At 45.8% G+C, this 72,089-nt stretch overlaps 1 protein-coding gene and 1 long non-coding RNA gene across 2 annotated transcripts; both read right to left on the reverse strand.

Annotated features, from left to right (window-relative positions):
* Positions 1-4,039: 4,039 nt before the first annotated feature.
* LOC143807217 (uncharacterized) lies at positions 4,040-11,859 on the reverse strand. The gene is made up of 2 exons (XR_013221673.1): positions 11,304-11,859; positions 4,040-7,627 (listed from the first exon to the last, which is right to left on the reverse strand). It is a non-coding gene; the product is annotated as an uncharacterized LOC143807217 (long non-coding RNA).
* Positions 11,860-22,653: 10,794 nt separating this feature from the next.
* PSMD7 (proteasome 26S subunit, non-ATPase 7) lies at positions 22,654-41,671 on the reverse strand. The gene is made up of 7 exons (XM_077288531.1): positions 41,407-41,671; positions 39,809-39,900; positions 38,016-38,108; positions 37,843-37,940; positions 37,199-37,279; positions 24,532-24,623; positions 22,654-23,589 (listed from the first exon to the last, which is right to left on the reverse strand). The coding sequence occupies exons 1-7, from the start codon at positions 41,478-41,480 to the stop codon at positions 23,157-23,159; spliced, it is 963 nt and encodes a 320-aa protein (XP_077144646.1). The 5' UTR covers positions 41,481-41,671; the 3' UTR covers positions 22,654-23,156.
* Between the last annotated feature and the right edge of the window lie 30,418 nt (positions 41,672-72,089).

The raw sequence follows: 72,089 nt of genomic DNA on the forward strand, positions 1-72,089 counted from the left end.
CACGAAGCGCCGAAAAGGCCGAAATGACCGAAATTGCCGTCTAGGAGGAGGGCGGCGAAGTTTAGCCTGGGGAAGGAGAGAACTTGTACCTCCGGTGGCGTTCTTAATGATTTGGTCCAGCTTAGAACCAAAGAGACGTGAGCCTTGAAAAGGTAGGCTGGTAGGGGACTTTTTGGAAGACAAGTCCGCCTGCCAGGCCTTGAGCCAAACGGTCCGGCAGATGGCAACAGCATTGCTGGATGCCTGAGCCGCACAAGACGCGGCATCCAGAGAAGCGGAGACCAGGTATTCACCTGTGTGAGAAATCTGGTTGGCAAGTTCAGCCAGCTGTTCGGGTGGAGCCCCGTCCAGGATGCCTTGGCGGAGTTGTATGGCCCATTTGGATATGGATTTTGAAACCCAAGTGGAAGCAAAGGCTGGGCATAGAGCAGCTGCAGCTGCTTCAAAGGATGACTTCGCAAAGGATTCTATGACTACACAGGTCAACAAAAAAAAATTTTTTTTCTGGTGTCCAAAATATTTTAATGAATTTGGGGTATTTTTGGGGTGCTGATTCTGAATATGCTATCAGTTTTGCCAGATTGGCTCAAGTTTTTGACATTTTTGGTATCTTATTTATAGCACTTGTTGGTAAATGCGACGCATCATCTCATTAATTTCTTTGGATTAGTACTTGAACTGAGCAGTTCTCAATATAGTTTTGTGTTAATTAGTGTTCTAAAAGTTTGTTCATAGCTTGATTTTTGCACTAACTTTATGTTGTTGTCTGTTTTCCAGTGAAAAGCATGAACTCATCAAGAAGAAGTTGTCTTAACGATCCAGACTCATTCTGTTACATTTGTGGTGAATACACACTGCCAAAACATAGAAGAAACATAACAGACTTCGTAAAAAAAGTGTATTTTGCCTATTTTGGGGTTATGCTTGGGGACCAAGACAAGTTTTGGGCACCACACATAGTGTGCAAAGCATGTATCGAATTATTACGAAAATGGAGCAAAGGACAAAGAAAAAGCTTCAAATTTGGTGTTCCAATGGTGTGGAGAGAGCCAAAAAATCATCATGATGACTGTTATTTCTGTGCAGTGCAAGGATTCAATAAGCATAAGAAACGAAAATGGGAGTAACATGGAATCTGCAAGAAGGCCTGTCCCTCATTGTGAAGATGTGCCTGTACCTGTGTTTACCATAAATAACAGTCATCATGATGATTTTTTGGCTCTCTCCACACCATTGGAACACCAAATTTGAAGCTTTTTCTTTGTCCTTTGCTCCATTTTCGTAATAATTCGATACATGCTTTGCACACTATGTGTGGTGCCCAAAACTTGTCTTGGTCCCCAAGCATAACCCCAAAATAGGCAAAATACACTTTTTTTTACGAAGTCTGTTATGTTTCTTCTATGTTTTGGCAGTGTGTATTCACCACAAATGTAACAGAATGAGTCTGGATCGTTAAGACAACTTCTTCTTGATGAGTTCATGCTTTTCACTGGAAAACAGACAACAACATAAAGTTAGTGCAAAAATCAAGCTATGAAGAAACTTTTAGAACACTAATTAACACAAAACTATATTGAGAACTGCTCAGTTCAATTACTAATCCAAAGAAATTAATGAGATGATTTCGTCGCATTTACCAACAAGTGCTATAAATAAGATACCAAAAATCTCAAAAACTTGAGCCAATCTGGCAAAACTGATGACATATTCAGAATCAGCACCCCAAAAATACCCTAAATTCGATAAAATATCTTTGGCACCAAAAATGCTGTTGACCAGTGCTATCGTTAGAATCCTTCAGAGATGCTCCGCCGGACAGTGGAAGCACCGTGTTGGTGGACAGCCTGGAAACTGGGGGGTCCACCGAGGGAGAAACAGTCCAATTGGCGGTAAGTTCTGGAGAAAAGGGATATAAAATGCCAAGGCGTTTTCCCCTCTGAAAACGTCTGGTCGGATTCTCTCTTTCTCTGATCATGATGTCCTCGAATTCAGGGTGAGGAGCGAAAAACTTGGAAGGTGGTTTAGCCCGTCTAAACGAAACCGCCTGATCTGCGGGTTCCGTAGAGGGATCCTTGATGCCACAGGTTTGGTTTATTGCTCCAATGAGATTCTGGACCATATCCCTCATGGTAGCGATTTGGTTAGAATCCAGCTCCGAAATATCCGAGGGCGCATCAGAGAACGCCTCGCCTGACTCAGGGGAGGAGGATTGGGAGGACGCCGACCGCAGAGGAGGACCGTGTGGCGAGATGGAGCGAGAAGAGGACTCAGACCGTTGTTCCTGTCTGGACCTTTTGCGGCTTATCATGGAGGGCTCGGAAGGAGGCTCCTGCCACCCGCTGGCTACTGCGGGGGTCTGCAGAGATAATCTATCCAGCACGGACACCAGAGTTTGAGACACCCGAGTTAGATCCGCTACCGATTGTGACAGAGAGGAGGCCCAGCTAGGGGTGGGGGTATCACTCAAGCGGAGCAGCCAGGGGATCCTGGGCGGTGGGAACAGTCGGGTTGCTGCAGTTCTGACAGAGTGGGGAGGACTGATCTGAAGGAAGTTTGCAGTTACAGGACGAACATGCAAAGTATTTGACTAAGGCAGAAGTAGCGGAGGAAGAAGTAGGAGAACGAGAGCGGCCTCCCTTAGAGGTAGACATTTTGAAGGGTCCCTGAAGAAAATGCCAGAGTGTTAGGGGACAGGGGGGCAGAGGGAAGTGTCAGTCTGCAGTGCAGAGCTACTCACGGCAGACAAAAAATGGATTCCAGGTGGATATAGCTGTCCGGCTTGCGTGGACCTCCGGAGAGAAGTAGACCTTTAGGCGTGAGCTCCTGCTGCAGTCCGGGATAAACCGCAGATGGTGACCACTGAAAGGGCGCAGGAACGTGTGCTCTGCACGATGTGTGGCGCCAAGCAGCAGCATAGAGGAGACAGTCGTGGCCTAGGAGCACCAAGATGGTGCCGGTGGGCGGGGAGTAGAGATTGTCGGGCGGGAGAAAGCCCGCCCGATGAAAGCGGAAGTGGGCGGAGCGCGGCACCGGAAATAGGCCCGGGCAGAAGTCGGGGCCCAAATTACCGGTGACTGCCGGAGGAGAGAGCCGCGGCGCCGGAGTAGTGCGCCACAGTTATAAAAACGGCGCGGCAGCCTGCCAAGGCTGTCACGCTGGAGAGGATGGAGCGGCCGCCGTGAAAACCCACGGCGCCAGAGCAGTGCGCCGCAGGGAGAAGCGGCGCAGCAGCCTGTCAGGGCTGTCACGCTGGAGAAGGTAGTGCGGCCCCATTAAAACCGCGCCACCGGAGCAGTGCGCCGCAGGAAAAAGCGGCACGACAGCCTGTCAGGGCGATCTCACTGGAGAGGGTGGTGCGGCCGCCGTGAAAACTGCGGCGCCAAGTGCGACCGCCGGGGTAGGAAGCGGCGCGGCAGCCTGTAAAGGCCCCGCGCCGGAATAGAAGGCGGAGGGACCGCAGATGCCGCATGGGGAGCAAGAAACGCGGCTACCTGCAATACAGTAATCCCGGGCCGTGCTGCTGCAAACTGGGTGCAAAAGACGACCAGGTATTCTGGGAGCCCCTAGAAAGACTTTGGGATGGGATGGGGAAATACTCACCTCAAACCTCCCACGCCGATACTAACCTGAAGAGGAATGAGACGTCCAGGGAGCTGATGGACGTCCTCGTCTCCTCCAACCGACAGGCTCTGGTGGGCGAGTGGGTGGGGGACGAAGCCAGGACCGGACTTCTGAGCACGCTTGTGTGGTAGGCTCTTGGTCCTGGAGAGGGATCTATGAGGATACGGGGTGGCAGTACGCGCCGTACTCATAGTCCGTATTGTGGGACTACAGGTGTGACTGATCCCACTGTATCCCTCCGGAAAACCTGAAAAGAAACGACGCACATTGAGGTAGATAAGGGTCTAATGAAAGACCCGTGTCCACCTCCTGTTGAGGGAGGATTTAAAGTGATCCTTCACGGTTAACCCAGTGATTTCCAAATTAATATATAAGGTGTTGCTGGCAACTGAAAATGACCAGACGGAGACGTGTGTCTCTGTATGGGGGATCGAGCTGATCTCTGGCCCCCGTTTATTCTGCATGACTATATCACAGTCATAGAAATTACACTTCAACCAATCAGCATAAGAACACGCTCACGGTTCTTAGCCTATAAGAATACAGGAACAATCTGTGCGTCAAAGTTTTGTAGAACAATACACCCTCAGTCTCATGTTCTACCGAGGTTGCAACAATCAAGGTCTCATCAAAATCTCATAACAGCTGTAACCTTTAGCCTACTAACAAAATTTATATCAAAACAACAAAATGGAGTCGAAAAGCACAAAATGGAGATTCTTTCTTAATTTCTTCCTTCACATTCCCCCCTAGATAAATTTTGTTAATTAATGTCCGGCATCAGAGGTACTATCCCAAGCTATAAGCTCGAGGGATACTGGTCTTCACATGGCTGGTGCCATGTTACCAGCCATGTCTGCTGCGGCGTACCCATCCCCCCTGTATACTAGAATTTACGAATAACAATTATTGATAACAGTAGTGGGGATCCTTTGAAGATAGCCATGCGCTTGGCTTCAACATCTTCATCAGGTAACTTTGTGAAATCGGTGTAGAGAAGAGCAGAGATAGCAACACTTTTGGTTTCATCACTAGTTATCCTAGTGCAGAATTTCCTAATACACACAGAAATACACCAAAAAACAAGTTTTAGTATTACATACATGACAAAGATAAAGGTGAATACTGGCAGCCATTTTAAATACAGTTATATCTGCAAGCATAGGAAAAAGTTATTGTTTCACAGTATAAGAGTATAGCAGTACAAAAAAGTATATAAGAAAATATATTTTCACCTTGACAATCCCCCCTAAATACTAAGTTTTTTCCCTAAAGAAAGATCCTTCGAGACTGTCCATGTGATGGGAAAAGGGGAGGTGGATTTCTTCATCCAGACACCTCAGAAACTCTCCCCTAGCGAAAGGCCTCCAGGCAGCTGAACCCTTCACTAACCTCACATGGAGTTCTCCCACTGTCTCTAAACTAAATCTCTTAGCATCATCTGAGAATGGGGGGTTCTGTCTACTCTTTTGAGGGGGACATACTTAGGGATCTCCCCTGGATCAGTACCATCGTACTCTGGTGGGTCTACTTCTTAATTGTAGAAGGTGCCAATCGGAGTTGCTTTCACTAACTACCTAGGCCTGCCCAGGTGTACTTATACGTCCATCATATTATCATTATTTGTTTGTAAAATGAGAAAGGTTGGTTCTCAGGGTCAGCCAATTGTTTTTGCATAGCTAGTCAGAGGGCCTCCAGGGATAATACTCCTGTATCTGTCTTACCCTACCTGATGTGGTTGGTTCTCTGGTGGTGGGGGCGACATGACATGCTGGTCTACAGCTCCTTCCCAAAAGGATTACTGTCAGCCTACTCCCAAAAGTTAGTGTCTCCAGTATCCACCAACCACAATCCTGTGTCAGCTTATGTCACTGCATGTGATCTTGTCTGGACAGGATTCAGTGTAATTCTCTTAGGTCGGGTTGCAGCACGAGTCATACAAGTGTTAGGGCCCAAATCCTCAACTATACCCTAAAAGGCATCACAGCTATAATTAACAAATCTTTGTTCACTGTAATATATACATATATATATTTGATCCATTCAACATTTTTATTAATCTGCACCTGTGGGATTATAGAAGCAAAGCCAGCATAAATCTGGTTCTGGGCTTTAAACTGGTCAGGCACCCCCCTTGGCACCCCAATAGCATCAATATATACTAGTGGATCTTCTTCATAACTCATGTGGAGCTGATCAAAACCTCTCCTCTTTCTGGTAAGTTCATCAGGTATCTTTGGATCCCAAAAATAAAATCTTGAACTGCATAGCCAGTCTAACAAGGGTGCATTGGCCTATCCAGGCATTAGGCAACCTAGGACGGAGCTTACCATCTCCACATAACCAATAAATATCGTACATATATTCTGTATGTTTGGTTAGCAAATCAGTATCTAGAGAACTGCTCCCTTTGTAGAAACCTGTCTCGAAGATCCCTACTAGTGTACCTGTGGTGTCGTGGGAATTATAACAGGTGTAATTGTCAGCTAATACGGTTACTTCTCCTGGGACCTTTAGTTTGGGTTCCTTATGAATTAGTGGGACATAATCTGGGCAATCAGTGGACTTCAAACCTTTCAACAAGTTCATGACACAGGCAGTGGTGTTGTCATCAGGAAAAAGCAATGCATGTGTGTAGAGATGTGTATTCGCAGCAGCACAAGCAATACATCCTACAGAGATATTCTGGACTCTTACATTGTATCTCACCCATTCTAACCATAGGTTTTTCCTCGGTGTTTCTATGGAAAAAACCTCTTGCCAACTGAGACCTGGAATGGGGATCACTTCATTGACTACATTTTGCAAACGCTCACCTGGGCCTAAATTCCCATGGTATCCACTACTAAATACATAATTATAATGCCTTCCCAGTACAAATGTCTGCAGGTCAGCAGATTGGGGACTTTCGAGATTTAGGAGGAGGGGGTGACAACTTTTACCCCATTTACAGCCCCTAAGTGGTTGCAGAAGAGCTGTTAGATGCATTTTCTCACGGAGACCCCTACCCGTTCTATCCTTAGGGAACGTGGCTTCGCTAGATTTATATCCCCAATCATCCCCTGTATTCCAGGCAGCATCAGTCCAATAATAACAGTTGTTGTTGTCATTTCTGGTAACACATATATAAAACTGGATGGTCCCCTCTACCACCCGTTCAGTCTCGGGGCACTTGACTACATTACAGAAATCAAAACGCCAGATATTCACCGGGGCTGTCAGGTTTACCCAGAGTATAGTGGGACCAGAATTCTTATTTTTACAATAGGGACCAAAGAGGTAGGGGCGAGGATAGCCCTCAGTTCCAGGATCAAAAACAACAGTCTCTTTTACAGTGTGAAGCGTGGATCCAGGTGCTCTTTCCTTCAAGTTTTACTGCAGTGGGGGTGACCAGGATCACCGTGTGAGGTCCTTCAAATCTCGGCTGGAGACAATCTCTGCGCACAAACTTTTTCACATACACCAGGTCTCCTGGCACAAAGAGATGGTGTCCAGGAACCTTGTCTGGGTCTGGAAAAGAACTGAAAACGGTTAAATGCACTTTGGCAAGGTGTCCATGTAAGGCCTGCACATAGCTAGTCAAGTCCTGGTACTTGAGCTGCAAGTGTTGTGGAAAGAAACATTCAAGATTGGGGCCCCTGCCAAACAGAATCTCATACGGTGACAGTCCTGTCTTCCTGTTTGGGGTATATCTTACTGAAAACAAAGCTAGAGGGAGGCATTCTGTCCATGGTTTACCAGTCTCTGCCATTGCCTTCTGGATTTTAAGCTTAAGAGTTCCATTTAGTCTCTCCACTTTTCCACTGCTCTGTGGATGGACTATGCAATGCTTGACTTACCCCCAGTGCTGCCATTACCTCTGACATGATCTCTCCAGTAAAATGGGAACCCTGATCGCTTTCAATGACTTCAGGAATTCCATACCTGCATATGATCTCAGCCATCAGTTTCTTCACTGTTGTCTTAGCCGTAGCTTTGGCAACTGGGTAGGCTTCTGGCCAACCTGAAAATAAATCAATGCAGACCAACACATACTCATACGTCCCTACCCTGGGTAACTGAATATAATCAATCTGCAGTCTCTGGAATTGGTTAAAGGGCCGGGGAGTGTGTTTGGATGGGGTTTTCACTGTCCTACTCTGATTATGTGTGGCACATATCATGCAGCTCTGTACCTGGCTTTCTGCGCAGGTGGAAAACCCGGGGGCAATCCATTGTCTCTGTAGGGTGTCACACATGGCCGTCTTCGAGTGGTGCACATTCCCGTGCAGAACCTGTGCCATCATTGGGTACAGTACCTGTGGTAGGCAGACCTTTTCACCCCTCCCCCATAGTCCAGTGACGGTATCAGAGCAAGCCCCTATCTTTTGCCACCTATTTTTCTCCTCCTTACTTGCCTGTTCTTGTAACTGGGCTAAGATGTCTTTCAACACAAGTGGAGATGGTGGGGTGTCTAGGTGATGTACTTGAGAGGCTACAGGAGTGCTTGCTGCTTTCTTGGCAGCCTGGTCTGCCAGTGCGTTACCCTTTTTGTCCGTCCATCAGTGCCTTTGGTATGTGCCTTTACCTTTATGATGCCTGCTTGGGTGGGAAGCTGTAGTGCATTCATAAATTGCTGGACTGCCTCAGCACGTTTAAAGGGGTGGCCATTTGCTGTCAGGAAAGCCCTGGCTCTCCAGATAGGCCCATAACCGTGTGCAATGCCAAAAGCATACCTGGAATCAGTGTAGATATTTACAGTCTTACCTTCTGCTTCTTGTGCACACATATGAGCTGACATTGAATCTGCCTTGATTACCTCATGTTCTGAGACCACAGCATATCTGGTACAGAAGCGTCCTTGGTCATCTTGGTGACGGGATCCATCTACAAAAAGCTCAAAATCAGCATTAGAATAGGCACACTAGAGACCAGCCGTTTCCTGAGACATCAATTCTAGACAATCATATGGTTTGGAAACCTAATCTTGTTCCTCTGGATCCATTCTAGAAAGAAAAAGTGTCCTTGCTCATGTCACCTACTCCTCCCCCCTTTGGATCCAGGGGAACTAGGGGAAGAGTAGCGGGGTTCAGGACAGCGCACCTTTTTAAAATAGCACACTGAAGTCGCAGCTGTCCAGCCATGTGGCTAGGTTGTACTTGGTTAAGGATACTATATACATCGTGTGGGGTGGCCATAGCCTCTCCTGGTTGCAAGGGGCCATAAGTGGCAAGGTAGGCCTGACACTCTTGGGCTATGACTGGCCCCCCTTTGGCATAACTGTCCACGTCAATTGTCATCCCTGATAAATGAATGCAAACAGAACTGGCAATCTGGGTGTAATGGAATGCTGAAGAAGACATTGGCAAGATCGATAACTATGAACCAAGCGGCATCCTGAGATATCTGGGACAAAAAAGTATGTGGCTTAGGCACCACCGGAGTTTCTGGAACAGTAACTGCATTAAATGCCCGTAGATCTTGTACCAGCCGGTACACAGGGGGTTGGCCGGGTGGGGTCTTTTTCTTAACGGGAAACAAGGGTGTGTTACATGGGGAAACACAGGGTATCAGGGCACCATTATCGAATAACATTTGTATTTGCCCCTTGAGGCACTGCTCCTGATCATGTTTCAAAGGGTATTGATGGACTTTAGAAAAAGGGGCACCAGGTTTGAGAAACACTTTTACTGGTTCTACAGGCATTATTGGGGGAGAATCTGGGTCTATCAGGACCATCATAACTGTGGGAAGGGCATGTAGGATACACATCTCTTTATATTCATCTGCATAGGAGTTATATAACGCAAGGACCATCTGACCATCATCTTGGAATTATATTCTGGAGCAGAACTGTAATAATAAATCTGCCCCCAGTAAATTTACCGAACATATAGAAGAGATTACGAACTGAGCAGTAACTTCAGGGAAAGGTCCCACAGGGATAGGTTTTATAAGAGTATATTTATTGGGTCTGTTATCTACTCTAATTAAAACAAGCTCTTGATCTGAGAATTGACATGGGGCTGGGGAGGGAGATTCCCAGACAGGGTTAAAAGGGATATTTTAGTATGAGACTGGATTTGTGTACCATGGGAGGAGGGCAGAAACTAGAATCTGTTACATGAACCGCTGATAATGAGCGTCCTTGCAGCTGTGAAAAGGGGGGCTGTATTTGGAGCGGGGGAATTGCTGTCAGCGTTTAGCAAGGGAAAGGTGGGGGCTACAACTCCGGGTCTTCTTGCTTCACAATGGTAACAGACCTCTCTTGAGAATTAGTAACTCCGCATACATCACAGATCCACGCAGCCGGATCATAGGGTGGAGGCGCACTAAGTTTTGGCAACCCACAGAGCTTACGGTCGGGAGAAGAGGCTTGATTTCCTGGGGAGGGACCTTATCATCAAGCAGGGAGACCCCCTGTTCCAGATCATCATTTTTAATTGTTTGTCTTTCTGACACATTATTCTCAAACGCTTTCTCAATACCTTCCTGCACCACAAAACATCCAGACTTTATCATAGGAGTAGACAGCTTTCATTTTTCAACGTAGCAAAAAACAATCAGAATTCATTTTCTCTGTTGATCCTCAATTTGCTATATATCAACCGCTCAACTTACTTTTACCAATCTTTCAATCACTTACAAATTTCCTTCTAAAACTAGACACTAGATTTCACTTTCAATTTTCCAGATTATATTTCTTTGTACTTCAAAACAATATTATCGCTTTAAACAAAACACAGATCTACCAGAGAAAATACAGAGAACACCGTTACAGTATGTGCTCTCTCCATTCCAAGGACACAGAGACAAGAGAGATCACAGCATTCCTCTACACAGAGAAAAGAGACAAGCAATAACGCAGCTACGCGACCCCTCCCATCGGATATTTCAAAGACAAACACAAACGAAATACAGTAGTTCTTAGACTTAATTAATTTCTACAAAATCTTCATCGCACAATTCACATACCAGATTGAGAATATTTTCCCTGCATTCCTGACAGATTTCTTTTCCCTTCTTTGGGTTAACAATATCTAATTTTTATCACACAATTCAAAGTCTTCTTCTTCCACGGACTGATTCTACTTTAAAGCGAAATACCCCTACTTAGTCGTGTATAGATACCAGAGCAGCTTTGTAGCCTATTCCACTGGGGTTTTTACCTGTCCCCCGCTGAGACAACCCAAAATCGCGGTACTCAGTGAAAGGAGGAGGGCGTCTTAGACTTAACCCTCCGGACACCCCTGGAAATATTTAAATCAATATATTCCTGAGTTATGCATCCTACCCATCTTCGATCACCTCACCGCGCAAATCGCGGTACTCAGTGAAAGGAGGAGGGCGTCTCAGACTTAACCCCTCCGGACGCCCCTGGACATACACATATATATCTATGTATTCCTGAGTTGCGCATCCTACCCAATCTTCGATCACCTCACCGCGCCTGATTCTAACAGTGATCAGGAATTCAGGGTATTTTGACTGTAAAGAGAATTACATCACTGGTTAATCCGGGGTGTCCGTCCCTTATGAGGTACGGTTCAAGCACTGGGCTTCCAACGGAACTACACCTCTATATGATTCCACCCAAGAATCATCCCACTCTGGGGACAAACCTCAGATCCTCTTTGCAGCAACAAACACAGGAAAACCACACCAAACGGTCAGTCTGGACAGTATAACTGCCAACTTACCGTGGTTGTTGTGGGGGATGATCAGTCCCAATTTTCCAGTGCCTGTGTCCGGCCCGAGGATCCTTTGTCTTGTTGTCCTCCGGGGGGCAGAAGCGTTCCTGCTTGGATCCCGGGTTTCGGCACCAACTGTTGAGGGAGGATTTAAAGTGATCCTTCACGGTTAACCCAGTGATTTCCAAATTAATATATAAGGTGTTGCCGGCAACTGAAAATGACCAGACGGAGACGTGTGTCTCTGTATGGGGGATCGAGCTGATCTCTGGCCCCCGTTTATTCTGCATGACTATATCACAGTCATAGAAATTACACTTCAACCAATCAGCATAAGAACACGCTCACGGTTCTTAGCCTATAAGAATACAGGAACAATCTGTGCGTCAAAGTTTTGTAGAACAATACACCCTCAGTTTCATGTTCTACCGAGGTTGCAACAATCAAGGTCTCATCAAAATCTCATAACAGCTGTAACCTTTAGCCTACTAACAAAATTTATATCAAAACAACAAAATGGAGTCGAAAAGCACAAAATGGAGATTCTTTCTTAATTTCTTCCTTCACACTCCTACTGACACTAAGCTAAACTGAAGTATATAATGCCAGTCGGTGGGGTGTACACTGCAGAGGAGGAGCTAACTTTTTTTTTTGCATAGTGTCAGCAGCATACACCCATGGTTCCCGTGTCCCCCAATGAGAGGCGATAGAGAAATATATACTTTTGTCATGAATCCTCCCTATAGGTTTATTAGTTTTTAATAGTTTCATGACTGATTGTTATTTGGTTGTATACATACTTATGTAGGTCATATGTCTGAGCAAGCTGAAAATAATTTTGCAGTCTTCTTGAAAATTTGGTTGGGAAACCCTGTCTACCACTGCACTGGATGGTGATAAATCCACAATGACCATTTTTCAAGAACGTGTTTTTTTTTTAAATTCGTTTATTTTCAAACACAAATAAAGTATAGCATACATATTTGTCCTTGTCATTAATCTGCATGGTTACATTTACAAAGGATGGTAAGGACAGCACATACATATGCCAATCATTTCACAGAAGGAAAACATATGTGTATAGTTATAAAACAATCAAAACAAAGTTATAAACATAAAACTCTTAAACTACAACCAAACTAAGCCTCTGAAACTATTAAGCCGCCATTTAACGATAGTGGAATATTATATCCCCCCTCCATTGCGCAGTACTTGCAGAACAAAAGTCAGATAAACCACGTCTTTCTCTATTAATCATGTCACAGGGTAAGATGAGAGGTGTTCCATCTATCCCAGATTTTGTTGAACTTACCCGGGCAACCCCTGTTTTGATAAAGAGTGCGCTCATAAGGTACGACTGCATTCACCAACTCAATCCAGGACCTAATGGAGGGGGGTGAATTCCCCATCCATCGCAGGGCTAACAACTTCCGTGCCAAAAACAGGGTTTCACGTAGAAAAATCCCCACATAATGGTCCCAAGCCTCCTCGTCCCACACTCCAAACAGGCAGACTAAAGGCTCAAGAGGAATTGGGATTGACAGTATAGAAGCTAATAGTGACGTTACCTCCCTCCAATAGTGAAGAACAATGGGGCACTGCCATACCATATGTACAAAGTCAGCGTCTGGTGAGTGACAACGCAAACACTCCGACGTCGAGTATCGACCCATCCGAAAGAGTCTCAGTGGAGTCAAATATGACTGGTGGATTATATATAGCTGAGTCATCCTATTATTGACCGACGGGGAGACTTTGAGGGGGGAGTCCAAAATATCCTCCCATTCCTCATTCTGCATATTCAGTGATAAGCCCCTCCCATTTGCCTCTCACTGAGTCTATAACAGAATTCGTTCCCGTTGATAGCAGATATGTGTATAGGGACGACATAAGGCCCTGAGGTCCCTGTGACTTAAGAATGCCTATCAGGGGTAAAGATGAAATGTTACGGTTTGTTCCCACACTCCTGACAAATGACTGAATGGCAGATCCGAGTTACAGGTATCGGAAAAATTTAGATCTTGGAAGGTCATAACTAACTTGTGGAACAAATAGAGGAGAAAATCCAGCTTCCAAAAATATCAAAATTTATTAAAGATAAAATCCAAGATCCAAAAACATGGTTCACAGGAGAAGAAGTGGCAGCATGCTACATGTTTCGAACAATAAGTTCTTTTTCAAAGCTGCTCATGAGCAGCTTTGAAAAAGAACTTATTGTTCGAAACATGTAGCATGCTGCCACTTCTTCTCCTGTGAACCATGTTTTTGGATCTTGGATTTTATCTTTAATAAATTTTGATATTTTTGGAAGCTGGATTTTCTCCTCTATTTGTTCCATTGCCTCACGTGAAGACTGCACGTTATCCGGGCTTCCCCACAATAAATGCCTAGTAGGTGAGCTGGTTTTGTCACATTTTTTTTTTTTTCTCTTTTGCTATAACTAACTTGTAGCTGCTCAAAGGATCTAAAGACCCCCTGATCGTACAAATCTCCCATTGACAGGACTCCATGGGAAAACCAAAAATTTGTAGACGGGTGATTCACCAGTGTAGGGAAATAACCATTATCCCATAGAGGCATCTCGGCTACAATGTCCCCAAACCCAGTGACCCTTTTAATTTTCTTCCAAGTGGATCGCGACAATCGTATCATGGGCAACAATCGAGGGGCATTTATTTTTTCTGATTCTAGAAGACCCAGTGGACACTTAGCACCAACAGAGTTAACCAGGTGGCTTTCAGAATTAGGGAGATAATTATGAGGCATCCATTTACAAAGTGCTTTGGCCTGTCCCGCCAGATAGTATAAAAAGAAATCTGGCAATGCTGCTCCTCCCCCCTGTTTGGGTCTTTGCAAAGTCGCCAGTTTAAGTTTGGGTCTGCTTTTTCCCCACACGAATGAGGCAACATAAGAATTTAAGTTAGTGAAAAAGAATTTTGGTACAGTTACTGCGCTATGCTGAAGACAATAGTTGAATTTAGGGAGCAGAATCATTTTTATGAGATTAATGCGGCCTGCTACAGACAGTGGAAGTTTACTCCAAGATGTGAATTTCGATTTGGCGTATTCTAGCAGGGGGAGGGTATTGAGTTGTAGATCCGATCCGCTACATCGGGACATATAAATACCCAAGTATTTAAATTCAGACACTACAGGTAACGGGGAAAGAGCGTTAAGATTAGATATTGGGGATTGGGACAGAGGCAATAGGGCAGACTTATCCCAATTAATATATAGGCCTGAGAACCCACTAAATTTATCTATGGTAGTCATTACCTTTGGCAACGTTTCTTCTACCTTATCCATGAATACTATCATGTCATCAGCATATAGACCAATGATGTCGGTGCGGTCCGCTATTTTAATACCATCAATATCGGGGGCAGAATGTAGACGTATAGCTAATGCCTCTATCGCTAGAGCAAACAAGGCTGGGGAGAGGGGACACCCCTGACGAGTTCCCCTATGCAGTGAAAATGGCTCAGACATGGAGCCGTTTACGATTATGCGGGCTTTAGGTTTCAAGTATAATACACCAACCCATTTCAAAAAATTTTCCCCAAAGCCATACTTCTGCAGACAAGCAGATAAAAAGGGCCACTCATATCGTCTTGGTCAGACCACGATGCTGTCCTATCTGCATTTAACTTTGCCATTACCTCTTCTAGACTCTTCAGGTGGAGACTGAATGAATCCCTACTAGTAGACCCATCGGTTTTGTCTACCATAAAGGACGAGCTGAATCTATATTTCCAAACCAACAATACTGCAGAGGTGACCCCGGGAAATGTGTGGATGGCACACAAAAAATTTATAACAGGGACCCTAATTAAAATTGCCTCTAGCAAAAAAAAGCAAAGGACCGAGCTACAATCACAATTAGAAAATAAACTCTCAAAATTAGAACAGGCAAACCAAAACCTCCCCTCACTTTATCTAATGAAGAAAATTCGTGAAACTAAATTACAACTCAATACCATTCTAACAAACAGATCAGAAAGAGCCCTGGCTTGGACTAAATCTACTTTTCACAAATATGCAAACAAACCAAGCAGCATGTTGGCCCGTAAACTTAAGAGTAGAGAGCTCCTGAATAATATCCCCCACATTAAAGATTCTTCAGGCCGTATCACTGCCCATCCTGATGCAATATATAAAACGTTTCACCAATTTTATCAAAATCTTTACTCCCTCCCACGGCCTCCTTCTCCAACTCGCATCCAGAATTTCCTCAAAGACCTGACGTTACCTAAAGTCCCAAATTCTGATATAGCACATCTTCAAGCTCCAATCGACTCTGAAGAAATAAAAACAACGATCAAAAATTTAAAAAAAAAACAAGGCTCCAGGGCCTGATGGGCTCACAGCGCAGTATTATAAAAAATTTGACAGCATACTTATACCTCATATACAAAGCTTCTGTAACGCTTTACTAAATGGAGCCCAAATGCCATCTGAATTTTACGTTGCCCACGTCACTGTGATTCCAAAACCGAAGAAAGATCACCTTTACCCCAAAAACTACAGGCCTATTTCACTACTAAACATAGACTTAAAAATTTTTACATCTATAATCACGGCCAGAATAAATAAAATACTGCCTACCCTAATTCACCAGGATCAAGTGGGGTTCATTCCCAGAAGACAGGGCCCAGACAATATTAGGAGGAACCTTAATTTAATACATTTAGCTAACCACTCCAAACAGCCCCTACTCTTGTTAGCCCTCGATATAGAGAAGGCCTTTGACTTGGTGTCGTGGTTGTACTTGTTCGAAGTCCTTGCGAAGTTTGGCTTTCCGAGTGGTTTCACCTCCTGCCTTAAACTCCTGTATGACCGCCCCATGGCCTACCTAAAGTTACCCTCAAACCAGCCTACCCCTATTAACATCCAACGTGGCACCAGGCAAGGATGCCCACTTTCCCCAGCTCTATTCGCCCTAGCCATGGAGCCATTGGCGGAAGCTATCAGAACCAACCCTAACATTAATGGACCTACAATTAGAGGTGACCACTACAAGGCTAGCCTTTTTGCAGATGATCTGCTTTTGTCCTTAGTCAATCCCATAATTACACTCCCAAATATTTTTGTCGCTCTCCATGAATTTGAATTGGTCTCAGGCCTCAAGATCAACGTAGATAAATCTGAAGCCCTGTTTATTAACACTCCCAGGGACACACAAAACAACATAACAGCGCAATTCAAATTTACCAGAAATGAGCAATACTTAACCTATCTCGGTATAAATTTAACTTCCCATAGGTCGACTTTATTTAAATGGAACTATGCTCCCTTAATCTCTAACCTCAAATCGGACCTTACTAGATGGTCATCCATGCCCTTATCCTGGTTGGGTAGACTCCACGCCATTAAGATGGTTTCCTTACCACGATTTCTGTATGTTTTTCGATCCTTGCCCATTCCTCTCCCCGCCAAAACGTTGCTAGATATCCACAACACGATTTCTAAATTCATATGGCAGGGGAAGAAGCCTAGAATAAGGCTTAAGACTATGTTTATCAACAGGAGACGGGGGGGGTCTGTCCCTACCCAACTTCATCTTATATTATAGAGCAGCCCAACTAGCCCAGCTAATAGGTGCTAATGCTGACAAACACAGCACACCCAGATGGGTGAATCTCGAATCACACCTCCTATCCCCATTTACCCTTCCTGGCCTCATGTGGACGCTGCAGAGACTCCCGAAAGGGATTCATAAATCAGCCCCTTTTACAGCACACTCCCTGATGCTGTGGAGGAAAGAGAGATTTAAACACTCCCTGCAATCCAGGTCCTCCTTAATGACACATATTTTTCACAATCCGGCTTTCTCTCCAGGGTTGGATCCTCGCCCTTTCAGTTGGTGGACATCTAGAGGTTTAATTACCCTCAAACAGCTTACCTCACCATTTAACACTCTACTCACCAAGCAAGAGTTCATCCAAAAATACTCTCCACCAAGCTCTGAAATATTGCGTATCATCCAAATTTTTCATTTTGCTGAACAGATACTGGGACATGGTAACACCCACCGCCCATCAGGTTATGAACAAATATGTTTAAGTGATTCACTTGGTGGGGGAGCTATCTCTTTAATCTATTCGAACCTAAATGCAATACCAGAAGATGTAAAACTTAAATATATGATACAGTGGGAAAATGACTTTAATAACATAATGTCCCCATTAGATTGGCAAAAATGTTGTTGCTCCCTCACTAAGGGCAGTCTCCAGACTTCTATAGTTGAGACGTCTATCAAACTTCTACATAGAACATATCTGGTCCCGAGCAAGCTACATGCTATCTTCTCAAACATATCGGATCGGTGTTTCAGAGGATGTGGCGCTCTGGGAGATCTGAGGCATACGTGGTGGGATTGCCCGGTTGTGTCCGCCTTTTGGTCAAAAATCAAATCTATTGTAGAAGAGCTGTATGGTGGAGCGATCCAGTTAGAAATAACAGTGTTCCTGCTGGGGGCCAGATATCCGGGCTTCTCCAACAAGCTACATAATTTAGTTAATCAACTATTTCTTGCTGCTAAGCTGCATATTGCAGCGAAATGGAAAACAGCTACCCTATCTCTCTCCCCAGTAATTGACAAGATGAACACTATCATGCTATGTGAACGAATACAAGCTACAAGAGAGGACTCCTGGGAGTCATATTATAAAGTGTGGAGACCATGGATTGAAAGGAATCCTAACAGTAATCTCGATCAAATTTTAGCATTATCCCTATGAGGCTAATCTAATATCCGATGGTTTCTATTGGACTTGCTCCTTATACCTGACCATTGATTGTTTGATCGGTACCACCATGATGCAGTTATGGATCTCTTACTTCCTCCCTTTCCTTCTTGTTCTTTCCATTTACGTGTCTTTGTCTATGTGTTTATTTGTATTGTTTAAATACCATTAAAGTTATTCTGGAATTTGATAATATTCAAGTATATTCCCCTGCGTGGGATTTTGTTGTAAAGCTTTCTGGATTTATCTTGAAAATAAAAATAAAAACTTGTTGAAACTAAAAAGGGCCACTCAATAGAGTCGAACGCCTTAGCCGCGTCCAGCGACGCCAGCGCCCAACTGTTATCTGGTAGTAAAGAGCTATATTGAATCACTGATTGAACCCGCCTAATGTTTATAGATGTACTCTTACCAGGCATAAAGCCGGTTTGATCCGGATGTATAATAGCTAATATAATGGAGTTCAACCTGGTAGCCAGTATCTTTGTAAAGATCTTATAATCCACGTTTACCAACGATATGGGACGATAGGATCCACATTCCAAAGGATCTTTCCCCTCTTTCTTAAGTACGATAATATGTGCCTCATAAAAAGTATCAGGTAGACATCCACCCTCCCATATCTCTTTAAATACTTTCAGCAAAAGCGGAGCCAGTATCTCCCGGTATCTCCTATATAGCTCTACAGGGAAGCCATCCGGCCCAGGGGCCTTCCCAGAAGCCATATCCGTTATAGCTTGCTCCACTTCCTCTAGAGTAAACTCAGCGTTCATAAAGGCCTGCTGGGTGGAGTTCAGTGTGGGGAACGCTATATCGGACAAATAACCTAGACAATCAGAAACGCTAAAACCACTCTTAGATTCATACAACCCTCTATAGTAATTATAAAAACATTGAAGAATTTCCTCAGTAGTGGAATTTAATGAGTTATCTGGTGAGCGAATTTGTATTATCATGTTTAGATGTGTTGTGTTGACGCACCAAGTAGGCCAAAAATTTTCCCGCCTGATTCCCCATTTCAAAGTACGATTGTCACGTAAAAAAAAGTTTACTCTTAGATTTAGTGTCCAAGTGTTGGGTATATAATCTTTGTAGAGTCAGCCACTCAATCCTATTGTTATTAGTCTGGTCAACTGTATATGCGGCCTCAGCATTTCTCAAACGTTGCTCAACCTCATCGTCCTCCCTTGATGTTACCCTTTTGATATAAGAGATTGTAGAAGACAGACAGCCCCTTAAATATGCCTTAAGTGCATCCCAAAATAAATTAATATTTTGAAGATCTGAGTGGGATTGGATGTAGCAGTTCAACTGGTCAACCGTCCTATCATCTGAATCTATTAGTTTGAGCCAGAAGGGATTTAACTTCCATATTCTACCATTATTCATTTTCCCAAACACGAGTTTAAGTATAATCGGGCTGTGGTCTGAAATTCCTCTATTACCGTGCTCCACACTATCCACCCACTGTACCAAGTTGTCTGATCCGAAAATATAATCTATACGTGAGAGAGATTGTTTAGTGGATGAGTGGCAGGTATATCCCCTCTCCCCCTGGCGGCGCATCCTCCATAGGTCTATCCAGCCGCTATTTTCTATGAATAGTGCCAGCTGAGTCGGGACCGAAGAAGGGAGGGAGGACAAGGGTTCCCCAGGAGATCCATCTCCCAATCTCATTCTATCAAGATCACTGTCCATAATTAGGTTGAGGTCACCCATACAAATAATATGCGCGTCTGGGTAATTTAACGCAAAGCTCATTGCCATCTTAAGTATTGAGGTACTGGCCGGAGGAGGGTTGTAAATACACAATATGACATATTCGCGGGAATTAATTAATGCATGGACAAAAACAAAACGTCCCTCCAAATCCCGCCGAGTCGTTTGGGCTTCCCACCGGACATCTCTATGTACTAATAATGATACCCCTCTCGAGTAACTAGTGTGACACGCGTGAGCATGCCATTGTACCCAAGGCTTCTGTACACAGTTGGCCGTATCTCTGGTCAGGTGCGTCTCCACCAAGACCACGATATGGGGATGGTACCGCCTTATCTGAGAAAACACCTTAATTTTCTTCCGGGGTGACTTAATACCCCGTATGTTCCACGTCATACATATTAGCTCAGACCCCATATCCACCTGTTAAAGACATGATATGCATTGATAGTAATAAGAGTCCACAGACTACGCATAGAAGGTTACAACAGTGTCGAAGGCAGCTTTTACCTAAATACCTACTGAGGCTAGTTAACTTTAACAAGGAAAAAAAACAACTTAACAAGAATTGAATAATCCAGGAGCTTAATTCAACGCTCCCATCCTCAAATAAACCTGGGGATACCCCCGCTGATTCCAGCGTCCGGTATTGTTGGTACATTAAACGCTCGCAGGGAGAGCTCCAATTCAACAATTGAATAATTGTAAATCAGCTGAGAACCTATCAGGGTTCTGCTCCATTAGACTTCCCACGAGAACGCAGCCAGTCCGCTGCCTCTGACGGGTCAGTGAAGAACAGGGAGGAACCATTGCTGACAACCCGCAGACGCGCCGGGTAGATCATGGAGTAGATAATGTTCTTATCTCTGAGTTGCTTCTTGACATCTACAAATCTTGCCCGCTGTTTCTGGAGCTCAACGGAGAAGTCTGGAAATATCGAGATTGTAGCATCGTCGAACTTGATGGGACTCTTTTGTCGTGCCAGCCGCAGGATGGCATCTCTGTCCTTGCAGTTGAGGATACGCGCCAGGAAAGGTCTGGGCGGAGCTCCAGGAGGAAGAGACTTGGTGGAGGCTCTATGGGCTCTTTCCACCGAGAACATTGGGGAAAATGCGTCTCCCAACGAGGACTTAAGCCAATCCTCCAGGAATTTTTCAGGCTGCTGGCCTTCCGCACGTTCCGGCAGACCTATGATGCGAATGTTATTGCGACGCATTCTGTTCTCTAGATCATCAGCCTTTTGTTTCCAGGCATTCGTGGAACCAGCAACTTTTGCCAATTTTGCCTCCATAGGTTTAATGGTGTCTTCTACCTGAGACACCCTTGTCTCCACTTCCGCCATACGTCCCTTCATAGCTTGCATGTCTTGTCTTAGACGTCCCACCTCAGTGTGCACATCCTCTATTTGCTCAGAAAGGGACGTTCTAGTCAGAGATATAGCTTGCATTAATTGTGCAGATGCTTGCGTAAGTCAGTTCATCTTGCTCAACCTCATCAATATTATCAGAAGGACGGTTTTTCCCCCCGCTGGGCTTGTGAGGAGCTATTCCTAAGAGATCTTGCATTATCTTGGGCATCACTCCTAGCAAACTCTCTTTAGCTTGTCAGCTGCAGATGTATTCTTTGTACGCTGCATGATTGATAGGTGAGTGACGCAGCAGGGTGGTCCAAATCAGAACGGCAGCAGTGTCTAGGGGCCACACCAGAGTTGTTGTATAGTGTGTAATGTTGCTGGGAGCCTCTATGATCAGGAGGCGCACTGGTGTACTATCAGGAGATGTAGGTTGAAAATTACCGGCAGTCCCTGCGATAGGGAAAGTCCTAAGTAGCGGTGATAGCGGTGAGGGGGGGGCCCCCAGAAGGTCTCCAATTAGAAGTACAGCCGGCCGAGTTATTACTTATGGGGGAACGTGGGGCTCAATCTTTCAGAGCTCACACCACGTTGTCCGAGTTTATGGAGAGCAGAGATGCGCTGCTCAGCCGCGCTGTAGCAATGAGGAGCTGCGCTGCACCCTCTACTGCAGGGGCGCGCGCTTCAGTAATGGCCGCCACAAGTATATCTTCCTCTTCTCTCCCGCCGGGCCAGGGTCCCGCAGCTCTCACCTGCAGGCGTCCACTGCCTTCCTGAGATTAAGGAGGAACTTCAGCCGCCGTTATCTGCAGCGCCGTGCCCTGTGTCAGAGGAGCGTCCTCCCGGAAGATGGCCGCCGTCACATGCAGGGCTCACTGCACTGCTGATCTTCCTCCCTCGCCGACGCTCTCCAGTCACCGCTTCAGCCCTCTCCAGGGGCCAGCAGCTTCTATGTCTCCAGGGGCCCCGGCAGCAGTGGGGTATGTACTTATAAAAGGGGTCTAATAGGCAGGATGGTGGCAGGATATTGGGGAGCTCTCCCAGAACGCGTCCTTCTTCACTTACTCCATAGCCACGCCCCCCGAGAACATGTTTTTGACAGATCAAAACAGGCCCAAACAAGTCTGTGAAAATAACAGAGAGCACATGCATGCAATCTGTATTCAGACCGTTAAAATTGTAATGGATGAAGCTTTGCAATTTTGGGGCAGGTCTTTAAAGAGACAGGTTTTCAGTTCAGGTCAGACCGTTCCACAAATGTAAAGAACAAGGCGTGCTAGGATGTAAGGGAAAGGAAGTTCCAGCTCTTATAGTGCTGGCAGAATAGTGAATAAAAAAAAAAAAAAGTCCACAGAGTGGATAGCAAGCTACAGAGCATGAAAATCAGGCTGGCGTATGTGCTAAATGCAGTTTTGGTGAGGATGAGGACAGCAAGATTTTGATGGTCGATAGCTTTGGGCTAAAAGGACAAGTGCACTTTAAATATGCACTGTTATAGGGATTGCAGATGAGTCCAATTTCCCCATAAAATACAATACACACGTGATTTAAAAACAATTTTTTTTTTTTTTTTCTGCAAGGAGTGACATTACAGCCAGATTGCCCCCAAAAGACCTAAATTTACCTCGATGTACAGGATGTTCAAGGGTAAAGCAACTTCCGCAAAACTCTATAAATAAAGCTCACTGAACAGAAGGCTGTCTGCACCCGCACCTTGTATACATCCAACGTGTGCTGTAGGTAAACGGGTCACAAGGTGTGAGTCCATCCAGTGCCATCTGCCATTGCTTTTATAGCGTCTGACCTAGACGTCCACTTGAATATCCGGCAGATCTAACGTCATGGCATCTGTGGACTATAAACTGCTGCAGGTTACAGGGTCCGGCCAAATACTGAAGAGGGGCAGGAATCACGTTATGGGGTGCAGAGTATGGGGGTACTCGGGGGGGCCCTTCCTCAGTATACACAGGAAAGCTGGGTCAGCAGTATATTATTTTATTACTATTCAACCACCGGCATACATACAAATACAAAGGACGAACAATCTCATTTCTTTTCTTTCTTTTCCTCTTTCTTGGCGTCGGTCTTCTCCTTCTCCTTTTCGTCTTTCCTCTCCTTCTTGTTCTCCTCTTTCTCCTGGCCTTCCTTCTTCTCGGCGTCCCTGTTGGCGATCTTGTTGTTGATGAGATTGTGAAGGGCGACCACTGAGCGGATGAGAGAGGCCAGATACACCACCAGCATCTGGTCGTTAGTCTTTAGGTAGAATGCTTTGACGAACTCCTGCAGGTTTACGTCTGGCAGCAGGTTGAAGACGTCCTGGAGCTGGTAGATGATCTGGTGGTTGATGGGCAGTTTGCCGCTGGACACTTTTTCTAAGTAACTCCTGATATCCAGCAGTTTGGAGTTCAGTCCTTTCAGCCCATGAACCTGATTTGTGATACGCTGTGACAAGGTCCCCACTGTAGTGTCTTTGATGTCTCTGCCGGAAAACAGACAAGGAAAATTGCCATATTAAGCCGACCGTTCTCCCTTGGCATATTTGCTATTGGTTAAAGTTCTCCTCTATCAGAAAAACTTTCCTGCTATGTACAGTTCATTGGGAAAATAAAGTCGTGCATCCACTGCTGCCCAGGTCTCCATTGTTTGGCTGCAATGATGATGTCAACAGCGCTGCAGCCAACCATTAAGCCAGCTGATGTGTATATAGACAGTAAGCTGCAGAACTCTGCGACCTGCTGTATCTGCGACCTGCTGTAGCGCTGTAAACCACTGCAGCCAAACAGAGGCAATGTCAGCAACAGGGGGCTAATCGCTGGACCCCAGGAGTGGAAGTAAAGCTTCCCTTGTTAATAATAAACTGTGCATATGGGGAAAACTGGTTCAAATCAAGTTGCAGGACATGTTAAGTGGCCACGCCAATAATCTGTTGTGGCTGGACGAAATCTGTGGGAGCCGCCATTTATCTGGCGCGATGTCATGGCATGACGCATGCGTGACATTACTCCAGGCCCAAGAGAAGAGCCGCAGATGCTGGTGGGTGAGGCAGTTTGCAGGGCTCCTGTCCAGCGGCCACTGGACTGTATCCTGCAAATTGATTTGCACCATCTTAAAAAGAGGACATTTGTGTGTGAGAGTGCAGCTCGCATTGTGGTGCAAGTAGCTATGTAATATCTAATAGTATAGTATTTGTAATAGGCTACAGTCAAAATGTCCCTTTTTAACCCTTGTGAATTCAAAGAAATGTACGTATTAAATCATTAAAGAAAGAGGGGGACAAGATGTGTTCTATTTGATTTATATATTTTTAACAAGAGCCTATCTCAAGGGGAAACGCATACGATCCCAGTTCAGTGCACACAGATATAACATTAAGGCAGTGTTAGATATAAGACGACCTTTATAAAAATCGTACATAACTTACCGTAACAAGTGCTCCACTCCGACTTCCTCTGCTTCCTCAGCGCCAATTTCACTGGTCACATGTTCAAATGTCTTTGAGGTTGGAGTACCATCCTGAGGGAGAAATTTACAATGTAAGGCTGGCGACACACTCAGCGTAGGAAAATACGGTCCATATTTTACGGCCGTAATACGCAGTACTTTTCACAAAACACTGTTCCGTACTCAATGCGAGGATGCGATTTTTACGGACAAATGTATCCGTGTGTGATCCGTATGGCGATTTTTTTTTGCGCAGGCTTGCAAAATGGACAAAACATGGATCCATCGGCTAAAATATTCCTAAAAACATAAAAATATATATATATTTTTTTTTTTATTTATTTTAATTCAGCGCAAGATAGCATAAAAGCCGGTAATTCAATTGCCGGCTTTTGCTATCTCCTTCACAACAATATTCCATACCTTCCGTCGATCAGTCTTGTCCCACGCTGTAAATCCATCTGAAGGGGTTAAATCATTTTACACCCAGGAGCTCTGCTAATGCAGCTGTGCTCCTGGCTGTAAAATTTGGTGAATGAATGGAATGCAGGGGAATGTTCTGTAGTTACCTCGAGTCGCGGTGCTGGACGAACTCATATGAACTCGAGCCTGGGAACTATTCAGAATATTTTCCCAGGCTCGAGTTCATATGAGTTCATCCAGCAGAGGGCGCATCACCGCGACTCGAGGTAACTACAGTACATTCCCCTGCATTCCATTCATTCACCAAATTTTACAGCCAGGAGCACAGCTGCATTAGCAGAGCTCCTGGGTGTAAAATGATTTAACCCCTTCAGATGGATTTACAGCGTGGGACAAGACTGATCGACGGAAGAGCAGAGCTCCTGAGAGTAAAAAGGAGATTTGTGTACTCACCGAAAATCCTTTTCTCCGGGCCAATCATTGGGGGGGACACAGGACCATGGGTGTTATGCTGCTGCCACTAGGAGGACACCAAGTAAACACAGAAAGAATAGCTCCTCCCCTGCAGTATACACCCTCCTGCTGACTCTCAGTGAACCAGTTCGGTAACAAAGCAGTAGGAGCTTAATATTTAACAAGGATGAACTGTCAAAAACCAAGTTAACTCAACAAAAACCAAAGCCAATAGGCTAACAGGTTGGGTGCTGTGTCCCCCAATGATTGGCTCGGAGAAAAGGATTTTACGGTGAGTACACAAATATCTCCTTTTCTCCTACGCCTCATTGGGGGACACAGGACCATGGGAAGTCCTAAAGCAGTCCCTGGGTGGGAAACAATTAACTGCAATTGCTACTTGCACCCACAAGTTACAGATGCGGCACAGCCGCCTGCAAAATTCGTCTGCCGACGGTCACATCTGCCGAGGCCTGAGAGTGAATATGGTAATGTTTTGTAAAGGTATGCAGGCTGGACCAAGTCGCAGCCTTACAAACTTTTGCTGCCGAAGCTTGGTGCCGGATGGCCCATGACGCACCCACTGACCGAGTGGAGTATGACGCACCCACTGACCGAGTGGAGTGAGCCTTAATCCCTGCTGGGACAGGAAGACCTCTGACTCGGTAGGACTCCTGAATAGCCAAACTGATCCATTTAGCTATTGTCACCTTGGAAGCGGGAAACCCTTTCCTCGGTCCTTCCGGGAGCACGAATAGGGCATCTGACCTGCGGAAAGATGCTGTCCGCGAGATGTATCTCCTAAGAGCTCTCACTAAATCCAGTGTGTGAAGGGCCTTCTCGATGCGATGGACTGGTGCCGGACAGAGTGAGGGTAAGACAATCTCCTCATTGAGATGAAAAGAGGATACAACTTTCGGAAGAAAAGACGGGGATGTCCTCAAAACCACCTTATCCTGATGAAAATTCAGAAACGGAACTTGAGAGGACAGAGCCGCCAGCTCGGAGACTCGTCTGATAGAGGTGACCGCAACTAGAAAAGCAACTTTCCATGAAAGGAGAGACAGGGAAACCTCCTGTAGAGGTTCGAAAGGAGCCTGTTGCAAAACTCCGAGGACCAGATTAAGATCCCATGGTACCAACGGCATCCTATAGGGGGGCGCCCGATGGGAGACTCCCTGAATGAACGTCTTGACCTGTAATCTGTAGGCAATCCTGCGTTGGAAGAGAACAGACAGGGCTGAGATCTGCCCTTTTGGAGAACTAAGGGCGAGACCCACGTCCATACCTGTTTGTAAGAACTCGAGAATGGAAGGGATTGAAAAATGTAGAGGAGAACGTCCTCAGTCGCTACACCATGAAAAGAAAGTCTTTCAAGTGCGATTATAGATACGCATAGATGTAGGCTTTCTAGCGTTGATCATGGTAGCTATGACTTCTGGAGAGAAACCTGCCTGGGTTAGGACCCAGGACTCAACGGCCATGCCGTCAAACACAGGGCCTCTGAGTTCTGGTGGTAAAAGGGGCCTTGAGATAGCAGATCTGCGCAAAACGGTAATCGCCAGGGAACGTCGGAAACTAGTTGAACTAGTTCCGCGTACCACGCCCGGCGCGGCTAATCTGGCGCAATCAGGATTACCGGTACCCTCTCCGCCCTGATTTTCTTGATGACTCTCGGTAGGAGGGGAAGAGGGGGAAATATGTACGGAAGCGGAAAATGATGCCACGGGAGTACAAGAGTGTCTGCCCCGATGGCTGCCGGATCGTGGGACCGAGCCATGAAGTCGGGAACCTTGGAATTCAGCCATGAGGCCATCAGATCCACGTCCGGGGTTCCCCAACGACAGCAGATCTGGTGGAAGATCTCCAGATGGAGAGACCACTCCCCGGAGTCGAGGCATTGCCGATTGAGGAAGTCTGCCTCCCAATTATCCACTCCCGGGATGTGAACCGCAGAGATCATTGAGCGGTTTTCCTCGGCCCATCGGAGGATGTGGCCTCTGTCATGGCCGCCCTGCTGCGGGTTCCCCCTTGGCGGTTGATGTATACCACTGCAGTGGCGTTGTCGGACTGAATCCTGATTGGGCGACCTGCTAGGAAGGGATGGAACTGGAGAAGTGCCAGCCTGATCGCCCGGATTTCCAAGATGTTGATTGGAAGGCGTGATTCCTGGGGGGGACCAGCGGCCCTGAGCAGTGTGATGAAGGAACACCGCTCCCCAGCCTAGAAGACTGGCGTCTGTCGTCACAACCAGCCAGTGTACTGGAAGAAAAGACTTCCCTTGATTCAGGGAGGATTTCCATGTCCACCACTTGACAGACTGTCTGACTCTCTGGGGAAGAAGGAACCGACGGTCTAGGGAGAACGGGTTCCTGTCCCAAACAGCCAGGAGGGCATGCTGTAGAGGACGGAGGTGTAGTTGGGCAAATGGAACCGCCTCCATAGCTGCTACCATCCTGCCGAGGACTCTCATACTGAAGCACAGAGAGTGAGCGAGGCTGAGAGAGCTTCTGAGCTTCTCGCTGTAAGACTGAGATCTTTTACGGGGGAAGAAGAACCAACCCCCGGGACGAGTCGAGTATCATTCCTAGAAACGAACGATTGGTATCCAGTACTACTGAAGACAAGACCTCAGCCCAGTGGGTCATAGCCTTAGCCACCCACGTAGCGGCAAAAGATGGAAAGAGTGCGGCCGCAGAGGCTTCAAAGGCTGAACGCACCATATTGTCAATCTGACGATCGGTTGGATTTTTGATAGAGGCGCCCTCCGAGGAGGATAACACAGATTTGGTAGCCAGGCGCGATACCGGAGGATCTACTGGGGGAGATTGTGAATCATTTATCTGGACAGATCCTGTGAGATTCAACAATTTGCTTAAACTCTGGATGAGTGGCAAACACTCTGTGAGCTCGTTTGGTCCTCTTAAAGGACAAGGCATGATCCGTTTTAGATAAGGGTTCCTCCTCAAGTCTCAAAGCCTTATTCACTGACTCAATTAGAGAGTCGAGAGTCTCCAGATCGTGATGAAATTCCTGATCTAGGGACGTGTCAGAATCGTCCTCTGAAACAGGTTCTCTACTAGCCCCAATGGAAGGGGAGCGAGAAATGGAGCTCTCAGAACCCTAAAACCGGTGATGGTCTGGGGATATGGCATGAGTCCTTTTCCTGGAAGAGTGAGAACTCCTTGGCAAGGTACGACCGCTGGAGTACGAGGGGTTCTGACCATCGGAAGCGTCGTCCGTATTAGTGCCCTGATAAGAGGAAGGGTCTCGGAACGAGTCTAACGCTTTTGCCAGGGATGCCATAGACCGGGTAAGGGAGGTAGCCCACTCAGGGGGACTAGGCTCACTGGGTTCAGTATCAGCAACAGGTGGTTCCTGAGCCGTCACCGGTTCACAAGCTGTGCATAATGCAGTATTGTGACCCCGGGGTAATGATACCTTACAAGAGGTACATGCAGCGTAAAATACAGTGTGGGTTTTCCCAGACTTTTTGTGAGGCTTTGGTTGAGACATAGTAAAGCCTGGAGGAAAGCGCTTACTAGCAGGGGAAGGGTTAAGCTATGTTTATGGAGCTTACCCATGGTCCTGTGTCTTGAGTCCCCAGGGAAGGTCCGCAGTGTGATGCCACGGGAGTTATGCACAGGAATCGCTAATCCTGAAGGCTGTGATTGAAAAGGCTGGAGCAGCGCTGCAGCATCAGCCCTGTGGGTGTACCAAGATGGCTGCCGAGATCAGGAAGTGAGAGTATCTCAGGGAACGAGAAGCGCCAGAAAGAGTGGGGGGCGGTAACTGCCGGTGGGTGTGGCCCAAACTCCAGCCTGTATGAAAGAGAAAAGCCGGGGGCTAAATTTTAAACCTGCGGCCTGCAGCGCCGCGACCGCTATTAGCGCCATTCTTAAGCCACACCCTCTGAAGGAATTGCCGCACTGCAGACCACCCACGGACCCGGGCTTTAAAGGTGCGGACCTCCCATAACCCGGGGACTAGGACCCCCCAAGCGCCTCGGCCCCCGCAATGTACTCACGGTAGATGCGGTGGGCCGGTGCTCAATCCACCGTCGCCATAGTCAGGGAGGGGGTGGAGAGCTTCTGCCGCCATGCGTCATCCGCTATATCAGTGGTGATGCATAGGGGGGCTGCACGGACGCCATATATATCATGTCCGGCTATGCACCTGGCTCCAGGAGAGGTAGATGGGGGGCTACTCCATGTGGTCACCTGCTATGGAGGGGGGGGGGGGGGGGGAGAGATCGGAACGCGAAGGAACCGTCGCCCGCAAGATGAGCTCAGGGCTGGCATCCAACGTTGCAGGAAAGGATACGGGAGGAACGCTCCACATACTTGCCTGTTGATGGTTCGGGGGAGATTGGAGCCTAGAAAGGATTCGTCGCCCCATTCGCTCCGTTAAAGGAAAAAATAGAACAAAAAATCAAAAGTTAAAATAAAAACAGACCCAAGTGCCTCTTACAGACACTAAGCAAGAACTGGTTCACTGAGAGCCAGCAAGAGGGTGTATACTGCAGGGGAGGAGCTATTCTTTCTGTGTTTACTTAGTGTCCTCCTAGTGGCAGCAGCATAACACCCATGGTCCTGTGTCCCCCAATGAGGCGTAGGAGAAATGATTTAACCTCTTCAGATGGATTTACAGCGTGGGACAAGACTGATCGACGGAAGGTATGGAATATTGTTTTTTGTTTTGTTTAACTTTATTACAGGTGACAAGGGTCTTCAGGTGGACTGAGAGAATTCAGTTGCCGGCTTTTGCTCTCTCCTTCACAAACCCGTGAAAAATATGTATATATACACATACATACACACACACATACATACACACACATACACACAGTCATGGCCAAAAGTATTCACACCCCTGCAATTCTGTCAGATAATACTTAGTTTCTTCCTGAAAATGATTGCAAACACAAATTCTCTGGTATTATCTTCATTTAATTTGTCTTAAATGAAAAAAAAAACACAAAAAGAATTGTCCTAAAGCCAAATTGGATATAATTCCACACCAAACATAAAAAAGGGGGTGGACAAAAGTATTGGTACTGTTCGAAAAATCATGTGATGCTTCTCTAATTTGTGTAATTAGCAGCACCTGTAACTTACCTGTGGCACCTAGCAGGTGTTGGCAATAACAATCACACTTGCAGCCAGTTGACATGGATTAAAGTTGACTCAACCTCTGTCCTGTGTCCTTGTGTGTACCACATTAAGCATGGAGAAAAGAAAGACCAAAGAACTGTCTGAGGACTTGAGAAACCAAATTGTGAGGAAGCATGAGCAATCTCAAGGCTACAAGTCCATCTCGAAAGAACTGAATGTTCCTGTGTCTACCATGCGCAGTGTCATCAAGAAGTGTAAAGCCCATGGCACTGTGGCTAACCTCCCTAGATGTGGACGGAAAAGAAAAATTGACAAGAGATTTCAACGCAAGATTGTGCGGTTGTTGGATTAAGAACCTCGACTAACATCCAAACAAGTTCAAGCTGCCCTGCAGTCCGAGGGTACAACAGTGTCAACCCGTACTATCCGTCGGTGTCTGAATGAAAAGGGATTGTATGGTAGGAGACCCAGGAAGACCCCACTTCTTACCCCGAGACATAAAAAAGCCAGGCTGGAGTTTGCCAAAACTTACCTGAAAAAGCCTAAAACGTTTTGGAAGAATGTTCTCTGGTCAGATGAGACAAAAGTAGAGCTTTTTGGGCAAAGTCATCAACATAGAGTTTACAGGAGAAAAAAAGAGGCATTCAAAGAAAAGAACACGGTCCCTACAGTCAAACATGGCAGAGGTTCCCTGATGTTTTGGGGTTGCTTTGCTGCCTCTGGCACTGGACTGCTTGACCGTGTGCATGGCATTATGAAGTCTGAAGACTACCAAGAAATTTTGCAGCATAATGTAGGGCCCAGTGTGAGAAAGCTGGATCTCCCTCAGAGGTCATGGGTCTTCCAGCAGGACAATGACCCAAAACACCCTTCAAAAAGCACTAGAAAATGGTTTGAGAGAAAGCACTGGAGACTTCTAAGGTGGCCAGCAATGAGTCCAGACCTGAATCCCATAGAACACCTGTGGAGAGATCTAAAAATGGAAGTTTGGAGAAGGCACCCTTCAAATATCAGGGACCTGGAGCAGTTTGCCAAAGAAGAATGGTCTAAAATGCCAGCAGAGCATTGTAAGAAACTCATTGATGGTTACCGGAAGCGGTTGGTCGCAGTTATTTTGGCTAAAGGTTGTGCAACCAAGTATTAGGCTGAGGGTGCCAATACTTTTGTCTGGCCCATTTTTGGAGTTGTGTGTGAAATGATCAATGCTTTGCTTTATTCTCTTTTGTGTTTTTTCATTTAAGACAAATTAAATGAAGATAATACCAAAGAATCTGTGTTTGCAATCATTTTCAGGAAGAAACTGAGTATTATCTGACAGAATTGCAGGGGTGTGAATACGTGTGTGTGTGTGTGTGAATGTGTGTGAATGTGTGTGTGTGTGTGTGTGTGTGTGTGTGTGTGTGTGTGTGTGTGTGTGTGTGTGTGTGTGTGTATACACACACACACACACACACACACACACACACACACATATATACATACACTGTGTTCCAAATTATTATGCAAATTGGATTTAAGTGTCTTAAAGATTTAATTGTTTTGTTTTCCAAATAAACTCGTGGATGGTATTGTGTCTCAGGGCTCAATGGATCACTGAAATCAATCTTAAACACATGTGATAATTAGTTTTCCAGGTGATTCTAATGAAAGGAAAACTACTCAAAAATGATGTTCCACATTATTATGCAGGTCACAGGTTTCAAGCAATATGGGAAATAAAAAGGATCTTTCTGCTGCTGAAAAGCATTAAATAGTGCAATGCCTTGGACAAGGTATGAAAAAATTAGATATTTCACGAAAACTTAAGAGTGATCATCATACTCTGATGAGATTTGTGACTGAAACAGAGCACAGACAGAGTTCATGCAAATAAAGGCATAATGAGGAAGTTTTCTGGCAGACAAATTCATTGGATTAAGAGAGCAGCTGCCAAAATACCATTACAAAGCAGCAAACAGTTATTTGAAGCTGCTGGTGCGTCTAGAGTCCCTCGAACCTCAAGGTGTAGGATCCTTCAAAGGCTTGCTGTGGTGCATAAACCTACTATTCGGCCACTCCTAAACAGTGTTCACAAGCAGAAACGGTTGCAGTGGGCCCAGACATACATGAAGACTAATTTTCAAACAGTCTTGTTTACTGACGAGTGTCGAGCAACTCTGGACGGTCCAGATGGATGGAGTAGTGGATGGTTGGTGGATGGCCACCATGTCCCAACAAGGCTGCGACGTCAGCAAGGAGGTGGAGGAGTCATGTTTTGGGCTGGAATCACGGGGAACCAGCTGGTAGGGCCCTTTAAGGTTCCTGAAGGTGTGAAAATGACCTCAGCAAAGTAAATAGAGTTTCTGACTGACAACTTTCTTCCATGGTCTAAAAAGCAGAAACATGCCTTCAGGAACAAAATCATCTTCATGCATGACAATGAATACCTCTGAGTAATTGGCTGCTATGGGCATAAAAGGAGATAAACTCATGGTGTGGCCACCATCTTCCCCTGACCTCAACCCTATAGAGAACCTTTGGAGTATCATCAAACAAAAGATCTATGAGGGTGGGAGGCAGTTCACATCAAAACAGCAGCTCTGGGAGGCTATTCTGACTTCATGCAAAGAAATACAAGCAGAAACTCTCCATAAACTCACAAGTTCAATGGATGCAAGAATTGTGAAGGTGATATCAATGAAGGGCTCCTATGTTAACATGTATCTTGGCCTGTTAGGATGTTTTGGAGTTAAATAGCTTTTTGTTCAGTGAATGTGACCTCCTAATGCTGCAAATTGCACAAATGAGCATCTTCAGTTCTTTAAAACATTTCAAATGTTTAGAAATACTACTGTGCCTAATAATTTGGAACAGTGCATTTTTAAATTTTATTCATTTTGGAGATTATACTGTTATCATTGGGAGGTTTCTTCAATAAAATTCGATGTATACTCTAATGGGTGATTACTTTTATTAGACTGACTGTCATTTGCACCAACCATTTAGGAAAATCCGAGAAAAATGTAATTTGCATAATAATTTGGAACATAGTGTGTGTGTATATATATATATATATATTTGTCTAAGGGTCCGTCCGTCCGTCAGGGACGGGCACAGCATGGCGACGATGATGTCATAATGGAAATCCCACGTCTCTGATTGGTCGAGGCCACACACATATATGGAATATATATATATATATATATATATATATATATATATATATATATATATATATATATATATATATATATATATATATATATATATATATATATATATATATATATATATATATATATATATATTAGACTGTGGCCCGATTCTAACGCATCGGGTATTCTAGAATATGCATGTCCCCGTAGTATATGGACACTGATGATTCCAGAATTCGCGGCAGACTGTGCCCGTCGCTGATTGGTCGAGGCAACCTTTATGACATCATCGTCGCCATGCTGTGCCCGTCGCTGATTGGTCGAGGCCTGGCGGCCTTGACCAATCAGACGCGGGATTTCCAGGACAGACAGACAGAAAAACCCGTCGCTGATTGGTCGAGGCAACCTTTATGACATCATCGTCGCCATGGCAACCATTATGACATCTACGTCGATACTGTGCCCGTCGCTGATTGGTCGAGGCCTGATGGCCTCGACCAATCAGAGACGTGGGATTTCCATTATGACATCATCGTCGCCATGCTGTGCCCGTCCCTGATTGGTCGAGGCCTGGCGGCCTCGACCAATCAGACGCGGGATTTCCAGGACAGACAGACGGAAAAACCCTTAGAAAATATATATATATATATATATATATATATATATATATATATATATATATATATATATATATATATATATATATATATATATATATATACACACATACATACACACCTATTCTATGTGTACACATTTATTCTACCTATTCTGTCAGTGTGATTTTACTGTACACCGCACTGAATTGCCGGCTTTTCTAGAGAACACCGCTGCGTATTTCTCACAAGTCACACGCATGGTCCGTGTGTAATCCGTAATTTTCTCGCCCCCATAGACTTTCATTGGCGGATTTTTTGTGCAATACGCTGACAAACGCAGCATGCTGCGATTTTCTACGGCTGTACAAGACCTATAATACGGATCAGTAAAATACAGCAGATAGGAGCAGGGCCATAGAGAATCATGGTACAGTATGCCATCCGTATTTTCTGCGCCTCTCATACGTCCGTAAAACACGCCAGTGTGACGCCGGCCTTAGAGAGGGTAATAAAAAAGAAATATACAGTGGGGCAAAAAAGTATTTAGTCAGTCAGCAATAGTGCAAGTTCCACCACTTAAAAAGATGAGAGGCATCTGTAATTTACATCATAGGTAGACCTGAACTATGGGAGACAAACTGAGAAAAAAAAAGCCAGAAAATCACATTGTCTGTTTTTTTTATCACTTTATTTGCATATTATGGTGGAAAATAAGTATTTGGTCAGAAACAAAATTTCATCTCAATACTTTGTAATATATCCTTTGTTGGCAATGACGGAGGTAAAACGTTTTCTGTAAGTCTTCACAAGGTTGCCACACACTGTTGTTGGTATGTTGGCCCATTCCTCCATGCAGATCTCCTCTAGAGCAGTGATGCTTTTGGCTTTTCGCTTGGCAACACGGACTTTCAACTCCCTCCAAAGGTTTTCTATAGGGTTGAGATCTGGAGACTGGCTAGGCCACTCCAGGACCTTGAAATGCTTCTTACGAAGCCACTCCTTCGTTGCCCTGGCGGTGTGCTTTGGATCATTGTCATGTTGAAAGACCCAGCCACGTTTCATCTTCAATGCCCTTGCTGATGGAAGGAGGTTTGCACTCAAAATCTCACGATACATGGCCCCATTCATTCTTTCATGTACCGGGATCAGTCGTCCTGACACCCTGTTGAAAAAGCCACGCGAAACGCGCGTCCGGGGGGACCGAGTGAGGTGGGGAGAACACACCTGATCCATAATGGGTAAGCAGCAACTATATGTACTTATGATGATATGATCCTATACTGTGGGCTATTTTGCCATGTGAGTTAGACATAGTGATTATATTTGGTCATACGTTTTCTTTACTTTTTGAGCTGACGCTGCCACCCAAAAGGTGTAATATGTGAACTCCCCCCCTGACTTGGTCATTGCCACATTTCCTCCTATATGTGTCTTCTGCTATATGGCGGTATTGACAATACATCCATGTTTTGTATTTTATATATTTGTATTCGTATATGATTGATTACTTAATAAACCTTTTGTATATTGTTTTCTAAATATGTTGAAGTGGACTTTTTTTCTCCGTGTTTTTGTCTATGTATTGGTTTGGAGTAGTCCCAGAAGGGCACCTGAGGAGTGCCTAGAGAGAGTTGGTATTTACCACTCATCTATACAAAGTATATTGGTACTTCATGACTGTAATATTAAGTCCTGGCCCCTTTGCAGAGAAACAGCCCCAAAGCATGATGTTTCCACCACCATGCTTTACAGTAGGTATGGTGTTTGATGGATGCAACTCAGTATTCTTTTTCCTCCAAACACAAGTTTTGTTTCTACCAAACAGTTCCAGTTTGGTTTCATCAGACCATAGGACATTCTCCCAAAACTCCTCTGGATCATCCAAATGCTCTCTAGCAAACTTCAGACGGGCCCGGACATGTACTGGCTTAAGCAGTGGGACATGTCTGGCACTGCAGGATCTGAGTCCATGGTGGCGTAGTGTGTTACTTATGGTAGGCCTTGTTACATTGGTCCCAGCTCTCTGCAGTTCATTCACTAGGTCCCCCCGCGTGGTTCTGGGATTTTTGCTCACCGTTCTTGTGATCATTCTGACCCCACAGGGTGGGATTTTGCGTGGAGCCCCAGATCGAGGGAGATTATCAGTGGTCTTGAATGTCTTCCATTTTCTAATTATTGCTCCCACTGTTGATTTCTTCACTCCAAGCTGGTTGGCTATTGCAGATTCAGTCTTCCCAGCCTGGTGCAGGGCTACAATTTTGTTTCTGGTGTCCTTTGACAGCTCTTTGGTCTTCGCCAGAGTGGAGTTTGGAGTCAGACTGTTTGAGGGTGTGCACAGGTGTCTTTTTATACTGATAAGTTTAAACAGGTGCCATTACTACAGGTAATGAGTGGAGGAAAAAGGAGACTCTTAAAGAAGAAGTTACAGGTCTGTGAGAGCCAGAAATCTTGATTGTTTGTTTCTGACCAAATACTTATTTTCCACCATAATATGCAAATAAAATGATAAAAAAACAGACAATGTGATTTTCTGGCTTTTTTTTTCTCAGTTTGTCTCCCATAGTTGAGGTCTACCTATGATGTAAATTACAGACGCCTCTCATCTTTTTAAGTGGTGGACCTTGCACTATTGCTGACTGACTAAATACTTTTTTGCCCCACTGTATTTGTGCAATGCATTCATGGCAACTATCTGAAAACCTATGTACTGCTCGTGTTTCTGTATCCCACAACAGTGCCTTGCTGGCTGGTTTGTATCTGCCAGTGCACTAGTTTTTGCATTGACAGTGTATGGCGCAGGAAAGTACAAACCAGCCTGAGAGTCAATGTAAACGATGAAGTGGCACCAGCAACACGGATCCTTCAAATATCAGCACTGAGTAGATTAATATTGTATCCTAAAAGGTGCAATATTAAAAACTTACATCGTGAACTTCCTCTACTGAGATATAAGCCTCCGTGGGAAGACCCAGGTCTTTTGGCTTCACATCAATGATCACAAGAACCTACAAGTCACAAAGATAACATCCAGTGAAAAAAACAACAACACACAAGCAGCAATTTAAAAAAGGCAGGCTGAGAGTGTAAGGGATTACCTAACAGAAGGAAATGCTATAAAATAATAAAGAACAATGCCTCAACCTATAAATCCCCACACACTCCGGTGGTCCCCATGGGTCTTTAGTTATTATCCTACAGCCACAATGTGCCCTACAGCCAAAAACTGGCCACAGCGGTGATGCTAGACTGGTTTGGATTCTCCAGCTGATTTCTCCTAAATGGCTAGTCTAAGTCTAAGAGAGCAGCCATCTGTTTTGGCTCGTATAAGGCTGCTACCTTTTAAGACGTCAGTGAGCCCTAAAGGGGATTACAACAGGGTTTTCTTTATGAAGTTTATCCAACATAGGAGAGAATGCAATGAGCACAACTCCTTCCTGTGTCTGGGAGGATGACTGCATGCTTCTCCACCTACTTTTAATGCTGGCGTCTCTCCATACGGCTGCATAGTACCATCTAAGCATCTGTGCACAATTTCCAAACTATTAAAGAAAAAAAAAAAAAAACTTACGGAGTTTGGACAGTATCTCTTCATCAGCTCATTGATTGCGATGTCGTTTTTGTGCAGCTTGGGTCCCGTGTGGTACCAGCCAACTATCCTTTCCCGAGCTGAACAGAGAATTAAGACATAATTATGAGCCAAAGAGATGTTACAGCTACATCAGTGTGAAAAGAAGGACTCACCATTGACTTTTTTGAACATGCCATACATATTTTCGAGATAGTCGTGATCCAGAAACCAGACAGAGTCATCTTTATCATCTTCATCAAATGGAACTGAGGGAAGAGATAAGAAGTTTAGTTAAGGCAGTGGATTTCCAAAATGGTAAGTATGAATATAGTATTAAATATATTCACAGGATCCAGTACAAAAACCACATGAGTGATCGGTGACCGTCAAGTGCCTCCTACCCAATGGCATCAGCGTAAATTCTTTTAGTTAACTGGTTTGGAGCGATATCAAACCACAACAATGACTGTGCACAAAGCTGACTAATTAAGAGGAGCAGGGTCATGCCGTCAGTCAAGAGGCATCCCCGTTTGTTACGGATGTGGCTGCTGGACTGGATTTGCACCAGAATTTCTGCCCCATGTGGAAGACGTCACCCTTAGATGAGAATAGTGTCAGCAAGTACAATCTGTGTATTATGACATATCATTTAAGGGTCTCCATTTTTAGCAGCTTCCAAAGGGTTATTCACAGAAAAATCAAAGTTATCCCCTTATCCAGAGCGTAGGGAATAAATTGCTGGTAACTGGAGGTCGGACCACTAAGACCCCCACACATCTGGAGAGCAGGGTCCTGGAAGTTTGAAAAAAGGGCTTTGTAGCTCTGTGTGCATGCTCAGCCTCTGCTCCATTCATTCTAAATGGCATTATCAAAAATAACTAAGCGTACAGCTTAGCAACCCCATAGATAATGAATGAAGTGGAAGTCAAGCATGCAGATCTCAACTCCATTCATGATGGGGATTGGAGCCTTAAAGGTACCGTCACACTAAACGACTTTATAACGATATCGCTAGCGATCCGTGACGTTGCAGCGTCCTCGCTAGCGATATCGTTTAGTTTGACACGCAGCAGCGATCAGGATCCTGCTGTGATGTCGCTGGTCGCTGAATAAAGTCCAGAACTTTATTTGGTCGTTTGATCGCTGTGTATCGTTGTGTTTGACACCAAATGCAACGATACCAGCGATATTTTACACTGGTAACCAGGGTAAACATCGGGTAACTAAGCGCGGGGCCGCGCTTAGTAACCCGATGTTTACCCTGGTTACCAGCGTAAAATGTAAAAAAAACAAACAGCACATACTCACATTGCGTCCCCTGCAGTCTGCTTCCTCCTCTGACTCAGCGCCGCAAAGTGAAAGTGAAAGCAGCACAGCGGTGACGTCACCGCTCTGCTCTCACTGTACGGCGCTCAGTCAGTCAGGAAGTGGACGCAGGGGGACGTGAATGTAAGTATGTGCTGTTTGTTTTTTTTACATTTTACGCTGGTAACCAGGGTAAACATCGGGTTACTAAGCGCGGCCCTGCGCTTAGTTACCCGATGTTTACCCTGGTTACCAGGGGACCTCGGCATCGTTGATCGCTGGAGAGCGGTCTGTGTGACAGCTCTCCAGCGATCAAACAGCGACGCTGCAGCGATCGGCATCGTTGTCGTTATCGCTGCAGCGTCGCTTAATGTGACGGTACCTTAAAACCCTCAGGTGATCCTGTAGATAGGTGATTAAGTGTTAATCCCCAAAAATCAAGTTAGCAGCCAGGTCTCACCTGGACACCTCTGTAACTGTTTAGTGAAGTGTCAGTATTGTTCCCCCATGTGGCCACATTCACTGTCACATGGAATCATTGAACATGCAGCACACGTGAAAGTAAAAGGCACACGACGAGGAGATCGATCATGATAGGACAGCATTATTCATTTTATTTCCTTGTTGAAGAAAACAAAGAGAATTACAGAACGCTTCTTACCGGCAAAACTGTTAGAAACATCTAAAATCTTCTTGTGCCAAGACCCTAACAGGACACCGACCACTCGCTTCTGGTTTCCAACTTTTCCAATTCTGTAAATGTAAAATGCAAATATAAACAACTGCACAACACTGGAGGGAACAATTATTATTTCTTTTCAATATACATAAAAAAAATTGCTAAATTCTGTATATTACATTTGTGCGAATGCTTTTGGAGTAAGCTGCCTCTTCATGGTGGGATGTATACCTTTATTTTCTTCTCCCTCGTGTCTTGAGCCCATATTTAAAGGGTGTTATCTTCTAAAGTGAAGACATCTCTCTTGGATATTACATCAGTTTCTAAGCAATAGATATATCATGTTATCTACTTCATTTTCTTCCTGCACTACAGAGTTCCTGCTGGGAGGAGTAGCACAGGGCAATTCCAGCAATGGTGTCATCTATAGTCTACTGCACAGCAAGCGGTCGGAACACTGTGCATGGAAAACAGAAAAGTCACTGCAGTGCAACCCCAGCACTACAAACCCATCATTTATAATGAGGATCAGTATAGGTGCAAATTTAGACCCTCAACAATCAGAAAGTGATGGCAGGTCCCAATAGTGACCCTCAATGATACTGAACAGATATATTAAAGGGGTTTTATATTCATTCAACATATAAATTGGTAATTCTACAAATATCTGTTTGGTGATGAACCTTTATGATCCCAATATACAGGCACAGTCACTCTCCATTATAGTGATCGGCCCACCACGGATCTGATGTGTTATATTCCTGGACCAGCGCCCTGAGGATGTGGACTAGTTTTGGTCTTCAACGTGGTGTTTTTTCCACATCCCTTCCTTCTGAAAGCCAGAACTATTTTTATTTAAACTTTCAGCTTGTATTTTTTGTTACCCAAGAAAAATATAAACACCATTTAGCAATTAAGGATATATATATATATATATATATATATATATATATATATATATATATACATACACACACACATACACACACACACACTCTCCCATCTATCCTTAAAGTGTTTATACTGTGCTGAAGTGATAAATAAAATTATATATATTGTTTTGTATCGTCCAATAGCAAAGGGAAAACAAAAAAAATACATATTTTTTATTTATTTCAATGTTTGCATCCCCAGAGCGGTGCACTATAATCACTGCAGTGTATAAGGGGGCTATGCTGTGGATGACGGGGGCTCATTGCTCAGTGTATACATATACAGAAGAAACCCCTTGTTGTCACCAAGGGGTTAACAGCAGGCAATCACCTATGATAGGACCACAGCTGCTAAAATTGCTTCACAGAAGTCCTCAATCCCAGGACAGAGGCGCTTTGTGGCTGTACAACAGCTGTGGAACTACAAGTCCCAGCATGCCCTGCTTTCTCCTAGGTCCTGTGCCTGCAGTGTCATCCTCTATTCCCAGCTGTGTGTATGCACAGCACATAGGGAGGGAGCTGATAGTAAAGTGCCCTGTCACTGTGAGGCTGCAGGCCTAGCTGCCTGTGCTGGGCCGGGGCTGCAGGCAGTGCGGGCCTTCCCGGCCGGTGACTCAGCGGCTTTTCAGTAACAAGTACGGAACTCACCTATTGAAATGATCCACCACACTGAGCAGCACCAGCGGGTGCACCACCACCTTATCTACCGCCAGCTCCGGCATCTTCCCCGGCTACAATGACTCCAACACACCGGCCGGAAACACAACTGGCCTCACCTCCCTACTACTTCCGGAGACACCACTCCCAGGGTGCACTGCGCGCCGGAAGTGCTGTACAGTCCTGCGGCGGCCGCCATGTTTGTGCAGGCAGCTTGTAAGGCTCGTGTAGAAGCCACACTACAGCACATTAGCACAGGGTGTGTTCATGGTAGAGCCGTTATATTCCTGACAGGATGAATTCTAGTCACGTTTCATCTGTTATAATCAGATTTCCTGAAGTCTGGAATAACACACATTACCTCTGCCCTTATTCCTTCAGCACCACACATTATTGCCACCAGAACGTGACAAATTGTCCTTTTTTTGCTCTTTTTTTTCTCCCCTTCTTCCAAGAGTTTGTATTTGTCATCATACAGCTAGAGTTATAATTACCAGAAACAAATATGAAAAACAATCCAAGTGGTGGATGAAAGCGCAATGCCACCATGGTTTTTGAGTTTAGTTTTTACTGCGTTCGCCATAAGGTAACAATTGCCGGGCGGTGTGGTTCTCCAGATCAGTGCGACTGTGGCGAGACCACACTTGTTTAGGTTTTTTTTATTAGTAGTATTTTTTGTGTCTCAAAAATAATTCAGAACTTTATAAAATAATATTTGGGTTGGTGCCACCATTTTCCGAGACTCGTAACTTTTTTTTCATCAGTGGAGCTGTGTGCCAACGTGTTTTGTTTTTTTTTTTGGATGTGTGCTGAGCTATAGCTTTCCCCATTGTGGGCCCTATGATTAGGAGCTGCTCTGCAGCAGATGTGTCCTGCGCTCGGCTGCACTCTGCCACTTCCATAAGAATAAATGGCGCTGCAGTGCGCAAGATCTACCTCCATTTTCTTAGCAATGATTTTTGGATTGGGCGAGGGGCAGGAAAGCCAAACTGCATCTATCTAATAAATTGTTTTTTTGCTTTCTCCTTCTTTCCTTCCTTTAATCTTTTTTATTTATGGTATTAATGTTTCTTTCCTTCTTTCACTCCTCTTTTCCATTCATATTTATCTTTCACATTTTCATCTTTCTTTCTTTCTTTCTTTCTTTCTTTCTTTCTTTCTTTCTTTCTTTCCTCTATTCCTTCTCTTTCCTTCCTTATGTCTTCCTTTCTTATTTTTTTCTTTCCTTTTTATTTCTCTATTCCTTCATTCCTTTCATCTTTATCTACCATTCTCTTTCTTTCCTCTTTCTATCTTTATATTTTTTTCTCTTTCTCTTATTTACTTCTTTCATAATTATCTATCATTTTATCTCTTTCCTTCCTTCTCTCTTCCTTTCTTATTTTTTATCTTTTCTTTTTCTCTTTCTCCATTCATTCCTTTCATCTTTATCTACCATTCTCTTTCCTCTTTCTATCTTTCTATTATTTCTCTTTCTCTTTTCCTTCTTTTTTTTCTTTCATCATTATCATTTTATATCCTTCCTTCTATCTTCCTTTCTTATTCTTTTCTATCTTTCCTTTTTTCTCTCTATTTCTTTCATCTTTATCTAGCATTCTCTTTCGTTATTTTTTTTTTTTTATCTTTTCCTTCTTTTTTCTTTCATAATTATCATTTTTACCTCTTTCCTTCCTTCTATCTTCCTTTCTTATTCTTTTCTATCTTTCATTTTTTCTTTCTCTTTATTCCTTTCTTCTTACATATGTATCTAGCATTTTCTTTCTTTCTTTCTTTTCTTTCTTTCTTTCTCTTTTTCTTATTTTCTTTCTTTCTTTCTTATTTTCTTTCTTTTTTTCTTTCTTTCTTTCTTTCTTTCTTATTTTCTTTCTTTCTTTCTTATTTTCTTTCTTTCTTATTTTCTTTCTTTCTTTCTTTCTTTCTTTCTTTCTTTCTTTCTTTCTTTCTTTCTTTCTTTCTTTCCTTCATTCCTTCCTTCCTTGCTCCCTTCATTTCTTGAATTTACTGTATCTGTTCTTCAATACTGGATCAATTCTGAGAAGTGACTATCTCACAAATGGAGCTGGTGAGGGAGGTGGAGATCTGTGTTATGGTAAATTAGTTGTTTAACTGACATCCTAACCATTTGCTGTAATGAATTTTGCATTGATGTACTTTATGTATATATTTATTTACAGCTCAAATATGGTAATGATAACAAGGGCCTGGCCCGGCAGGGAAATCAATAGGACTTTCAGGTAAGGACAAATCATTGTAAAAAGGTCTGCTGGAGCAGTAAACGTCTATTGACTTAAGATCACTTGTGCTATTGACATATGTGTTTTGTGTTGGGCTTGAATAATGATAAGCCGTCGTCTTGTATTTTCCTGAATGTGATGATCATTCTATTACTCTGTACTTTGTAGACCTGTTATAAGTGTAAAACAACAAAAATATATTTAAAATCGACTTTTGCTAAATGTTTTGCTCAATATTTTTATTTATCTGCAGGCAAACGAGGATCAATGATCCTTACAGTTATATTCTTCACTCTGCCTTAAAGGGAGATGTATGGTGTTTTAGATACTACAGGGGTGCAGATAGGGGGGCTTCCCAAACTTGTGCCCCCTGGTGATGAGTGCCAGAGGGGGTGCAGAAAAGTCACTTTTCATTTGCCAGGGTATTTGGAAATGGCTAGAGGCAGAAAAGCTTTCAAGGGAAGTCAAGCTACAACCTTGATACCCAGTATAAAGAAGTGCCGAAAACATAGGAAAATTGTTGTTGTTGTGATCATATAATATTAATTAGCTTTGTCGGAAACCTGTACTAATGAGATCTCACAACCTTCTAATTCTGACTCTACACCAATGGCAGATTTTAGGATATTGAAGGGTAGGGCATGTTGTATTTCAACATTCCTGATTCTTTGTTCAATTAGGAAAAAAAGCTACCACCAGAGACATCTTACAGTAGCATATTAGTCTTTTTTGATTAAAAACACATGCATACTCTATTGAGCCGAGGGTGCATGTGTACGGGAGAGTCAGAAGGAATAGCTTTTGGTCAATAGCTATCTACAGGCCCCCATACACATTGGATGAACATCAGCTGATATGTATGGAGGCCTCCCAACTCTCCCCGGACAGGTGATGTTAGGTGAGAAAAGGGTCAGGAAGTTGACATTTCGAAATCTGATTCTTTAGTTTGTAGAGAAGATAAAGGAGTCTAGTAGCAGCTTTCTCCTTGTTGAAAACACACAAACCCATAGCCGAAACTTCATGCGTTAGAAGAGAAGTTAGAAGACAAGCCTGTCTGGCAAACGAATCTTATGTTTACGGTCACCTTACTATGTATGGCCGCCTTCACACAACCGTAGTCACCTAACTGGAGCCCTGCATGGTGGCAGCAGAGTCCAGCAGTTTGGATCCCAATGGTCACACTTTTTTGGCAAATCCTTGTGATTAGAGATGAGCAGACCCGTGGAAGTTCAGATTCTGGTACTCGACACAAACTTTATTCCAAAAGTTTGGGTCTCTCTCTCCTCACGTACTTCTCCCAGAATACCGAACTTTGCAACGGACTTCCGGGAGAAGTCAGTTTTTGGAGTTTAGCATCGGACACTAACTGTCCTGTACAAACCCTGAACTTTTAAGTTCGGGTCTGCTCATCTCTTCCTGTGATATCTTGCATATCTCTCTTTTTCTATCTCTTGATAAAGGCCCTGCGCCACCAAAACGTTGTGTTTTTTTGCACTAATAAAGTTATCAAAAAGAGGACATCTGGTTCCTGGATTGCTCTAATATCTTTGTGATATGTTTGGAAAGGTAATTTTACCCTTTCATGTAGATATGTGACCATGACTGTTGTTACCTCACTTTCTCAGACTCCTTTCGATCAGCAGAAACAAATTAATAATGGAAGAAAAATTGTAGTTTTGGAAAAGTTTTGGTGACAGATTTTCTGGGATCTGTTTCGATGGCCATATTGGTTGTCAACCAGCCATTCTAAAAACTGGATAACTAGTCAACAAAATATAAAGAAAATATTTTTATAATATTTATTAAAACATTTTTTTTATCTACTTGTTAAGGTTTAAAATCTTCTCACTGAAGTGTCAATGGTAATTTTAGAATTTTTTTCGAGATTGTGTTTTTTTTTTCTCGTATAAATCTTATTAAATATAAGAAAAAAAAATCCATGAATAAAATCTGGAGGAAGGAAAATGGAAGTGGCACATTTGATAGTGAGGGATGATGATGTCCAGCAGAGGGCGTCATCGCTCTTAATATCAGAGAATTGCAGGGCTGGGGCAATCTCTTTTGTCTGTTTTATCAATATACGTATAAAACTCAATGTTCAAATTAACTAGTTCAATAAGTAATTTAGCACATTGATTTTTGGGCATATCCTAAGTGCTATTACAAGCTACGGATACTTTAAATGCCATTACCTAATAGGAGGAATGTTTTAAGCACCTTTTATTGATTTTATTACTGCTTTATTTTGCTGTCTTGGTTTAAAATCATTTTAACCACTTGGTAATCAAGAAGAAATATATTGTTGGTGAAATACAGTCAATTCCCCGAAAACCTTTGACATCGTTAAACAAGGAATTACTGTTGTTAAATCATGTCAGACAGTAACTGTAGCACTGAAAGATTTCACATTTAGCACAATGGATGAGCACACCCGTACCCGTAAATTGTGTTCACCTTTGTCTCTCCGTATGGCAATCAAACTTCAATTCTTTACTTACTTTTTACTGCAGATTAACTTCATTTTTTTTTTATCTTCGCATGCCAGGAAGTATGTTAAAGATTCTCATAAACATTCTCGTTCTAATGGCTTGCTGTCTCGTTATACAGATAAATCCCCCGCCCCCCCTTACTATATCGTTACCCTAATATGTCCAATTTTTTTCCCCTAAGATCATATTTGTTAAAAGTTTGCTCACAATTGCATTGGAGGGTCAGCTAGGAAATGTCAGGGATCTGATACTGATATTTTCTTTGTTCTGCTTCTTTGACGTGAACAACAGAAATAACCAATTCAGATGTAAACGGAGCCTAAATTGTCTTTGAATAACATTTCAGCACCTTGATGTATCACTTTCTATCATACACTATATAAACAAAGTTTTTTTTATTAAAAATTAAGCAAATATGTAAATACATTACATTACCTATCCTGTACTGATCCTGAATTACATCCTGTATTATACTCCAGAGCTGCACTCACAATTCTGCTGGTGCAGTCACTGTGTACATACATTACATTACTGATCCTGAGTTACATCTGGTATTTTACTCCAGAGCTGCACTCACTATTCTGCTGGTGCAGTCACTGTGTACAAACATTACATTACTGATCCTGAGTTCAGCCTGTATTATACTCCAGGGCTGCAATCACAATTCTGCTGGTGCAGTCACTGTGTACATACATCACATTACTGATCCTGCACTGATCCTGAGTTACATCCTGTATTATACCCCAGAGCTGCACTCACTATTCTGCTGGTACAGTCACTGTGTACATACATTACAGTACTGATCCTGAGTTACATCCTGTTTTATACTCCAGAGCTGCACTCACTATTCTGCTGGTGCAGTCACTGTGTACATACATTACAGTACTGATCCTGAGTTACATTCTGCATTATACTTCAGAGCTGCACTCACTATTCTGCTGGTGCAGTCACTGTGTACATACATTACAGTACTGATCCTGAGTTACATCCTGTAGATCTTTTATTATAAAAATGAAAAACATAACAATAATAATAACAGAAACAAAACAGAAATATCAGCCAGAAAATAATCAGTATAATGAACACTGGTCCAGCCGCTCATCCTCTCCTCTCACACATATTATATATACAGAATAATAACTAATAACTAACATTAAGTACTTAAACCTTCTGGTTCGGTCACCAAAATAAATAATAGCAAACAATATAAACAATAGCACACAAAAACAAATAAACAATAGCAAACAAAGACTATATACACATCCATATTTTTTTATTATTATTATTATTTTTATTATTATTTTAAATTTTTATTTATTTTTATTATTTTTTTTTTAATTATTTTTTTTTTATAAATAAAATAACCACAAGCTATGCAAATATATACAATACTAAGCTAACCACCACCCCATTCTCAAGCGTACCACTCCCAACCTCCGCACTGACCTGAGAGCTGGTCCTGCGTCTCATGCCTCAGTTCATGTCCAACGTCCATAGGCCAGATCAGGCAGTGACAGTTTTTCCCCCAAACAACCCAGTGTCCCATAGTCCCAGAAGATAAACCCACCTCCCCCCATTTCCCACCACCCAATCTAACACCTACACCCAAATCTATATCCCCATATACAATATATACAATATATACAGCAGCACACACCACAATAATCACAAATCACGAAGCCCAAGTTCGGCGCCTGCAGCCCTACATCACTGTATAATGATCAAACAAAACAAAAATCTACAGTGTCAGCAGCAGCCCACCACCAAGTAAGGAGACGACCAGACTAGGGCACACTAAAAGAAAAGCCCCTCCAGAAGAGCGCGGCCCTCCGTGTGCCCAATCTCCCATACTCCAGAGGTCCATTCCGCATAGGAAAGACCGGCCAGCCGAGACCAGCCAATGAAGGCGCCCACCCTGTTGTACACTTCTGTGTTGAAGGGACAATGAAGCAGGAAGTGGTCCATGCTTTCCAGCAAGGTACCACAATGCTCCCGAGGACAATTTCTGTCCTCAGAGCTCCTACACTTCAGATTGTCTCTCACACACAGTTTTCCATGGAAGCAGCGCCAAGCCAAGTCCCAAAACTTCGAGATCCTCATAGAATTCAAAAGATGCAAACCCACCCCAAGTTCCCGACATGGGCAGCCCCTGAGTGCCAGAGGCCTCTGGAAATGGGTCAACAGAACACTATTGTCCAGGAGTTTCCTTGGCAGAGTCCTGATCTCCCACATTCCCAGACCCCACCGACGAATTACCTTCAGAACCAAGGTAGCGTAAGCCAGAAGATGTCTTTCCTGGAAGAAAGGCTGAAACCACCCCTTACAGGAGAATACCCACGGAGAAGCCCTCTCTTTCCAGAGGTTTGCAATATTGATCTTAATGAAGGTATCCACAAGGAATACCACAGGGTTGACCATACCCAACCCTCCTAGTCTCCTCGTACGGTAAGTAACCTCCCTCTTGACCAGGTTCAGTCTATTCCCCCATAACAGTTGGAAGAACAAACTGTAGACCCGAGTCCAGAGAGATTCCGGCAAGATGCACACACTGCCCAGATAAATCAGTAAAGGGAGCAGGTAAGTTTTGATCAGGTTTACCCTTTCCCTTAGGGTCAAAGACCAACCCTTGCATTGGTTACCTTCTGAGTGTTGATCTCTAGCCTGCTGTCCCAATTTTGTTTGGGGTAATCCCCCTGGCCAAATTCGATGCCAAGGACTTTTGCAGAGACTTTGGGTCCTGGAAGGTTGTCTGGGAGATCAAAACCAGGATCTCCTCCTCCCAGCCAGACACTCTCACACTTATCCCGGTTGATCTTGGACCCGGATGCCTCCGAGTAGCGATCTACCTCTGACATCAGCCACCCTGCCTCCTTGTGAGAGGAAACAAACACAGTGACATCATCGGCATACGCCAACACCCTCAGAGTGGCTTCCGGTGCTGCCTGGTCCATCCCGATCCCGGCCAACGGTCCACGCTCCACCCTCCTAACAAGAGGGTCAATTGCAAACACGTACAGCAGCGGGCTCAAGGGACAACCCTGGCGAACACCGGACCCAACTTTAAAAGAGCTGCCAGTCCAACCATTCACAAGCGGGAAACTCTCTGCCCCACTGTACAAGGTCTTAAGCCAATCAACAACCCCCCCCCCGGCAGGCCATATCTCAGAAGGATGGACCAGAGGTACTCGTAATTAACCCGATCAAACGCTTTTGCCTGGTCCAGTGACAGCATGTATCCCTTCCAGTGACCAGCCCTACCCTGCTCCACTGCCTCTCGGACACAGAGCAAAGCACTAAATGTTCTGCGGCCTGGAACAGAGCAATGCTGGGCCTTCGAAAGGAGTCGGGGTGCAAATTTCACCAGCCGATTAAACAGCACCTTTGTCAGAACCTTCCTGTCTGCATTGAGAAGTGCTATGGGACGCCAATTCTCAATGCAAGATGGGTCCTTACCCTTTGACAAGATGATCAGAGCAGACCTCCTCATTGACTTCGGCAGAGTGCCCGAGGAAAGACACTCATTGAATACCTCAGTCAAGAGGGGAACCAAAACATCCTTAAAGGTCTTATAGAATTCAGATGTTAAGCCATCTGGACCAGGCGATTTTTTTTGGGGGGGCAAGCACTTCAATCGCCAACTGAACTTCCCCTTCCCTGATCATTTCTGTCAAAACGTCAAGAGAGGGGTCTACCCCTGGTTCGGGGACGGCTTCAGCCAGGAAAGCCGACATCTCATCCCAATCAAGATCCCTCTTCCCCAAGAGGTGCAAGTAGAAGGCTCTGACAACCTCCAGGATCCCTGATCTGGATCGCCTCAGGGACCCCGTAGTGTCGACCAGTCCTGTAACCACTTTACTATTCACTGACATCTTGCAGTTTCTGTAAGGGTCGGGCGAGCGGTACTTCCCGTAATCCCTCTCAAAAACCAAAGATGCGTGTCTATTGTACTGACACCTCATAAGCAAAGATTTCACTCTGAAGATCTCCTCGTGGCTACCTCCAGTTGAGACAAGATGCTCGAGTTTCCTCCTCAGACCCTGATACAGGCGGTACCTGCTCAGACTCCTGAGGCTCGAGAGCTGGCGGAAGAATCTCACCACCCTTTCCTTGAACATCTCCCACCACTCTGACCTACTACTACAAAGATCCAGTAAGGGTACCTGGCTCTGAAGAAAATCCTCAAAGGACTGTCTTATCTCCGCTTCTTCCAAGAGAGACGAATTGAGCCTCCAAAAGCCTCTTCCCATCCGGAGGGTCTCTGTAACATTCAGAGAAAACAAAATTAAACAGTGGTCGGAGAACTCCACCTCAACAACAGACACTGCTGAAGAGACAGCTTCCTCCTTTAAATAAAACCTATCTATTCTGGACCTACAGTTACCTCTATGATAGGTGAACCCCTCGTGGCCTGGGGTGTGCCGAATGTGGACATCCACCAGGCGAGCCTCACTAGCTATACTATTAAGGGCGACGCTATCATAAGTCAGCTTGTCTCTGGAACCTCCTCTATCTCTGGGCCTCGTGACAGCATTGAAGTCCCCTCCAAAGACAACCTGCCGACTTGTAAAAAGGTAGGGCTTGATCCTTATAAAGAGACACTTCCGGTCCCACTTAGATTAGGGACCATAGATGTTAATGTGCCACAGCTCTTGTCCCTTCATGAAGACATCTAAGATCAGGCACCTCCCCATTTCTAACTCAATAACCCGTCGGCATTCCACCGGTGCGGTAAAAAGGACCGCCACTCCGCTATACGGCTTGGCCGCAAGAGACCAATAGGAGGGCCCGGGTCTCCACTCCCTCTTAGCTTTAAACACGTCTGCCATGTTGGGCAGCCTGGTCTCTTGCAAAAAGAAAATGTCAGCTTCAACCCGGCTGAGAAAATCAAAGGCCGCAAATCTAGCTGTATTTGACTTTATGCTGGCAACATTAATGGACGCCAGCGTCAACAGAGTGGGTACCGCCATCATTGGTGATTGAGTTAGATGGCTTTCTTCTTCTCACTCCCCTTATCCTCTGCTTCAGAGGAAGAATCCTTCCCCCTCTTTAATGACATGGAGGTATCCATTTCCACGTGTTTTTTCTTTTTATCATCCTCGTCTCTGGACTCTGGGCCAGTCCCTCCCTCCAAGGACCTTACATTCCCAGGAGACTCGGCGCCCCCTGTGAACCACGTCGAAGCCAGAACCTCACCCTCAGCTTCCTCCTCAGAGGAAGAGATGTTTTCAGGGGCTTGGAACCGGTTAGAAAGACCAACCAAAGGGAGTCAATTTTTCCTTCCTTAGGTACCTGTTGTGAAATTGGATTCTGGGCTCCCCCGGTGGCCACTTGTGGAATTGAACTTGTGTGCATCATCCCCTCTGTTCACCTGCTCCTATCAGGATGTGGGAGTCACTATATAACCTTGCTCCTCTGTCAGTTTCTTGCCGGTCAACAATGTAATCAGAAGCCTTCTGTGCTTGTTTCTGCTACTAGACAACTCCCAGCTAAGTTGGACTTTTGTCCTTGTGTGTTTTTGCATTTTGTTCCTGTTCACAGCTGCTGTTTCGTTACTGTGTCTGGAAAGCTCTTGTGATCGGAAATTGCCACTCTGGTGTTATGAGTTAATGCTAGAGTCTTAAAGGAATTTCTGGATGGTGTTTTGATAGGGTTTTCTGCTGACCATGAAAGTGTCCTTTCTGTCTTCCTGCTATCTAGAAAGCGGACCTCGATTTTGCTAAACCTATTTTCATACTACGTTTGTCATTTCATCTAAAATCACCGCCAATATATGTGGGGGCCTCTGTCTGCCTTTTGGGAAAATTTCTCTAGAGGTGAGCCAGGACTGTCTTTTCCTCTGCTAGGATTAGGTAGTTCTCCGGCTGGCGCTGGGCATCTAGGGTTAAAAAACGTAGGCATGCTACCCGGCCACTTCTAGTTGTGCGGCAGGTTTAGTTCATGGTCAGTATAGTTTCCATCTTCCAAGAGCTAGTTCTCATATATGCTGGGCTATGTTCTCTCGCCATTGAGAATCATGACAGGTACCTTGGTCAGAGCGGGAGAAGATGTTTTATCTCCCTTCTTTCTCTTTTTGGTGCCGAGCTTACGCTTGTCCTCTAGCCATTGCCTATTATCCTCATCCATACTTTCATAATGGGAGGACTCTGAGGCAGTGTCACTTTCCTCCCTGTGGATCCTCCTGACCTCATCCAACTCATCATCCCTCGGGGCCTCAGCAGCAAGACTGGCGTCCAGGACAGGGGCCGCCCCAGTAGCTCGAGGCTCGCCCAGCTCCCTATCCTGTCTGCACTTGTCTAGACGCCTTAGCTGGGCAGGCGTCTTTTTATTGCTTTTCCTCCTTGGCCCCTCAGCTCCCTCACCCCTGCTAGTCCCTTCCCCAGCAGAATCAGCCTCACGGCTTTCTCCCACCGGGGTCACGACTGCATTAGCGAAGGAGCGAGGACAACGGCTGAATGGGTGACCTAACTCACCACACAGGTGGCATCTAATCTCCACACAAGATGCAGCAAGATGTGTTATGGTTCTCAATGGCAAGAGAACATAGCCCAGCATACATAGGAACTAGCTCTTGGAAGGATGGAAACTTAAACTGACCATGAACTAAACCTGCCGCACAACTAACAGTAGCCGGGTAGCGTAGCCTGCGTTTTATCCCTAGACGCCCAGCGCCGGCCGGAGGACTAACTAATCCTGGCAGAGGAAAATATAGTCCTGGCTCACCTCTAGAGAAATTTCCCCGAAAGGCAGACAGAGGCCCCCACATATATTGGCGGTGATTTAAGATGAAAATGACAAACGTAGTATGAAAATAGGTTTAGCAAAATCGAGGTCCGCTTACTAGATAGCAGGAAGACAGAAAGGGTACTTTCATGGTCAGCTGAAAACCCTATCAATACACCATCCTGAAATTACTTTAAGACTCTAGTATTAACTCATAACATCAGAGTGGCAATTTCAGATCACAAGAGCTTTCCAGACACAGAAACGAAACTGCAGCTGTGAACTGGAACAAAATGCAAAAAACAAACAAGGACAAAAGTCCGACTTAGCTGGAAGTTGTCTGGTAGCAGGAACATGCACAGAAAGGCTTCTGATTACAATGTTGACCGGCATGGAAGTGACAGAGGAGCAAGGTTAAATAGCGACTCCCACATCCTGATGGGAACAGGTGAACAGAGGGGATAATGAACACAAGTTCAATTCCACCAGTGGCCACCGGGGGAGCCCAAAATCCAATTTCACAACAGTACCCCCCCCTCAAGGAGGGGGCACCGAACCCTCACCAGAACCACCAGGGCGATCAGGATGAGCCCTATGAAAGGCACGGACCAGATCGGAGGCATGAACATCAGAGGCAGTCACCCAAGAATTATCCTCCTGACCGTATCCCTTCCATTTGACCAGATACTGGAGTTTCCGTCTGGAAACACGGGAGTCCAAGATTTTTTCCACAACGTACTCCAACTCGCCCTCAACCAACACCGGAGCAGGAGGCTCAACGGAAGGCACAACCGGTACCTCATACCTGCGCAACAATGACCGATGAAAAACATTATGAATAGAAAAAGATGCAGGGAGGTCCAAACGGAAGGACACAGGGTTAAGAATCTCCAATATCTTGTACGGGCCGATGAACCGAGGCTTAAACTTAGGAGAAGAAACCCTCATAGGGACAAAACGAGAAGACAACCACACCAAGTCCCCGACACAAAGCCGAGGACCAACCCGACGCCGGCGGTTGGCAAAAAGCTGAGTCTTCTCCTGGGACAACTTCAAATTGTCCACCACCTGCCCCCAAATCTGATGCAACCTCTCCACCACAGCATCCACTCCAGGACAATCCGAAGATTCCACCTGACCGGAGGAAAATCGAGGATGAAACCCCGAATTACAGAAAAAAGGAGACACCAAGGTGGCAGAGCTGGCCCGATTATTGAGGGCAAACTCCGCTAAAGGCAAAAAAGCAACCCAATCATCCTGATCTGCAGACACAAAACACCTCAAATATGTCTCCAAAGTCTGATTCGTCCGCTCGGTCTGGCCATTAGTCTGAGGATGGAAAGCAGACGAGAAAGACAAATCTATGCGCATCCTAGCACAGAATGCCCGCCAAAATCTAGACACGAATTGGGTTCCTCTGTCAGAAACGATATTCTCCGGAATACCATGCAAACGAACCACATTTTGAAAAAACAGAGGAACCAACTCGGAAGAAGAAGGCAACTTAGGCAGAGGAACCAAATGGACCATCTTAGAGAAACGGTCACACACCACCCAGATGACAGACATCTTCTGAGAAACAGGAAGATCCGAAATAAAATCCATCGAGATGTGCGTCCAAGGCCTCTTCGGGATAGGCAAGGGCAACAACAATCCACTAGCCCGAGAACAACAAGGCTTGGCCCGAGCACAAACGTCACAAGACTGCACAAAGCCTCGTACATCTCGTGACAGGGAAGGCCACCAGAAGGACCTTGCCACCAAATCCCTGGTACCAAAGATTCCAGGATGACCTGCCAACGCAGAAGAATGAACCTCAGAAATGACTTTACTGGTCCAATCATCAGGAACAAACAGTCTACCAGGTGGGCAACGATCAGGTCTATCCGCCTGAAAATCCTGCAAGACCCGCCGCAGGTCTGGAAAAACGGCAGACAATATCACTCCATCCTTAAGGATACCTGTAGGTTCAGAATTACCAGGGGAGTCAGGCTCAAAACTCCTAGAAAGGGCATCCGCCTTAACATTCTTAGAACCCGGTAGGTATGACACCACAAAATTAAACCGAGAGAAAAACAACGACCAGCGCGCCTGTCTAGGATTCAGGCGTCTGGCGGACTCAAGATAAATTAAATTTTTGTGGTCGGTCAATACCACCACCTGATGTCTAGCCCCCTCAAGCCAATGACGCCACTCCTCAAAAGCCCACTTCATGGCCAAAAGCTCCCGATTCCCAATATCATAATTCCGCTCGGCGGGCGAAAATTTACGAGAAAAAAAAGCACAAGGTTTCATCACGGAGCAGTCGGAACTTCTTTGCGACAAAACCGCCCCAGCTCCGATTTCAGAAGCGTCGACCTCAACCTGAAAAGGAAGAGCAACATCAGGCTGACGCAACACAGGGGCGGAAGAAAAGCGGCGCTTAAGCTCCCGAAAGGCCTCCACAGCAGCAGGGGACCAATCAGCAACATCAGCACCCTTCTTAGTCAAATCAGTCAATGGTTTAACAACATCAGAAAAACCAGCAATAAATCGACGATAAAAGTTAGCAAAGCCCAAAAATTTCTGAAGACTCTTAAGAGAAGAGGGTTGCGTCCAATCACAAATAGCCCGAACCTTGACAGGATCCATCTCGATGGAAGAGGGGGAAAAAATGTATCCCAAGAAGGAAATCTTTTGAACCCCAAAAACGCACTTAGAACCCTTCACACACAAGGAATTAGACCGCAAAACCTGAAAAACCCTCCTGACCTGCTGGACATGAGAGTCCCAGTCATCCGAAAAAATCAGAATATCATCCAGATACACGATCATAAATTTATCCAAATAATCACGGAAAATGTCATGCATAAAGGACTGAAAGACTGAAGGGGCATTTGAAAGGCCAAAAGGCATCACCAAATACTCAAAGTGGCCCTCGGGCGTATTAAATGCGGTTTTCCACTCATCCCCCTGCTTAATTCGCACCAAATTATACGCCCCACGGAGATCTATCTTAGAGAACCACTTGGCCCCCTTTATGCGAGCAAACAAATCAGTCAGCAGTGGAAACGGATATTGATATTTAACCGTGATTTTATTCAAAAGCCGATAATCAATACACGGCCTCAAAGAGCCATCTTTCTTAGACACAAAGAAAAAACCGGCTCCTAAGGGAGATGACGAAGGACGAATATGTCCCTTTTCCAAGGACTCCTTTATATATTCTCGCATAGCAGCATGTTCAGGCACAGACAGATTAAATAAACGACCCTTAGGGTATTTACTACCCGGAATCAAATCTATGGCACAATCGCACTCCCGGTGCGGAGGTAATGAACCAAGCTTAGGTTCTTCAAAAACGTCACGATAGTCAGACAAGAATTCAGGAATCTCAGAGGGAATAGATGACGAAATGGAAACCAAAGGTACGTCCCCATGCATCCCCTTACATCCCCAGCTTAACACAGACATAGCGTTCCAGTCGAGGACTGGGTTATGAGATTGCAGCCATGGCAATCCAAGCACCAACACATCATGTAGATTATACAGCACAAGAAAGCGAATAATCTCCTGATGATCCGGATTAATTCGCATAGTTACTTGTGTCCAGTATTGTGGTTTATTACTAGCCAATGGGGTGGAGTCAATCCCCTTCAGAGGTATAGGAGTTTCAAGAGGCTCTAAATCATACCCACAGCGTTTGGCAAAGGACCAATCCATAAGACTCAAAGCGGCGCCAGAGTCGACATAGGCATCCGCGGTAATAGATGATAAAGAACAAATCAGGGTCACAGATAGAATAAACTTAGACTGAAAAGTGCCAATTGAAACTGACTTATCAAGCTTCTTAGTACGCTTAGAGCATGCTGATATAACATGAGTTGAATCACCACAATAAAAGCACAACCCATTTTTTCGTCTAAAATTCTGCCGTTCGCTTCTGGACAGAATTCTATCACATTGCATATTCTCTGGCGTCTTCTCAGTAGACACCGCCAAATGGTGCACAGGTTTGCGCTCCCGCAGACGTCTATCGATCTGGATAGCCATTGTCATGGACTCATTCAGACCCGCAGGCACAGGGAACCCCACCATAACATCCTTAACGGCATCAGAGAGACCCTCTCTGAAATTCGCCGCCAGGGCGCACTCATTCCACTGAGTAAGCACAGACCATTTACGGAATTTTTGGCAGTATATTTCAACTTCATCTTGCCCCTGAGATAGGGACATCAAGGCTTTTTCCGCCTGAAGCTCTAAATGAGGTTCCTCATAAAGCAACCCCAAGGCCAGAAAAAACGCATCCACATTGAGCAACGCAGGATCCCCTGGAGCCAATGCAAAAGCCCAATCTTGAGGGTCGCCCCGGAGCAAGGAAATCACAATCCTGACCTGCTGAGCAGGATCTCCAGCAGAGCGAGATTTCAGGGACAAAAACAACTTGCAATTATTTTTGAAATTTTGAAAGCAAGATCTATTCCCCGAGAAAAATTCAGGCAAAGGAATTCTAGGTTCAGATATAGGAACATGAACAACAAAATCTTGTAAATTTTGAACTTTCGTGGTGAGATTATTCAAACCTGCAGCTAAACTCTGAATATCCATTTTAAACAGGTGAACACAGAGCCATTCCAGGATTAGAAGGAGAGAGAGAGAGGAAGGCTGCAATATAGGCAGACTTGCAAGTGATTCAATTGAAAGCACACTCAGAACTGAAGGAAAAAAAAAAAAAAAAAAAAATTTTTCAGCAGACTTCTTTTTTCTCTCCTTTCTCTGCCAATTAATTTAACCCTTTGTGGGCCGGTCAAACTGTTATGGTTCTCAATGGCAAGAGAACATAGCCCAGCATACATAGGAACTAGCTCTTGGAAGGATGGAAACTTAAACTGACCATGAACTAAACCTGCCGCACAACTAACAGTAGCCGGGTAGCGTAGCCTGCGTTTTATCCCTAGACGCCCAGCGCCGGCCGGAGGACTAACTAATCCTGGCAGAGGAAAATATAGTCCTGGCTCACCTCTAGAGAAATTTCCCCGAAAGGCAGACAGAGGCCCCCACATATATTGGCGGTGATTTAAGATGAAAATGACAAACGTAGTATGAAAATAGGTTTAGCAAAATCGAGGTCCGCTTACTAGATAGCAGGAAGACAGAAAGGGTACTTTCATGGTCAGCTGAAAACCCTATCAATACACCATCCTGAAATTACTTTAAGACTCTAGTATTAACTCATAACATCAGAGTGGCAATTTCAGATCACAAGAGCTTTCCAGACACAGAAACGAAACTGCAGCTGTGAACTGGAACAAAATGCAAAAAACAAACAAGGACAAAAGTCCGACTTAGCTGGAAGTTGTCTGGTAGCAGGAACATGCACAGAAAGGCTTCTGATTACAATGTTGACCGGCATGGAAGTGACAGAGGAGCAAGGTTAAATAGCGACTCCCACATCCTGATGGGAACAGGTGAACAGAGGGGATAATGAACACAAGTTCAATTCCACCAGTGGCCACCGGGGGAGCCCAAAATCCAATTTCACAACAAAGATGGCCGATATCCCCACACTATGCACATTTCTGCACAGTGCAGTTTGCGCTGAAGTGTGTGGGGTCGCCGCACCTGTGACAGAGCTTCGGTTGCCCCTGGTAGAAGACCAGGATACGATCCCTACCCAGGAAGGCAGATGATGGTATGTGGGCAACCGTACCACCTGAACGCTTAAGTTTTACCATAAACGTCCAGACCCCTGACCAGATACCAAACTCATCACGGTTTTTCTTTTGCATTTCTACCACCTCTCCATACCGGCCAAGCCACGTCATGATGTCATAACAAAAAAACGACTCGTTACAAGTCATCATGGTTACTTTCTTGACTTGGTTTTGGTGAGACAACCCCTGAATGGCAAAGTCTCGCCAGCCGGGCTCATTTTTTGCCAGCTCATAGTTCAACCAGAAGAGCTCAAGTCCCTCTGGCCGAACAAAGCTGACATCAAAATCAGGTGTGGAATAGGGATGTATCAAGGCGTAGATGTCAATTGCCTTGAAGCCCATCCTCAGCAGGAGCTCCACAACGTTAGACCTTGGAGGACACGCATCACTGCCCCTCCACTGAAGACGGACCACATTCCTACGCACACTACCCGGCCCAGCTTTTGGGAGGGACCACACTGTATCCCCCCCTCTTTGCTCTCGGAAGGCCCCGAGGCCATGCCTCTCTATCCAGAAGAATAGATCAACCTCTCGACCCTGTACCATTAGTGATCTCTCCACCCTCTTTAGAGCCTCCAGGAGACGCCGTTGCAACATGCCTGTAACAACTCTGCTGGCATCACGGCATGGCCTTGCATTTCTCACACTATCTTACCCACTGCTCCAGGTCATGATGTGGTTTCTGTTTCTTGCCAGCTCCATGTTCTGTGTCTCTGCTCTCTGCATGCTTCATAGTTCTGTGTATAGAGGGGCGGCGCCTGAACTCTCTGGTTCTTATAGGAATCAGGTGCATCTGTCCAATCTGTTCCTGACCAATTGCCAGGAGACCTCCAGTATTTAGTTCAGCTCCACCCAGTGGTCTGGGCCTGTGCAATGTGTTAGCTCAGTTAGTGTCTTGCTTCTGAGTTTGCCTGGCCTTGCTCTGAGTTACTCCCTCTCTGGAGGATTTTCTGTGTTATTTCCTTGGTCTTGTTGTCCGCCCACCAGGAGGCAGTATATCCTGGTCCCAGTGTCTTTGTCCTTGTGTCTTGTTCCATTGCCTAGTCTGCACTTAGTCTTACCTCTGTCTCCTAGTCTTTGGCTTCCTTCCCTGTTGTCTTTCCTTGTATTCTCAGTCTGCTTACACTCCGCACTCTTGCAGCTCTGCCTGCTCTGAACCTTTGTGACTTTACCTCTGCTCCTCACTTCTGCGTTTCTGCTCCTTTCTACTCAGCTTATCTTCTGCTGTTGCAGTTATCCCTTGCTGCAGCTTCTCTCCACATTCTTTGTGGCTCTGCTCAGCTTTGCTGCAGAGACCCCTCCCGCAGCTCCTCTCCGCTCCTTGCGGTTCTACCTGGCTCCGCTCCTTGCGGTTCTACCTGGCTCCGCTCCTTGCGGTTCTACCTGGCTCCGCTCCTTGCGGTTCTACCTGGCTCCGCTCCTTGCGGTTCTACCTGGCTCCGCTCCTTGCGGTTCTACCTGGCTCCGCTCCTTGCGGTTCTACCTGGCTCCGCTCCTTGCGGTTCTACCTGGCTCCGCTCCTTGCGGTTCTACCAGGCTCCGCTCCTTGCGGTTCTACCTGGCTCCGCTCTTTGCGGTTCTACTTCTCCTGCACTTGGCTCTGCCTCCAGCTCTTGGCTCCGCCTCCTGCGGTTTTGCACTTGGCTCCGCCTCCAGCTCTTGGCTCCGCCTCCTGCGGTTTTGCACTTGGCTCCGCCTCCTGCGGTTTTGCACTTGGCTCCGCCTCCTGCATTTCTGTTCTTGGCTCTAGCTCCTGTGCTTTCGCTCTGCATCCGCTCTTGCGGTCTTTATCTACTTATTCCTAGGTCCTCGTGTCTGAACAGGTTCTTACCCATTCTACATACCTGCCTGCAGACCGGTCCCTACCGGTTCTTCCAGTGTACCAGTCTTGTCTACCAGTCCTGCCAGAGAGCCAGCCGTGCCCGCCTGCCTACCAGAGAGCCAGCCGTGCCCGCCTGCCTGACAGTGTTCCTGTTGTACCCGTCTGCCTGCCTATGTGCCAGCCGTGCCCGCTTGCTTGTCTATGTTCCGTTCCCCGGTGGGATCAGCAGCCACAACCAGACTCCACCCTGGAGTGGTACCTGGTAGCTTCCTATTGCACAAGTCTGACCTCACCATCAGAGGCTCCAGCGAACACCTAGGAAGCTACTTAGTTACGCCCCTTCCAGGGAGGTTTGGTCTGTGGCACAGTGGGGCCACACACCTCCGCACTCCCGCGTCAACCAGTCTGGGCGCGAGCATGACAGTTTGCACAGGCCATGGCCTCCGCTGTGTCCCATGTGCCTTCGCTCTCGGAGCAAGATGCTTTAATCGTTGTCTCTGATGCTATCTTTAATAAACTTTTGGCCTATGAAAAGCAGGCTCCTGCGGATCCGCCAAGGTACTATGGGGATCCGAAGCAGTGCCATGTGTTCCTGGAGCAGTGTATGCTGAACTTCGAATGGTATGCTTCTGCTTTCCCCTCTGATTTGTTCAAGGTTGGATACATAATGTCTTACCTAAGAGGAGATGCTTTGCTATGGATCAACCCCTTGTTTGAAGCAGGGGATCTCATCATCATGGACTTGGAGGCCTTCCTGGCGGCCTTCCGTAAAGTCTTCGATGTGCCTACCTCTGCGTCTCCTGAAAAGTCTTCCCCTCCAAGCTCACAGAGACGGTCCAGAAAAAAGAAACCTGAAGGTAAACCGTCGCTTCCGTCCATGACCATCCAAGACTCACCTGTTCCACAACCTGCCGAAGCAGCCACCCGAGCAAGATCCGAGAGGTCTAATAAAAGGGGGCTGGCAAATCTGCAGCCTGAATCTCGTGCTGAGATTGAAATACGGTATCCCTGGGGTTGTAAAGAACATTCAGGTGGTCTTTGCCCTGTGAAGCCTGTACTCCAAAACCCTGGGCCAGTAGGAGAGGCTGCCCCTGGCGAGAGTACTCCCTCTCCATCTAAGTTAATGACTGTTTCTCTGCCTTCTGGGAGCTTTGGTGTGTTTAAGCCGCCTGTCATGCGGAGTCAGTGTATGGTCTCCGTTCTTCAGCTCCAGAATCCGGTGTGGGCGTTGCCTGATAATGGCCGAACCCTGCTAAAGAGCAGTCTAGTCCTGCAAGGACAACTACAGCTCCAAGTTGGAGCCTTATACACGAAGAAGTTTGTTTTCCGTATGCTGTCTGTTATGCCCATGGGTCATTCTAAGCCAAGGACTCTACCACCCGCTCTGGTCAAGAGTTGCAGTAAGGTGCTTCGTTTGAACTTACCCAGTCTTGTGAACTGTCTGGTTCCCATGCGTCAAAGACACTCAGCAGTGTCATCTTCTTCAGCTGGTCTGCTAGTCGACGAGTCAAGGTGTGCTGACGTCACCGAAGATGGGGAAACGGTGACAATGTCTCCACACATCTCCAGCGACTATACCAGTAAACACTTAGTCGTCGAGTCAAGGTGTGCTAATGTCACCGAAGATGGGGAAGCGGTGACTATCTCTCCACACATCTCCAACGACTTTACCTGTATTACGTTCCTAGGAACATCCCCGCCGCTTGGACGATTTCTTCTGGATAACGGGCAGAAGATGGTTCCTATGTTTATACCTTCTGCGTCCTTGTGGCCGGCTGGTGAAGATTTCAAAACAGAAGTTTGTTCACCTCAATTTTTCTCTGACCCGGTGGAGCTGATGCTCTCCACACTCATCTCTAGGGACTTTTCCTGTGTTCAGTATCCGGGAGCTTCTCTACTGCCTGTTGGGCAAGATTTGAATCCTATGAGACGGTTTCCAGTTTCCAGGTGTCTGGCTGGTGAAGATATTGGGACGGCAGCATTCAAGTCCCTGTTGCCTGTGTACCTGGAGGAGGTGGTCCTGCTCATTGTGGAAGCTAACCCTGTTGAGTACCAAAAGACTTTGTTTTCTGAGATACCTGGTGACCCTCCTGCCACCTTCTACCCTGAAGATGTCATGTTGGCCTGGACTATGTGTGCTCCCATCCTTCTTCTACAAGTTATTCTGGCGGGCTTGAAGAAGAGGGGCCGTAAAGGGGGGGGGTACTGTAACAACTCTGCTGGCATCACGGCATGGCCTCGCATTTCTCACACTATCTTACCCACTGCTCCAGGTCATGATGTGGTTTCTGTTTCTTGCCAGCTCCATGTTCTGTGTCTCTGCTCTCTGCATGCTTCATAGTTCTGTGTATAGAGGGGCGGCGCCTGAACTCTCTGGTTCTTATAGGAATCAGGTGCATCTGTCCAATCTGTTCCTGACCAATTGCCAGGAGACCTCCAGTATTTAGTTCAGCTCCACCCAGTGGTCTGGGCCTGTGCAATGTGTTAGCTCAGTTAGTGTCTTGCTTCTGAGTTTGCCTGGCCTTGCTCTGAGTTACTCCCTCTCTGGAGGATTTTCTGTGTTATTTCCTTGGTCTTGTTGTCCGCCCACCAGGAGGCAGTATATCCTGGTCCCAGTGTCTTTGTCCTTGTGTCTTGTTCCATTGCCTAGTCTGCACTTAGTCTTACCTCTGTCTCCTAGTCTTTGGCTTCCTTCCCTGTTGTCTTTCCTTGTATTCTCAGTCTGCTTACACTCCGCACTCTTGCAGCTCTGCCTGCTCTGAACCTTTGTGACTTTACCTCTGCTCCTCACTTCTGCGTTTCTCCTCCTTTCTACTCAGCTTATCTTCTGCTGTTGCAGTTATCCCTTGCTGCAGCTTCTCTCCACATTCTTTGTGGCTCTGCTCAGCTTTGCTGCAGAGACCCCTCCCGCAGCTCCTCTCCGCTCCTTGCGGTTCTACCTGGCTCCGCTCCTTGCGGTTCTACCTGGCTCCGCTCCTTGCGGTTCTACCTGGCTCCGCTCCTTGCGGTTCTACCTGGCTCCGCTCCTTGCGGTTCTACCTGGCTCCGCTCCTTGCGGTTCTACCTGGCTCCGCTCCTTGCGGTTCTACCTGGCTCCGCTCTTTGCGGTTCTACTTCTCCTGCACTTGGCTCTGCCTCCAGCTCTTGGCTCCGCCTCCTGCCTGTCTGCACTTGGCTCCGCCTCCAGCTCTTGGCTCCGCCTCCTGCGGTTTTGCACTTGGCTCCGCCTCCTGCGGTTTTGCACTTGGCCCCGCCTCCTGCTCTTGGCTCCGCCTCCTGCATTTCTGTTCTTGGCTCTAGCTCCTGTGCTTTCGCTCTGCATCCGCTCTTGCGGTCTTTATCTACTTATTCCTAGGTCCTCGTGTCTGAACAGGTTCTTACCCATTCTACATACCTGCCTGCAGACCGGTCCCTACCGGTTCTTCCAGTGTACCAGTCTTGTCTACCAGTCCTGCCAGAGAGCCAGCCGTGCCCGCCTGCCTACCAGAGAGCCAGCCGTGCCCGCCTGCCTGACAGTGTTCCTGTTGTACCCGTCTGCCTGCCTATGTGCCAGCCGTGCCCGCTTGCTTGTCTATGTTCCGTTCCCCGGTGGGATCAGCAGCCACAACCAGACTCCACCCTGGAGTGGTACCTGGTAGCTTCCTATTGCACAAGTCTGACCTCACCATCAGAGGCTCCAGCGAACACCTAGGAAGCTACTTAGTTACGCCCCTTCCAGGGAGGTTTGGTCTGTGGCACAGTGGGGCCACACACCTCCGCACTCCCGCGTCAACCAGTCTGGGCGCGAGCATGACAATGCCGTCCCCATAGCCCGGAGACGAGGAGGATGCCCTATTTCCCCCAGAGGTGACAGCGGCAAAACTCCTGACAGGTGCTGCCACCACCGGGGGGGCAACCGGACCAGTGACCACATCCACACCAACAGCATCACCATTACCCACCTCCATAACCCCCTCACCCTCTACCAAACCAGCAACCACACCACTAGACAAAGAATTTTCCTCATCCATACCCACCACCACATTCACTCCTGCTGGACCAGTGACAACAGGGGGTGACATTTTGACCTCTGCATCATCAGGCACAAGGGTCTGAGTCTCCCCCACAGAACTGGAGGCGACCTCACCCCTGGTCTTACGTATGCCCTCCGCATCATCAGTTGATATTTACCTCTGCTTTACTGTTGATACCAGGCGCTGCTGATCTTCCGCCGCTGTGGGGCGCCGCTAATCCTTTATATCAGCATCTTGTTGACCAGCGGCGCCAACACAGAACAGGACTTTGGTGGGAGGACCGGAGCTCCCAGCCCCAGCAACCCCCTCACACTGCCGCCGCTTCTCAACTAGGTCATCAGCGGCAACAGCATTCAGGGGCACCGAGGCTACCGGAGCTGCCCCTGACACCAGACCGCTCCCCCCTCCCACTGAGGAGCGCACCACAGTATCGTGGCCTGACCGTTCGCCCGCCGCCGGGCCGCCCTCACTGTCCAGCCTCTCGGCTGATGCACCTGCTGCTACGTCCCCGCTAGTACAAGCAGAGACGGAGCTCTGCGCCTCACTACCGTGCTTTGTAATCTCCCCGTGCCTTTACATCGGATCCACAGCAGAACCCGGGCTGGGCTGGGCAACGGGGCTTATACAGCGAGCTGACCCTGCAGCTGACTCAGGGGGTACAGGGAGGGGGTCATATACATAGCTTACTGCTTCCTGCAGCTTAGGTTTGATCTTCTTTACTTTTATCTTCTGGCCCCCAGGTGCCTCCTCTGGTAAATCATCACCAAGATGCAAGTTCTGAAGGCACACTGGGGACTCCAGGAGCTTGATCTCTGCCATTAGCGCCCCTCCCTGGCCGATGTCACTGTCCTCCCCAGAGCCAGCAGAACTGCGACGAGATGTCATTATCGCCTGTCCAGCAGGGAGCTCGCTGCACGTGGCTTGTGAGTGACTAAGCAGGCTGCCAGGTGGGGCTTTTTGCTGGTCATCCTCCTCCTCATCATCATCCACCTGGCACTCAGGCTGCAGCCCCATCTGCCTTTGCTCTCTGTTATCAGCCATTTCTCTGAATCGATCTTCATTAATAAGCTTTTCCTTAAACTGTCCACTTTTTTCTCTGATGAAAGCTTTTCTGACTTCAAGCTCATTGATGTCAACTTTCAGTCTCCTTACCTCCGCCTGGAGCTGATTCTTCCTCGGTTTGGAGGAACCTGCAGCTTTGTTGCTTGTGCAGTTCGACTCCTCCCGGAGCCTCCTCAGTGTCTTACTCGCCTCTTCATGCTCACGGAGATGGCTCATGACTCGGGAGGCATAGGTGGACACAGACTCCTGGGGTCTCTGCAGCGCCCAACCCTCCTCAGTGAGGTCGGCCTCACCTCCGTGAGCACTCAGCTTTCCTCCAGAAGGACCGCCATCTTGCACGCTAGCAGGCTTCTCCTCCATGGAAGCCTTGCGGCTTCTCTGGGTCTCTGCAGACCTGGGGGAGTAGGAGCCACATTGCTGCGACTCCTGGTGGAGCGTCTCACCCCCGAATCCTCTGATGTGCAGGCTGGTTGCTGGTTCCTTCTGCCCCCCGCCAGCCTGGTCCGGGAAGCAGAGGCCTGGGACTTGGCTCCCTCACTCATCCCAGGAAACCCACTCCCTCCCTGGGTAAGAGAGAGAGCAGGTCCCCGGGTGGAGAGGTGGTGGTTCCCAGGAGCTCAGGAGCACACAGCAGGTTCAACAGCGACCGCACCCACAATTAGCACAATGAGCAGCAGCTGAGCAGAGCTGCACCCACTATCCTGCTGGTGCAGTCACTGTGTACATACATTACATTACTGATCCTGAGTTACACACGTGGTCAAAATTGTTGGTACCCCTTTTTTTATGTCAGAAAAACCCACAATGGTCACAAAAAAACCTGAATCTGACAAAAGTAATAATAAATAAAAAATCTATGTAAATGAACAAATGAAAGTCAGACATTGCTTTTCAACCATGCTTCCACAGGTTTTTAAAAAAATGAAACTCATGAAATTCGCCTGGACAGAGATGATAGTACCCCTGAAAATAATGTGAAAAAACGGACATGTTAAATCGCGGTGTGTCCATTAACTAGCATCACTGGTGACTACAATCTTGGAATCAGTGAGCAGCCGGTATATAGGGCTACAGATACTCTCTGTGCTGTTTGGTGACATGGTGTGTATCACACTCAACATGGACCAGAGGAAGCGAAGTAAAGAGTTGTCTCAGGAGATTAGAAAGAAAATTATAGACAAACATGTTAAAGGTAAAAGTTATAAGACCATCTCCATGCAGATTGATGTTCCTGTGACTACAGTTGCACATATTATTCAGAAATGTAAGATCCATGGGACTCTAGCCAACCTCCCTGGATATGGCCGCAGGAGGAAAATTGATGACAAATCAGAGACAGATAATAAGAATGGTAACAAAAGAGCCCAGAAAAACTTTAAACAGATTAAAGGTGAACTTCAAGCTCAAGGAACATCAGTGACATATCGCACCATCCCTCGTTGTATGAGCCAAAGTGGACTTTATGGGAGATGACAAAGGAAGACACCATTGTTGAGATAAAAATCATAAAAAAGCCAGACTGGAATGTGCCAATCTACATGTTGACAAGCCACAAGGCTTTTGGGAGAATGTCCTATGGACAGAGGAGAGAAAAATTGAACTTTTTGGCAAAGCGTATCAGCTCTGTGTTCACAGATGGTAAAATGATGCATATTAAGAAAAGAACACGTTCCCTACTGTGAAACATGGAGGAAGCTCTGTTACGTTCTGGGGCTGCTTTGCTGCATCTGGCTCTGGCACAGGGTGTCTAGAGAGAAATGTGCTGCCCAGTGTCAGAAAGCTTGGTCTCAGTCGCAGGTCATGGGTCTTGCAACATGATAATGACCCAAAATACAAAGCTAAAAACACCCAAGAATGGCTAAGAGGAAACATTGGACTATTCTGAAGTGGCCTTCTATGAGCCCTGACCTAAATCCTATTGAGCATCTTTGGAAAGAGCTGAAAAATGCCGTCTGGAGAAGGCAACCTTCAGACAGGAGACAACTGGAGCAGTTTGCTCTTGAGGAGTGGGCCAAAATACATGTCGAGAGTCGCAGAAGTCTCAGTGACAGTTACAGGAATTGTTTGATTGCAGTGATTGCCTGAAAAGGTTGTGCAACAAAATATTAAGTTTAGGGAACCATCATTTCTGTCCAGGCCTATTTCATGAGTTTAATTTTTTTTTTAATTCTGTGGAAGCATGGTAGAAAAGCAATGTCTGACTTTCATTAGTTCATTTTCATAGATTTTTCATTGATTATTACTTTTGTCAGATTCAAGTTATATCTGTGACCATTGTGGGTTCTTCTGTCATTAAACGAGGGGTACCAACAATTTTGACCACGTGTGTGCATCCTGTATTGTACTCCAGAGCTGCACTCATTATTCTGCTGGTGCAGTCACGGTGTACAAACAGTGGCATGTAAAAGTTTGGACACCCTTGGTCAAAATTACTGTTATTGTGAACAGTTAAGCAAGTGGAAGATGAAATGATCTCTGAAAGGCTGTCACGCTGTGACAGTCTTCAGTAAGGAAGGGGGTCTCAAACTGTCCCTGGAACTGGGACGCTAACTACCCTGTCCCTGGGGTATTTTTAAAGTTAGAGAGGGACGAGTTTCTGACCTTACCACGCCCCTGTTAATGTCCTAAACTGTCCCCTCACCCAGGAGGCCTGGGAAAGATATGTTAGTGTATAAACACGTAAGACAAACGGTTACCAAAAAGCAACTTACATACAAAAACGCTCACCAAGGGTAGAGAGAAATATATGAAAGGATAGTGTTAGGGTTTGCGGAACGCACCGAATATATTTATTGATGGGATTGGTGCGTTCGCAACCCGGGATCCACCGTGCAGGAAAGATCCTGCTGCTAAGTGAATGGCAGCACAATATGGCGGTATGAACCAGCTCTGTTAACTTCACAGAGCAGCCGAGAAAGCAAAGCTCTGTGCCCTGTTAGACTCTCACAGAGGCACAGGCTAACTACCCAGATGAGAGCAGTCAGTGGTCATGCATGCACACAACACTCCTCGCCGGAGGTGCCAGCATTCTAGGGGCTTATTTCAGCCAGGTCCCTGAATACACTCATACACAATCTCCTCGCCGGAGGTGCCAGCATTCTAGGGGCTTATTTCAGCTGGGTCCCTGAACACATTCAAGCACATGACCACAGTGGCGCAAAGCACGTAACTTTGGAAGATACTAGCGCATGGCCGTGCGGCCATGCGAGCCTTAAATAGCTGCAGCATGTACAGGACCTTCCTAAAAAGGACCAATGACAGACTGCTACAGAGCCTGCCTACCTATAGGACCTTCCTAGAAGGACCAATAGATTTGGCTGCAGTACCTGAGCATGTGACCCTTGATCTCCACTGAGAGATCTTACCCTGGGCATGCTCAGTGTGAGCAAAGCAGGACTTAGTCCCAGAAAAGCCTGCTCACCGCAGATCAGTGCAGGGTACAATAGCAGAGCCTGGAGAGGCAGCAGTAACCCTTTGCACAGAATCAGGCTCAGTGAGACGATGGGACCGACGTCTCCGCTGAGCAGGCTCCACTGCGGCCGATGGAGAATGGGAGACCGCAGTAGACACGGATCGAGATTCCCCCTGTGCAGCAGAGGAAACTCGACTCCTAACAGATAGTAATGTACAAACTAGTTGTGAGCGAATATACTCGTCGCTCGGGTGGTCTCCGAGTATTTGTGACTGCTCGGAGATTTCATGTGACTGCATGATTTACGGCTGCTGGCCAGCCTGAGTACATGTGGGGGTTGCCTGGTTGCTAGGAATCCCCACATGTAATCAAGCTGGCTAGCAGCCGTAAATCATGCAGCTCAGGCGAAGAAAACTAAATCTTCAAGCAGTCACAAATACTCGGAGACCACCCGAGCGTGCTCGGGAAAACCCGAGCAACGAGTATATTCGCTCATCACTAGTACAAACCAAGTAGGGTAGGAATGTACAAACCAAATGGAAATAGGAAAATGGAGAAAGCATACTCCCAAAAACAGCAAATGACAATCTCCAGCAGCAACTACGAACTCCAACTTCATCACACCAACTCCAGCAAGCCAGGAAGTAAACTTTCACAGGCAGCGATGAGAAGGTGTGGCAAGGTTTTAAAGAGAGAGGAAATGAGCAGGTCAGGAGCTGCTGTGAGTTGGAGCTGCATGTCTCTAACCAGCATACAAAAAGTTGTTAACCTCTTCAGCGCCAAAGGAAACAAAATCCATTTGATATGAGGAGCAAAACACACAGGCTATATGGAAGAGCTGCAATTCACAATAGGTAGTGCTCGTCTAACCCCAGGTCTCCCAGGTGGACATGACACACTTTTGACAAAGGCCTATAGTTGAAGGTGACACATTTCCTTTGTATTCTAGGCAAAAAATATATGCAGTCATGGCCGAAAGTGTTGGCACTCTTGAAATTGCTCCAGAAAATGAAGTACCGTATAAGCCGACCCCCCTAATTTTGCCACAAAAAACTGGGAAAACTTAATGACTCGAGTATAAGCCTAGTGTGGGAAATGCAGCAGCTACTGGTAAATGTCAAAAGTAAAAATAGATACCAATAAAAGTAAAATTAATTGAGACATCAGTAGGTTAAGTGTTTTTGAATATCTATATTGAAACAGGAGCCCCATATAATGCTTCATAAAGTTTATCATGGCCCCATAAGATGCTCCATATTAAAATATGCCCCATATAATCCTGCATAAAGGTTAATAATGGCCCCATAAGATGCTCCATAGACACATTTGCCCAATATAATGCTGCACAAACGTTGATTATGGCCCCATACAGACACTTGCCCCATATAGTGCTGCACAAATGTTATGGCCCCATAGATGCTCCATACAGACACTTGCCCCATTATAGTGCTGCACAAACGTTATGGCCCATAAGATGCCCCATACAGACACTTGCCCCATATAATGCGGCACAAATGTTATGGCCCCATAGATGCTCCATACAGACACTTGCCCCATTATAGTGCTGCACAAACGTTATGGCCTCATAAGATGCCCCATACAGACACTTGCCCCATTATAGTGCTGCACAAACGTTATGGCCCCATACAGACACTTGCCCCATATAGTGCTGCACAAATGTTATGGCCCCATAAGATGCTCCATACAGACACTTACCCCATTTGCTATTGCTGCGATAAAAAAAAAATCACATACTCACCTCTCCATCACTCAGGCCCCCGGCACTTGCTATATTCACCTGTCTTCGTTCCATGGCCGCTCCATCTTCAGTGTCTTCTGCACTAACAAACAGGCAGAGGGCGCGCACTAACCACATCACCGCGCCCTCTGACTTGAGCGGCACTGCTGAAAACGCTGAAGACGGAGCGGCGCCCGGAACGGGGGGGGCAGGTGAATATCCCCCAGTGCAGCGCTCCCCATTATACTCACCTGCTCCTGGCGCGGTGCAGTCCCTGCTTCCCCGGCGCTGCTGCTTCTCCCTGTACTGAGCGGTCACCGTTACCGCTCATTACAGTAATGAGTATGCGGCTCCACCCCTCTGGGAGGTGGAGCCACATATTCATTACTGTAATGAGCGGTACCATGTGACCGCTCAGTACAGGAAGAAGCTGGTGCGCCGGGCAGCCAAGGACCTGCAGGGACCGCACCAGGAGTAGGTGAGTTTAATTAGACAGCCCCGGCTCCCCTTCCCCTGCTGACCCCTTGGTATGACTCGAGTATAAGCCGAGAGGGGGACTTTCAACCCAAAAAAATGGGCTGAAAATCTCGGCTTATACTCGAGTATATACGGTATTTCTCCCAGAAAATTATTGCAATTACACAACACATGCTTATTTCCTTTCTGTGTATTGTAACAACACAAAAAAAAAACAGAGAAAAAAAGTGGCAAATTGGACTTAATTTCTCACAAACCCCAAAATTGGGCCGGACAAAATTGTTGCCACCCTCAACTTAATATTTGGTTGTAAACTCTTTGCAATAAATAACTGCAATCAATCGCTTCCTATAACCATCAACAAGTTTTTTACACCTCTTTGGAGCAGTCTTCCTTTGCAAACTGCTCCAGGTCTCTCATATTTGAAGGGCCCCTTCTCCAAGCAGCAATTTTAAGATCTCTGTCAGGACTCTGAACATTTTTTACCTTTTGTGCATTACTGCCCTTTTCCAACATGGCATCTTTGGTCTCATGTGCACTTGTCTTCCTGCTATAAAACTCCACCCCAGCCTTCAGTCTGTGCTAGATTATTCTGCTTTGCATCCAGCTCCTGATTACTCCCTGGCCTTGCACCTGCACCTGCTCCTGTGAACCTGTGTTGGAGATCCTGCCACTCTGCTCTGAGTTCCTGCTGCATACACCAGTGTTCAGTAATCCTCCTTCATCTGCTGCTCATGTTACTTCCATCTGCATTTGCTGGACATGTAAGCTGTTTGCTGCTCTGCAAAACGTGAGACTATTAACCAGGCCTCCCTGGTTGAGCTAATATATGATTTGAACTGCCTATAAGCATATCTGTCTGTGTCTGGACTAAGTCAAGGATCTATTCATGTCAAGTTTCCTCAAGAATAACTGTGCTTCATAGACTTTCTGTTTGTTTGCATCTACCTCTGAAGTTTCCTATTGACTGCTAAGCTGCGTTTATTATTTGCACCAAGTGTTGTGGACTTGAGT

Source organism: Ranitomeya variabilis, chromosome 2, assembly GCF_051348905.1.
Source record: "Ranitomeya variabilis isolate aRanVar5 chromosome 2, aRanVar5.hap1, whole genome shotgun sequence".
Taxonomy (NCBI): Eukaryota; Metazoa; Chordata; class Amphibia; order Anura; family Dendrobatidae; genus Ranitomeya; species Ranitomeya variabilis.

Bases quoted from the DNA above. Each gene is read 5' to 3' on its own strand.
- PSMD7 (XM_077288531.1), bottom strand. From the start codon at position 41,480: ATGCCGGAGCTGGCGGTAGATAAGGTGGTGGTGCACCCGCTGGTGCTG. The intron at 38,109-39,808 runs GTAAGAAGCGTT...CTCTTCCCTCAG, and splicing joins TGTTTCTAACAGTTTTGCCG to TTCCATTTGATGAAGATGAT. The intron at 37,280-37,842 runs GTAAGTTTTTTT...TGTGACTTGTAG, and splicing joins AGAGATACTGTCCAAACTCC to GTTCTTGTGATCATTGATGT.